Here is a 72,089-nt window from a genome sequence, read left to right on the forward strand (position 1 = left end):
AAATATTTACTATGAGGGTTAATTTTTCATTAGATTTATGGAATTATTACATTGTGGTTTATTGTGTATGCATGCAAAATATAAATATGTGGAAAATATAGAACAAATAGAACAATCGCCCACAAAAACACAATAACATAAGATATGACCTCAGAAACCCTTTTGATAAAAAACTCGGCTGGAAGGTGAGACAACTCTAATCTCTCTTTCTTTGAATGGAAATGGATGCAAGTATAAACGAATGAAACATGTGGCCCCTAATCTATTACAAAACACAAATCCTCTTTGTTTGTGTTCTCTCTCTCTCTCAACTAACTTTCTTGTCTATTGAACAAAATGCATTGGAATAGAATGAAACCCCTTTTCCTCCTAGTGGTTTGGTTATAACACAACCCAATAGCAAACTAGGGGTTAAATTTCATCCATTCAACCCTTAATATGAGTTACAACTCAACCCTTCTAGAGTTTTCTTCATAGTTATCACGTGGCTAGACCCTCTTCCACGAGTAATGAGGGATGACGAAGCATCCTCTTGAATTATGGTGGTCAATTTCAATAGGTCAACTTCTGAGAGGCATAACTTTCTCATAAAAGCTCCAATTGAAGTGATTATTGCGTCATTGAAAATGTGTTAATGTTTATATAATGGAATCTAGCACATAGTAAATTCAAGACCACAAAAAGTGATCATTTAAGGCCTACAAATGGCTCACGAAAATTTTCACCTAAAATTTTCCAAATTCGGACCACTAGTAAAAATGAACTTGCAAGTTGATTCCTCCAAATTTTCCACTCTAAAAGCATTTGAATAGATGAAAATAATATATTTATCCAATCTATATCAAAATATGAAAGATTTGAAAATGCAACTAGAAGATTGGTTGATGAAGGGGCATATATGATCAAGTGCCTCACCTTGGGGTTCCTCAGTGCTTCTTGTGAAGAAATATGATGGAACTTTGAGGTTGTGTATTGACTTTAGACAATTGAATAAGGTTATTATAAAGGATAAGTATACTTTGCTAAGGATTGGTGACCTTTTTGATTTGATGAAAAGAGAGAGGATATTTTTCCATGATTGATCTGAGGACAAGTTACCATCAAATGAAAATCATAGAAGAAGATATTAGAAAGACAACCTTCACGGCAAGGTGTGACCATTATAATTTTGTAGTAGTACAATTTGGGTTAACACATGCATCAACTATTTTTATGTGTCTAATGAATGGAGTGTTCATGGATTACCTAGACAAAATTGTTATTGTCTCTTGGACAATATTCTTATCTACTCCAAGATAGAGGAGGAGCATGAGTAGCATTTGAGGATGGTACTATAGGGGTTGAAAGATTATCAATTGTATTCCAACTTAAGCAAGTTCACTTTTTATCGAAGGAAAATATACTAGTTAGGCCACATTATCTTAGAGGGCATAGCAATGGATCTAAAGAAGATTGAGGCAATCAAAGGATAGCATAAACCAATGAATGTTTGACAAGTGAGATCATTTGTGGCTATAGTTTGATTTTACTGGAGATCCATTGTAGGTTTCTCCAAGATTGCATGTCTAATAAGTTCATTGCAAAAGAAATGAATAAATTTTGGATGGACTACTGAGTGTGAAGAAATTTTCCAACACTTGAAAGAATTATTAACTAGCGCAATTATTTAAAAGATTGTTTAAAAGATTGTGGGTCCAAAGGAGGATTTTTATTATATGCACAGACGCATGTAAAGAAGGACTTGGTGGAGTCCTTACCCAAAATGTGTCTAGTAATTGTTATTAGTCCAACAAACTCAAAAAGCATGAAATGAATTATGTTACTCATGACTTGGAGTGTGTGGCTATTGTTTACACATTGAGAATGTTGAGTCATTATCTCATGGGTAGAAAGTTAGAGTTGGGGACAAACCATAATGGCCTAAAATACATGTTTGAGCAGCCAACATTAAATTCTAGACAAACGAGATGTCTAGAATTTCTTAGCAAATATGAATTTGACATCAAGTACATTAAGGGGAAAAATAATAAAGTGGATGATGCACTCAACAGGTGGGTTCAAGAAATGCATGCTATGACCATTAGTATGTAGAGTTCAAACTTTAAAAATATATTTTTGGAATCTGTGCTGTCGGCCAACATTATGTATAAGTTAAATAAGACATACAACAAGGTAATATACAATTGAAATTTACACTTACAGGTTGGAAGAGGATGGAATCCTCGTGTTATAAAATATTTACGGATTGAATTTATGTAATTTAGTGGTTGAAATAAGAGGTTGTCATAATATTTACACTAAATGTAATTAATATTTAAATCAAAATAATATGTAATATTAGATATATTAAATCAAAATTACAATTTTCACATTAATTAATTGTGTGTGTATGTGTGAGTTAGGTTTATCATTGGTGGTTGGGAGGAATAATTGTTATTCTTCCCACCTTGATTTAATTTTTGCAAGTGACACGATGAACTTTGTTTGAGCCTTGTTTTTTGGTAAAATATTTTTTTCTATTTTCATTTGAAAAAAGACACAAAAAAAGTGAAATTTTTTTCTTTGTGTGTCACTTGGGAAACTAGACTAAAGATAGAACTAAAATTTTAGCAATGTCCATAATTTTTTTTGTTTTACTTAAATACAACAAAATGGCTAAAAAACTAAATTGAAATGTCTTACCATTAGGGCCATTAACAAGCTTGACAAACAAAACCATAGAAATACAATTCAAAAAAAAGGAATTAGATGGATATTGTCATTTGGACTTTCCAGAATTAAAGGCTTTCATTGGTATACGTTCCTAAGTATGCCTCTACATGGTTGAGCTTGTGATCCATAAAGCTCATGGTGAGCTACATCTGATCTAGTATTAAGAGAATTTCTTCTTCTGTCTCATTCCTGTCAAGTTGAACCTTGTCCAATAAGAGCTTCATGTGGCAATTGATGTCCATTACGTACATGTACTAGTTGTAATGTCCTCGAGTGTGGCCCATATCTAGCACCCAATTAGCACCTCAGCTAACACTTTGTTGTCAGTCAGACATTGTCTTTCCTCCGCAATTTCTCTTTCCACCTACTTGGTTTCCTCTTGAATCAGTCGAGGAGTATGTTGTTTATGTTTATGAGCAGAGCTCTTAGCCCTTTGTTGGGAACGAGAGCCTCCTTGTTCTCTATAATACGTTGTGTCACGTTTACTACGAGCTCTTTTCCAGGGCATAGTGGACGAGAACCAACAGATGGAAAACTAATTGTAACTAAGGTGGAGCTTGCCCCATGTAATAACAAAGGGATACATGTAAATTCTTGGTGCACTAGTCAAAAGAGTGGGTCCATGATTCCCCCATGAAATGGGTTGGCAAGGAATAAGGAATGTGACGACAACCAGAAAGGAAGACTCAGGTATTAAGGTGGGTAAGGGCAAAACAAAAGAATGTAACCCAAAATTAGAGCCCAACATGCGAAGTCCATTGAACAAAGGCCAAATAAAGGCAAGATGTACCAAATGACACACATAAGAGCTAGGGGAGCTACGACGTAAATAGCTAGAAACCAAGAGATACAAATAGAAGGCCCAAGAAGTAGCCATAATCAAAGTCATTCAAATTGAGCTTAGAGGAACCATCATGAACCATAATTCGACCTTCAAATCATGCGTATGCAGCATGACAAAGCCATCCCTTGCGCCGAGTGTTGGCACCTTGCAAGATGAATATTTACCTTAGCTTGAAATGACGGTGGATCATGGGGAAAATTGGCAAGAGTAAGTTGACCAATGGAAAAGTACAAACCAACATTCACAACAAAAATATAAAGAATTAACACTTAAAATTATTCATTAAAATTATAGAAAAATTCACAATACCCATAATTAAAAAATCAATAAAAAACTATAAAATAACATTCCAAAAAATACATACAACTTAATTATCAAAAAAGATACACATTAATACATCTTTATTAAACCTTATTATTAAAATAATATTTTTTAACTAATTAAAAATACTTTTATAACCTTATTATTAAAATAATAATTTTGTAACTAATTCAAAATAATTCTATATTTAAATTTGTATTAAGAATTGAAAAGTTACTTCAACCCAAATACTTTACCAAAATGAATTTTATTTAACCCCATTGTAAGCCTCAAAACAATCACAAAACATGCTAAACAATTATCGATCTCATTTTCCACCACAACAACATCATAGTGGATTTAATTTTCGTTTCATGGCATGATGCAATGCGCTACACCCCTTTGTTCCCAACCTATCCCCTTACACAATACAAGGTCCACCTCGTCATCATAATAACCAGAACAAACGTTATAGCTTTGAATCTCTCACCGCCCCCCAAAAAGGTGACACTTAAGCCTTATGTCATTGGATATCTCCATGGCTCCTTTAATGATGTCCCTCATATTGAGGTAGAAATTTGGATCAAAATATTATTAACTTTTTCTTTTTTCGATGTCGTTCATTTTAAATAGTTTTCCAAATCTTGCGTAGAACATAATTGCAGCAAAGCATTTAAAAATACTGCGCTTTCTTTTTCTTTTTTCCCTTCTCCTTTTTCTTTTTCTCAACCCAAAAAAAACAGTATTTGTATTAGTCTAAGAATATTTACATACTGAAAAAAGTGATCTAAAAAGGCTATGTAAAAACACAACATATTGAGATAATAAATACATTGCAAGGCAAGTCGCAATATGTATAATAAAAGATATATATGAGCATGAGAAACTCATCCAAAATATCAGGATAACTTCCTGGCTCATATAAATAGAAATAAAAAACAACCAGTTGAGATAAAACCAAAAGATAGTAAAGAGATCATACCTTCCACGAATAGGTAGAAAACATTTAGCCAAAATAAAAATGCTTGAAAGATACCAAAAACAGAGTGGATCAAGAACCCGGCCAAGAGAAGTCTTCTATCTGGTATGTGACTGAGCCCATTTGTATCTCCATTTTCCATATACCAAGCTGGCTCACTAGTCCCATCTTTGACAAAGTATCAGCTTTCTGATTCTGGAATGTGTCCACATGATTGACATTGTATTCCTTTTCCCTGTTCCATAATGCATCAATCCTATTCATCCACCCTGATAACATGGGGAGCTTTATGACTGATTTCCTTTTGACATGCTCAATGATGATTTTTGAGTCCCCGAAGATATGAAGGTTCTGAATGTTAAAAAATGTGCCCAAGTGAAGAAGACCAATGAAAGCCATTGCTTCAACTTTATTGTTGTACCCTTTCCTCCATTCCAAAAAATGGATATTTGCTGCTCTTCATTCATTTCAATGTGAACACCACAAGCACGTGTACCTCGCTGAGAAGCCCCATCAAAAAATGCCCACGGGAAGCCCATCTGAAAAACTACACTATTCTTTGAATTTTTGTTTTTGTTTTTATGGCCAGTTGTCTTTGATGGGATGGAGAAATGAGAAGATATAATCTTGTCTAGCACATGCTTCTTATTTTCCTTCTCATCTTGAAAAACTAAGCAATTCCTCCACTTCCATACTGACCATAGAAGAAGTTGCGGAATGGATCTAAGTCTTGTTTTCTGAGAGCTCCACCATATCAAAGCTTCTTGCATAGTAGAATGTGTCCCCAATCTGAGCCCAAAATAATGAGCAAGATTCGTCCATAAACGTATTGTGAAGTTGCAATTAAGGAATAAATGAGAATTAGTTTCTTCCTCTTTCTGCACAGTAAGCAAATACCTAGACCTGCCCAGTTCCTCTTTTGAAGGTTCTCCCAGGTAAAATTTTTGTTATGAAACATAAACTTTAATGCAACCACTTTAGACCGACTAATATCTATGTAAGAAAGATTAATGGAATTTTTTAAATTATATTAATAGGTGTGTTTATTTAGAAATAAAATTTTCAAAATTTTAATATTAATAATTAATAAATGGATGAGAGTAATTTAATTTTTATTAAATATTTTAAAGTATTTTTAATAATAATAATTTATTAATTTTTTTATAATATTAATAACTATAAATTAAAATAAAATTATAATTTAATTAATTTTATGATTTTTTTATTCGTAATATATCTTTTAAAATTGAATATGGATAGATATTTATAAACCTTCATTAAAAATTTAATTTATATAACTACACTAATATTATTAAATATAAATAAATTAATATTATTTTCGACCTATTTTCCCACCCAATGACAATAAAGAAAAATAAAAATGAATAACCGCCATCAGACTTCACCGCCATTGCATTGTATCCATAAACACGAAAATTTTTGGGTCGGTAGGATCACCCACCGTCCTTGCAACTTGGGTTTGTTCACCTCCCCGTCCTCCAAAATGACTCCCACCGCAAATGGTGTAGTCTCCATATAACGACCTATGATGGGTCGAAGATGAGTGAATGAAACGATACACACACACCGCCTCGAGCATCCAATTTCTTTGGATTTGGAGAATCTTTCTAGATCCCTGGGCTTAAATCGTAATCATTTATAATGTAAATTCATTTTAATTTTTTTAAGAGGAATTAATTTTATATAAAGGAAGGAAAGAAAATTGAGACATATATTTATATACTTATAAGTTGTTATCAGTTTTGTTGAATTGGAACTTTTATAAAAAAATTGTGGGGTTAGGTGTCTAAAAAAATGTTTAGAAAAGTTGGAACTTGAATTTATATGTAGCTTTAATTCTATGTTATGATTAGCAAGTTACTATGTTTTTCTTCTTGTGAAAAAGATGGATAGTATTAATTTTAGTGGTGTATTTAATTATTATTAATAGGTTTTTTTGTTTGTTTGTTGAAATCCAAACAAATAATGTAGAAAGAGAAAAAAACAAAATAATTATTTTATAATTGTTTTATATTTTATAATTATAGGAAATAATAAAAGATTAAAGTTTCTTTATATTCTATAAAATTATAGTATTAAAAACAAAAAAGTATAAGGGGTGGCAAGGGCGGGTCGGGTCTTGTATAGTCCCGAGTGTAACATGGAAAAGACGTGCATTTAGGGTTTAGGATCAATGACAAACAACGAAGCAGTGTTTCATGGTTTACTCCATGGTCTAATTCTCACTAGAGCCCTTCCAGTATCACACATTGAATATTGGGTGACTCCCTCATCATCATACAAGATCTATTCAAAGACACTCCACTCATAGATAAGCACCCGAGGAATTTACTGAACAGGATCAGAAGACTCTTCAAAGATATTCCAAAGAGAGAATACTTCCACATTCCCCAAGCTCAAAATGTAAACGCTGATAAATTTGCCAGTCGGGCCTATTAATTACAAGAAGGGAAAATAAAAATTAATGGTGTTGTAGGCTGATGGCCTCTACCATAAATTCGAAGGCCTAATTCAATTCTTCAAATCATATTATGCCTATGATCATATAGGGGGCGAGGCACAATTAAAAAAAGAAGCGTGGGTTGCTATCGTGGCCACCCATATGAACAACAGTAATAATATTCTCATGAGCTAATACATTCCTCATCTATGAGATGCAGCTCATAGTATGCAACTTATCGTTGAGGTGACGCTCCCAATTCCACGGAGGATTATCCATATCAATGTTGTCATTATGAGCAAGCAAGTCTACATTATTACTCGTGCATGTGGGAATTCAAGGAGGCACTCTATAATCCAAGGAATGTTGAGCATTTGCATGTCGATGGATGTGAAAGCTTTTGCATTAGGAATCTCTGGGGAATTTGGCTCAACACATAGTGGCACTACGAGTTAAGCAAGTCCCTTTTTTTCGGTCTTGACTTTTTATTCTTCTAGTTCAAATGGTTGGGAGGGAAACTTTGCTCTCATCTATCTTCACCAAAGGCTTGTCAGCTCATCTTGGGGATCTAGGTCTTTCATTTTAGCTTTTACAGTGTGGAATTTTTATGAAGAAGCCAATTATGGGTTGAATGGTGGGGTCTCGACAAACAAATTCCTACGCAATGCAAAGGCCATTGATTTGTCGAGTCTTAGGTTGGTTGGACCAATCAACCACCTTTGACTGTGTCAAATGAGTATTTGAATCCTCCTATTATGCAACAAGTAGCCTTTCTGCACAGTGAATCGAGCTTGTGAAGCATCACCATTGGATTGCATAGGGGTTTAACTGTGTCAACCAAGGACATTTGGTGCCTGGAGGAAAATTGGATTATTGGCAATTTTGACCCGATTGGCAAAGGTTATCATGGCTCCTATTGGTTGGATGACCTCTATGGAGGGGAAGAGCTAAAGGAATTGGGGAGAAAAGTCATGAACAATTGATTGTGGGAAATTGTTTGGTCCTTGGAAACAAGTGGTGGAATCGCCTTGAAGGGTCAGGGGAAAATGATGAGCAACAAAGGAGTATGTGAGAGTGGCAGTGGCAGAGAAAGGCCTGATAGGTGCATCTATAGTGAGCAAATTAATCAACTGACATAACAAATTGGTTCTTTACAAGTTGATATGATGGTGATGTCAATAAGGAAAAAAAAACAAATGGACACTGAATCGACTGTGTTAGAGGAACTCCTAAGGCTTCAAGGCATGGCAACAAGACAAATGAACAAGGTGGAAGCACTTCAACAACATATTGTGACCTTGCATGAGCAACTCCAAATTCTACAAACCAATGCAAATGACCTAGCTCACGGAGTGGGCAAGCCGTAAACCAACGTTTGAATCTTAATCAAATTCAGAAGGAGAAGGGTGAAACCACAAAATGACCAATGTACTACTGTAAATTTTACTTTCTATTAAACACTTTCTCTGGATTGTACATATCTCGAAATGTAATCAATTTTGTAACTCACTAAAAGATTAAATTTGAAATGAATAGTTTTCATAATTAAAAAAAAAAAGCACAGTCTCATGACAAAAGATGTAACCACCAGATACTTAGTGCAACCAAATATCAAAGAAATAAATAAATGAATAAATGTTTCAATGATGAATATCAAATTTTTTTGTTGATAAATATCAAATTTAATATTTAATATGAAGTAAAATAAAATAACAGCGTTTCAACCTCATAATTATTCTTTATCTCAATATGTGAAAAACCCAAAACAATATGTAAAACGCAAGTGCGAGCTCAATTTAAATTTGATTTCTAGGTGGTCCATAAGTAATAGTGTAAATAAAGAGACTATTTTTTAAAATAAGTATGAGTTAATGTTAATCCATTTAGACTTCTGTGAGAGATAAATGACAATATTTTGGGCCAATTTCTTGTAGCTTGGCAATCAATGGATGATGGCAACATAGAATTACCAGTGTAGGGGGCGAAGGAATTAGCTTCCAAATGGCGTTTAAGGTGAGGAAAATTGAGCCTAACATAGTCAATCCTCAGCGTTTAAGCAGCCTTGACGCCATTTTTGTTTGCTTGTTGGCAGAACCTGCGATGAAGATGGTTCAACAGATACCTCCTGCTTTCTTCCTGCCTCGCAAGTCTTATAACTAAATTTATAGCTAATTTTTTTAATTTAATACCAGTCAAATGAATTAAATGACTCAAACTATTTTAATCGTCTAACACTTAAAATCAAGAGCACACAAATATACACGTAATTTGAGAAGAAAATTCTTTTCAAAGAAAAACACCTTACAACATAACTAATGTTAATTTCAACCCGATAAATCCCTAAACGTTAATCATTGAACATGAAAAATGTTAACAAAGATTTGAAATGTGCTATTCAAATTTTTGAATTTTCACACACGCGTTAACAATATCCAAATCCAAAATATATATTATTGAGATCCCAAAATATATGTTACCCATTTGTACGAATCCAATAAGTCCACCAATGTAAATACTAAAGAGAACGTTGTGTTACGATCGATAAAAGCGGGTGTCGTGTTTTTAAATTTTTTACACTTTGAATTTGATTTAAACCATGATAAAAAAATTATTTACATCACTCTATTATGCATGAAATTTAAATAAGGGTGAAATTTTGAAAAAAATAAATAAATTTAAATTTAAATTTAATTCGGAATATTTTGGGTTTTATTTTAAATAGAAAATGTTGTATATTATTATTGCATTATTCTATGTTCTTATGTTTAAATATTGTTGTATGTGATTAAATAGAATTTATTTATGAATTTTAAATTATTAGTAGATGTATAAGGTTTTTTTCTTCATATTACACCTATTTAATTTTTTCTTGTTATGAATTTTTTTTTTGGCTGAATTTGGTAATGAGTTGTTACAGATTGGTATGAGAGTTTGGTTTCTACACTAAGTTTCAATCGGTATATTATAGAATAATAAAGCTTTTCTCTATGTTAAGTGGTAAATTGATTTTGCCTATCAAAAATTAAGGTAAAAACCTCCAAATTTTGATTTGTATTGTGTTCGTCTTGCATGAGGATCGATTTAGCATGTAAGTGATCGAACTTGGCTTAGGACGTCGAGTTTGTGGCTTCCATGAAAGCCATGACCTTAGATTTTGTAAAAATTACTATTTGGAACGACTTAGTTTTTTTCAGCGAAAATTAAGCATATTGCATGAAAATAATTTTTGTGTGGCACAATCTACATTGCATGAAAAAATTGCATGCAACATAGTGTCATCCCACAAGAAGATAAGATAAGGACTTAGAAAATTTTCTTGAAAATGTGAAGAGTTTCATGTATCTCACTTAAGGAATTTTTTTTGCAGTGTGATGTATTATACCACAATATTTTTGTTATGATACACTACAAAGGAGGAACATTTATGATGGGTAATCCACATGGTGAGGTACTTGGTTGAAGATACCTTGTTCCATCAATTGTCATCACTACTTCTACACATTGTTTGTTTCTATAACAGATTGCATGTACAACCAAATGTTTGGCTACAGAGGATCTGACAATAATTAAATATCATGCTCCCTCTTGGGCAATAACTCTTTAGGCTCCTTGAACACACCCTTGTATGCATGTAGCAACTCTTCCCGTTAATGTTTTTATTCCTTATTATACCCCTCCAGGGATGACTTTACTCCCACTGACTCTTCTATAGAATAATTTTCTCTTAAAAATAGTAAAACATACTCCTTGCTAGAAATGATCAATTTCTTTGGTTGATTGGCATTTGCAATCAAAATTTTGGAATTTCCCTTATGTGCGTTAATAATGAAGGATTTTTCATCCTTAATGAGGCAATATTGGTTGGCTCTTTGCATTAAGATTGCATCCCACATGTACATATAGGGACTTCCAAAGACCACTCCACATACATCAAGTGGAATTACATCCAATTTTGCCTCATCAATAAAATCAACATTGATAGCAAATCTGATTTTGCAATGATTTGGTTACTTTATTTATGCGCCCTTATTTAGCCATCCCAATGAATATGGGCTTGGATGATAACGAACTTCTAATCCCAATTTGTTGACCAACTCTATTGTGATGAGATTTGTTTGTGATCCCGAGTCAAACAAAACATCAATTTCCATCGTCTTAACTTGTAACTTTATATGGAAGAGATTGGTCATCTCTTTCTCTTCATGTCGCTGAAGGCTAGTTATATTCATCTAATTTTTATAATACTGTGCAGAAAATATTCTCATCCACATCTGAATCTTTGTTTTCCACCTAATTACTCAAATATCTGGCCATGAGAATTTTCTTCTTCATGTCCTTCTTCTAGCTGTTCAAGTTGAGTTATGATGTGGTACCTGAACTTCTCTTTTGTATGACGATAAATGATTGCATTGGTTGCTAGGATCTTTGCACTAATGTGTTGTGGTTGTTTTCATTTTTTCCCTTCCCCACTTTCCATTTTTTTCCCTTCTTTGGAAGCTTCTTGGTGTTCCTTCTATTTTAACCCACTTGATTGTCTTTTCTTTTGGCATATGTTTTCCAAGTATTGTGCCTATACACAAGCCTCATCCATCATTTTAGGTTTGAACATCATCATTTCTTTTCTAAATGGATGCACATAGACCCCCTTATTACTTGAGGAGTATGTATGGGTTCTTCTAAGAGATACCCAACATTATTTCCATCTTCCTGGATTATGTGGTGTACTCCTATACACTCGACCCTTGTCTTTGTGTGAAGTAAGGCCATGAACTAAAACTTTATGAGAGTTTTGAAATCCTCCCACCTACTCATTGGAGGATCCCCCTCTAGCCTTAGGGTTTCCATATGAATTTTCTACCAAGTCAGGGTATAATCATCTAGTTTCAAAAAAGAGAAATAAATTTAATGTTCTTCCTTTTTGTGATCAATATTAAAATAAACATTTAATTATTACAACCAATGAATTAATTTCAAAGCATCAATCTCACCTTGATATGGCTTGATGTCAACCATTGCTTCCATCTTGAAGAAGGACTATGAATGGTTCGTGGAACTCAAATGAGGTTGTTCTTTTTTAGGTTCTCTCTTAGTCTCCTTTTATGGTTCTTCTCAATCCTCTATTTTTTCCCTCTAAGATGACCTATGAGTTGGAAATTTCATCTTCTCCAATTCCAAGCTTTTTTTTTTAGAGGCTCCATAAGAAGATTCATATTACAACTAATATCTGCAACCTTCTCTTCCAACCATGCAAATCTCACCTCTACCATATCTTGAGGGTTATTAATAGATTTGTTGGCCATGGCTAAGATTTTATGACTTTCAACTTAACCAATATGAATCCCTTGCAACTCCCCACAATATACCCCAATAAACTTGCTCTAATACCAATATGATTTGTAAATTGTTAGGTATTCCACTAGACAATTTAACACAATAGATGTGATAAAGAAAATTTAATGAACTCTGAAATATTTACTATGAGGGTTAATTTTTCATTAGATTTACGGAATTATTACATTGTGGTTTATTGTGTATGCATGCAAAATATAAATATGTGGAAAATATAGAACAAATAGAACAATCACTCACAAAACCACAATAACATAAAATATGACCTCGGAAACCCTTTCGATAGAAAACTCGACTAGAAGGTGAGATAACTCTAATCTCTCTTTCTTTGAATGGAAATGGATGCAAGTATAAACGAATGAAACATGTGGCCCCTGATCTACTACAAAACACAAATCCTCTTTGTTTGTGTTCTCTCTCTCTCTCCCTCTCTCTCTCAACTAATTTTCTTGTCTATAGAACAAAATGCATTGGAATAGAATGAAACCCCTTTTCCTCCTAGTGGTTTGGTTATAACACAACCCAATAGCCAACTAGGGGTTAATTTTCATCCATTCGACCCTTAATATGAGTTACAACTCAACCCTTCTAGAGTTTTCTTCATAGTTCTCACGTGGCTAGACCCTCTTCCACGAGTAATGAGGGATGACGAAGCATCCTCTTGAATTATGGTGGTCAATTTCAATAGGTCAACTTCAGAGAGGCATAACTTTCTCATAAAAGCTCTAATTGAAGTGATTATTGCGTCATTGGAAAGGTGTTAATGTCTATATCATGGAATCCAGTACATAGTAAATTCAGGACCACAAAAAGTGATCATTTAAGGCCTACAAATGGCTCATGAAAATTTTCACCTAAATTTTTCCAAACTGGGACCACTAGTAAAAATGAACTTGCAAGTTGATTCCTCCAAATTTTCCACTCTAAAAGCATTTGAATAGATGAAAATAATATATTTATCCAATCTATATCAAAATATGAATGATTTGAAAATGCAACTAGAAGATTTGTTGAAAAGGGGGCATATATGATCAAGTGCCTCACCTTGGGGTTCCTCAATGCTTCTTGTGAAGAAATATGATGGAACTTTGAGGTTGTGTATTGACTTTAGACAATTGAATAAGGTTATTATAAAGGACAAGTATACTTTGCTAAAGATTGGTGACCTTTTTGATTTGATGAAAAGAGAGAGGATATTTTTCCATGATTGATCTGAGGTCAAGTTACCATCAAATGAAAATCATAGAAGAAGATATTAGCAAGATAACCTTCATGGCAAGGTGTGACCATTATAATTTTGCAGTAGTACAATTTGGGTTACCACATGCATAAACTATTTTTATGTGTGTAATGAATGGAGTGTTCATGGATTACCTAGACAAAATTGTTATTGTCTCTTGGACAATATTCTTATCTACTCCAAGATAGAGGAGGAGCATGAGTAGCATTTGAGGATGGTACTAAAGGGATTGAAATATTATCAATTATATGCCAACTTAAGCACGTTCACTTTTTATCGAAGGAAAATATACTATTTAGGCCACATTATCTTAGAGGGCATAGCAATGGATCTAAAGAAGATTGAGGCATTCAAAGGATAGCATAAACCAATGAATGTTTGACAAGTGAGATCATTTGTGGCTATAGTTTGATTTTACTGGAGATTCATTGTAGGTTTCTCCAAGATTGTATGTCTAATAAGTTCACTGCAAAAGAAATGAATAAATTTTGGATGGAGTACTGAGTGTGAAGAAATTTTCAAACACTTGAAAGAATTATTAACTAGTGCAATGATTTAAAAGATTGTGGATCAAAAGGAGGATTTTTATTATATGCACAGGCACATGTAAAGAAGGACTTGGTGGAGTCCTTACCCAAAATGTGTCTGGTAATTGTTATTAGTAAAAAAAACTCAAAAAGCATGAAATGAATTATGTTACTCATGACTTGAAGCGTGTGGCTATTGTTTACACATTGAGAATGTCGAGTCATTATCTCATGGGTAGAAAGTTAGAGTTGGGGACAAACCATAATGGCCTAAAATACATGTTTGAGCAACCAACATTAAATTCTAGACAAACGAGATGTCTAGAATTTCTTAGCAAATATGAATTTGACATCAAGTACATTAAGGGGGAAAATAATAAAGTGGATGATGCACTCAACATGTGGGTTCATGAAATGCATGCTATGACCATTAGTATGTAGAGTTCAAACTTTAAAAATGTATTTTTGGAATCTGTAGTGTCGGCCAAGATTATGTATAAGTTAAAGAAGACTTACAACAAGGTAATATACAATTGAAATTTAGAATTACAGGTTGGAAGAGGATGGAATCCCCGTGTTATAAAATATTTATCGATTGAATTTATGTAATTTAGTGGTTGAAATAAGTGGTTTTCATAATATTTGCACTAAATGGAATTAATATTTAAATCAAAATAATATGTAATATTAGATATATTAAATCAAAATTATAATTTTCACATTAATCAATTGTATGTGTATGTGTGAGTTAGGTTTATCATTCGTGGTTGGGAGGAATAATTGTTATTCTTCTCACCTTGATTTAATTTTTGCAAGTGACATGATGAACTTTGTTTGACCTTGTTTTTGGTAAAATATTTTTTTCTATTTTCATTTAGAAAAAAAAGACATAAAAAAAGTGAAATTTTTGTCTTTGTGTGTCACTTGGGAAAGTAGACTAGAGACAGAACTAAAATTTTAGCAATGTCCACAATTTTTTTTACTTGAGTACAACAAAATGGCTAAAAAGCTAAATTGAAATCTCTGACCATTAGGGCCATTAACAAGCCTGACAACAAAAACCATAGAAATACAATTCAAAAAAAAGGAATTAGATGGATATTGTCATTTGGACTTACTAGAATTAAAGGCTTTCATTGGTATACGTTCCTAAGTATGCCTCTACATGGTCGAGCTTGTGATCCATAAAGCTCATGGTGAGCTACATCTCATCTAGTATTAAGAGAATTTCTTCTTCTGTCTCATTCCTGTCAAGTAGAACCTTGTCCAATAAGAGCTCCATGTGATAATTGATGTCCATTATGTACATATACTAGTTGTAATGTCCTCAAGTGTGGCCCATATCTAGCACCTAATTAGCAACTTCAACTAACACTTCGTTGTTAGTCAGACACTGTCTTTCCTCCACAATTTCTCTTTCCACTTACTTGATTTCCTATTGAATCAGTCGAGGAGTATACTCTTTATGTTTATGAGCAGAGCTCTTAGCCCTTTGTTGGGCACGAGAGCCTCCTTGTTCTCTATAATACGTCGTGTCACATTTACTATGAGCTCTTTTCCAGGGCATAGTGGACGAGAACCAACATATGGACAACTAATTGTAACTAAGGTGGAGCTTGCCCCAGCTAATAACAAAAGGGTACATGTAAATTCTTGGTGCACTGGTCAAAAGAGTGGGTCCATGATTTTGCCATGAAATGGGTTGGCAAGGAATAAGGAATGTGATGACAACCAGGAAGGAAGACTCAGGTATTAAGATGGGTAAGGCAAAAACAAAAGAATGTAACCCAAAATTAGAGCCCAACATGCGAAGTCCATTGAACAAAGGCCAAATAAAGGCAAGATGTATCAAATGACACACATAAGAGCTAGGGGAGCTACGAAGTAAATAGTTAGAAACCAAGAGATACAAATAGAAGACCCAAGAAGTAGCCATAATCAAAGTCATTAGAATTGAGCTCAAAGGAACCATCATGAACCATAATTTGACCTTCAAATCATGTGTATGCAGCATGGCAAAGCCATCCCTTGCGTCGAGTGTTGGCACCTTGCAAAATGAATATTTACCTTAGCTTGAAATGACAGTGGATCATGGGGAAAATTGCCAAGAATAAGTTGACCAATGGAAAAGTACAAACCAACATTCACAACAGAGATATGAAAAATTAGCACTTAAAATTGTTCATTAAAATTATAGAAAAATTCACAATACCCACAATTAAAAAATCGATAAAATACTATATAATGTGAGGCCAAAAAAAATGCACACAACTTGATTATAAAAAAAAAACACATTAATACATCTTTAAAACCAATTAATACATCTTTATTAAACGTTATTGTTAAAATAATAAATTTTAAATTAATTAAAAATAATTTTATAACTTTATTATTAAAGTAATAATTATGTAACTAATTAAAAATAACTTTATATTTAAATTTGTATTAACAATTGAAAAGGGGCTTCAACCTAAATACTTTACCAAACTGAATTTTATTTAACCCCATTGTAAGCCTCGAAACAATCACAAAACATACTAAACAATTACCGATCTCATTTTCCACAACAACATCATCATAGTGGATTTAATTTTCGTTTCATGGCATGATGCAATGCACTACACCCCTTTGTTCCCAACCTATCCATCCCCTTACACAATATAAGGTCCACCTTCTCATCATAATAACCCTAACAAACGTCATAGCTTTGAATCTCTCACCGCCCCACAAAAAGGCGACACTTAAGCCTTATGTCATTGGATATCTCCATGGCTCCTTTAATGATGTTCCTCATATTGAGGTAGAAATTTGGATCAAAATATTATGATAAATTTATTTTCGATGTCGTTCATTTTAAATAGTTTTCCAAATCTTGCGTAGAACCTAAGTACAACAAAGCATTTAAAAATAAAAACTTGCAAAGCAAAGAACTTTTGCTATTCAATGCACCTACTTTAGACCGACTAATATTTATGTAAGAGAGATTAATGGAATTTAAAAAATTATAGTAATAGGTGTGTTTATTTAGAAATAAAATTTTCAAAATTTTAATTTAATTATTAATAATTAATAAGTGAATAAGAGTAATTTAATTTTATTAAATATTTTAAAATATTTTTAATAACAATTATTTATTAATTTTTTATAATATTAATAATTATAATTTAATTAATTTTATATTTTTTTATTCGTAATAATATGAAATATATCTTTTGAAATTTAATATGGATTGATATTTATAAATATTCATTAACCATTTAATTTATATAATTACATTAATATAATTAAATTTTCAGCTTATTTTCCCATCCAATAAGGAAAAATAAAAATGAATAACCGGTAAAAATGAATAACCGCCCTCAGACTTCACCGCCTTTGCATTGTATCCATAAACACGAAAAATTTTGGGTCGGTAGCATCACCCACCGTCCTTGCAACTTGGGTTTGTTCACCTCCCCGTCCTCCAAAATGACTCCCACCACAAATGGTGTATTTAGTTATTTGTTCATGCAGTTTGTATTTAATTATTTATATATGAAAGGATAAGGACGTGCTATATTAATTGGATAACCTTACCTTAAAGCTATGGGTGGATGTAGCCCTCACATCAACCCATATAACGACCTATGATGGGTCGAAGATGGGTGAATGAAACGATAGACACACACACCGCCTCGAGTATCCAATTTCTTTGGATTTGGAGAATCTTTCTAGATCGTTATCATTTATAAGTCTTAATGTAAATTCATTTTAATTTTTTTTAAGAGGAATTAATTTTATATAAAGAAAGAAAAGTTTATAATTTTAAAAATTATATTTCACCTTTTCGTATATCAATAAATTTATAATTAAAATAAATTTAAAAAAAATAGTATTAACTTTTAAAAGACTAAAGTTTCTTTATATTCTATAAAATTATAGTATTAAAAAAAAATAAGTATACAGGGGTGGTATGGGCGAGCGGGGTCTTGTATAGTCCTGGGGAAACATGGAAAAGACGTGCATAGGGTTTAGGATCAATGGCAAACAACTAAGCAGAGTTTCATGGTTTACTCCAAGGTCTAATTCTCACTAGAGCCCTTCCAGTATCACACATTGAATATTGGGTGACTTCGTCATCATCATACAAGATCTATTCAAAGACACTTCACTCATAGATAAGCACCCGAGGAATTTACTGAACAGGATCAGTAGACTCTTCAAAGATATTCCAAAGAGAGAATACTTCCACATTCCCCAAGCTCAAAATGTAAAAGCTGATAAATTTGCCAGTCGGGCCTATTAATTACAAGAAGGGAATATAAAAATTAATGGTGTTGTAGGCTGATGGCCTCTACCATAAATTTGAAGGCCTAATTCAATTCTTCAAATCATATTATGCCTATGATCATAATAGGGGGCGAGACACAAATAAAAAAAAAATGTGGGTTGTTATCATGGCCACCCACATGAACAACAGTAATAATATTCTCATGAGCTAATACATTCCTCATATACGGGATGCAACTCACAGTATGCAACTTATCTTTGAAGTGACGCTCCCATTTCCATGGATGATTATCCATAACAATGTTGCCATTATGAGCAAGCAAGTCTCCATTATTACTCGTGCATGTGGGAATTCACAGAGGCACTCTATAATCCAAGGATTGTTGAGCATTTGCATGTCGATGGATGTGAAAGCTTTTGCATTAGGAATCTCTAGAGAATTTGGCTCGACACGTAGTGGCACTACGAGTTAAGTAAGTCCCTTTTTCTTGGTCCTGGCTTTTTATTCTTCTAGTTCAAATGGTTGGGAGGAAAACTTTGCTCTCATCTATCTTCACCAAAGGCTTTTCAGCTCATCTTGGGGATTTGGGTCTTTCATTTTAGCTTTTATAGTGCAGAATTTCTACGAAGAAGACAACTATGGGTTGAATGGTGAGGTCTCGACAAACAAATTCCTACGCATTGTAAAGACCTTTGATTTGTCAAGTCTTGGGTTGGTTGGACCAATAAACCACCTTTGACTGTGTCAAATGAGTATTTGAATCCTCCTATTATGCAACAAGTAGCCTTTCTGTACAGTGAATCGAACTTGGGAAGCATCACCATTGGATTGCATAGGGGTTTAACTGTGTCAACCAAGGACATCTAGTGCCTGGAGGAAAATTGGATTATTGGAAATTTTGACCCGATTGGCAAAGGTTATCATGGCTCGTATTGGTTGGAAAACCTTTGTGAAGGGAGAGAGCTGAAGGAACTTGGGAGAAAGGCAATGAACAATTGATTGTGGGAGATTGTTTGGTCCTTGGAAACAAGTGGTGGAATCACCAGGAAGGGTTAGGGGAAAATGATGAGCAACAAAGGAGTATGCGAGAGTGTCAGTGCCAAAGAAAGGCATGATAGGTGCATCTATAGTGAGCAAATTAATCAGCTGACATAACAATTGGTTCTCTACAAATTGATATGATGGTGATGTTAATGAGGGAACAAAAACAAATGGACACTGAATCGACTGTGTTAGAGGAACTCTTAAGGCTTCAAGGCATGGCAACAAGACAAATAAAAAAGGTGAAGCACTTCGACAACAGATTATGACCTTGTAAGAGCAGCTCTAAACTCTGCAAACCAATGCAAATGAACCTAACTCAAGGAGTGGGCAAGTGATAAACCAACGTTTGAATCTTAATCAAATTCTGAAGGAAACGAGTGAAACCAAAAAATGACCAATATACTACAGTAAATTTTACTTTCTATTAGACACTTTCTCTCAATTATATATATCTCAAAATATAATCTATTTTATAACTCATTAGAAGAGTTAATTTGAAATCAATAGTTTTCATTAAAAAAAAAAAGCAAAGTCTCATGACAAAAGATGTAACCACATGTAACCCAACACGGATTTTAACTAATAGTCTAATACAAATACTCATTCTTGTCTTGAGGAAAAAAAAACAAACAAAAAACAAAACCATAAGCATACATAAAATAAAGATCACTCACAAATTTTGACCATCATAAACATAAACATGAATAAAACTATTTGCAAATTTATTCCAAACACCAAAACCCCCTCTCCATTACGGAAAATTAGGTAGAGGGTGAGTTTTACATCGCGTGGGAGCTACTCAAAAGTTATTGAAACGCCGTTGCTTTACGTGTCACCCTCTTCTATAGCATCGGGACACACGTTATGTGGAACTTTGTTTCTTCGGCACTGTGCAATAATAATACGCGCATAATAATTTCATTTTTGAGGTGTAAAGGCATCAAATTGAAGTGGGCAATGTTTGAATTTAAGAGTAACAGCCCTTGTATAACACCTGTTCGGGAGTTCCCCAATTAAACAGAAAGAAGAAAAGTGGGTCGCACAGTTCGGGAATTAGTTGGCTTGTGTGACACGTCAATAAAGAGACTATTTTTTAAAATAAATATGAGATGACATCCAAGTTTAATGATTTATAGCCATTATTAAAAAGCGTGAGAAGCGTTCATGTTAATCCATTTAGACTTGTGTAAGAGATAAATGATAATATTTTGGGCAAGTTTATTGTATTAGATTAATGAATAATAAAATAATTTATTATTATAATTTTTGAATTTTGTATTTCTTTCGGTTTAATATTGTTTTAATTATATTATTTTATATTTAAATATAATATTTATAATTAGATATAATTATTAAAATAAGTTGTTTTTTAGATTTTATTTTAAAAACACGTGTAAGCTAATCAAGTTATGTTTTAGGGTCTATTTTGAAAATAGACATAAAGTAACACGTCTTTGAAAATAATAATCTCCCAAATTAACAGTAGTTGAATAGTGTAGGAAAAGAGAAGTCGTTGCATAGTGTCGGTAAAGAGATTGTGAGTTAGTGGATTTTATAATGGTATATAAAGTATTTGCATTTAATTTTAGTAAATATTTTTTATTATAAACCTTAAAAAAATAGAATTATGTAAGTAAAAGTATTAGGAGTTAGAGTCATTACTATTTGATCTTATACCAGTGTATAAAAATATATTTATAAATTAAGATAAAGATGAAGTATTTATAAATTAAGATAAAGATGAAATATTTATAAATTGAGATAGAAAACTCAATAATGTAGAAATGAATAAATAGTTAAATTTACTATTATAAATATATATATTTAATTAATTTATAAATATGATAGAGTAGAATGTAAAGTTAAATAATTTATTTATGGGATTTTGGATAGATAGTAATTGGGTATTTTGTTAAGATATTTTTTGATGTGAAGTCATCAATTCGGTGATGTATAGGACATGTTGAAGATGTAGTTTTGCCAAGCTTACAAAAAAGGTTAAATAATTTAAATTAAAAAAAAAAATTGTAGTATAATAATATTAATTTTTTTTTAGTCAATTAAGATTATCTCCGGTGGTTAGTCAAAGTAGTTGTTATCTTCCCCACTTAAGTTCCACTCTGAATGACATGATAAACTATATCTTCATAAATATTATTGTAATGGCTTCCTAATTATAAATATTCTTATATTAACTTTGAACTTTATAAACTTTTAAATAAATATAATCATAAACTAATCTAATATCAACAACATCTAATCCTCCACAAAAAAACAACTGATTTCTTTTCTCAAAAATAAAACAAAATAATTAATTTATTAAAAAAAACCAAAAAGTTGTTTCCAATTAAAAGAGTGAATAATAGGTGATTCATCCCTGCATTATTAGAATAGTGATTCATCAATGAATTATATATCAATTCAATAATTTAATTTATCTTTTAATGTTATGAAAAGCTAGAAATATTCTAACTTTGAAAACCATTTTAAAACAAAATCATAAAAATAAATAAATTATCAATTAATTATGAAATACAAATTTAAAATACTTCTTTTAAATTAAAAGAATAAATCATAAGATGCTATAAAATAACTAATTTAGTGAATATTTCTTAGAATCATAAAAGAACCCGCACAAAACATTCACTTAATGGGTCTTTTAAAATCATGAAACACTAAGTATAAAATATTCAATTTTGAATCCAATTTCTGGAGTGCAAAAGATACCATACAAAACTTTAAACCAAATTAAATTAAAAAAATATTAATATTAAAAATATTATGAGCTAATTATATATATATATATATATGAATGGTTTATAATTTATTTATTTTAAAAGTAATAAAATTTATAATAATTTAGTTGTCCAATAATAATGAAGATAATTATTTTTGATTCTGATTTGTGAATATAAAGTTAGTTTATTTTTTGTATTTAAAGAAAAACTATATCACTTAAAATGATGTATTGATAATATAAGGAATAATTTTAGTGTCGTTAAATGGTTTTGAATTTTTTTATTATTAATTTATTTTTTTGTGTTTAAGAAGATGAGTTCTTAATCAATTAGAAACAGTTTTAAGTCATACTCTAAAATCAAAAGGCACTTTCAATCTAGATAATATTAAAAAAAAGTGAGTATTCCTTATTGTCATCGCTAAAGTCATGTACTTTCAAGTATATCTAACCTTAGTTCAATAAATAAGACTAAATACTCCCCTTGGTTGTAATTTAACTTCTTACCATGTTAAGTTCAAGAGGTTACCTACAATTTCAATATAGATTAGAGACTAAGATCGAAGTGAACATAGAAAACACCAAACTTACTACATTGAAACTCCAACAAAAGTTCAGATTAACCATTATGCCAACCTTACAAAATGATCACATAACATCAATGTTTAATTCCAACTTTCAACTAGGATGGTACATACCAGGAGAGTGGGGAATGTGATAACTAGTCTTGTCCATGTTGATGGTCGATGTCACCTGTCCTTTAATTTGAAATTCTTGCCATTTCTAATATTTGGGGAGATTGATTCGATGGACCATAAGCTATGGTGGGAGTCACTCATTTTTGCTTAACATTTCTTTATATATGCATGCCTCTTTGTTTGTTAATTGGTTCACTTAACGATTGAGAGTTTTAAGGACATGATACAATTTGACAAAATTAAAACTCTAGATCAACCCTTGAATTCAAAGAATTAGTTTAGGGTCTTATAAATGCCACTGCAATGGAGACATGTTTTATTTTTTTCAAATAATAACAAAAGAATCACCAATAACTATTAAGAATTTATTTTCCTTTGATTTGAAAATGTTCAACTCATAATATAATGTCAAAACTTCTACTTGAGTATTTAAGAATTGACCTAAAACCCAAGCATACATCATTTTATAAATTCCCTTTATTGAAAACAATATCAACCTACCATCACATTATGTAATTGACCTAAATCCCAAGCATACATTATTTTATAAATTCCCTTGATTGAAAACAATGTTAACCTACCATCACTTTATGTCATAACCAATGTTAATAATACACATTAGAAGAGCTATATTTATATATTTGTAATTTACAATATTGTCATAATCAAGGTTAATAATTTTACTGTACACATTAATTGATCTATATTTATATATTTTTTAAAAGAAAATTACTTTGAGGGAGATTCTTTTTTTTGGAAAATACTTCTTATATATACAAAAATTATATACTTCAATTATTAAAAGAAAAGGGAAAGGAAAGGTATATATAAATAATTCATATTCTCTTATTAGAACAACTGAAACAACTATAAATCTAAATAAGAATTCAATTATAATGATTAGCCATTTTTAATCAACAATGTTCATTTGCCTAGGAGTTGCATATGTACCGCATCGTGGCATAATTGACAAAAGACACTCAAAGAACTAACTTTGTTATCAAAAACACATTTGCAATAGAGTTTGCAAAGAGTATATAAAACAAATACTCTCAAACAATGCCAAATACTAGACAAGGAATCCCCAATCATTGATTTGGAATCTCCCAAAAAAACTGCCCAACAACATAACTAGCCTTAGAGAATGTGAGCCAACTAAGATTGAACCTTTGCAAACCAACATATTGCAAAGGAAAATTCTCTTAAAATATGCTTCATTGCTTCTAATCTTGAGAGAAATGGCATAGTCCATTGATAACACCATTTTTGGCTAACTGAGCGTTAGAGGGAAGACCTTATAAATCACTAACCAAGTAAAGAAACATATTTTGGATGCTGTAATAAACTAGACACCATGCAATCAATGGAATCATATGACTTTCTTCACTCATAAAAACCCATATGGTATTGAGAACTAGTCCTAATTCATGATGTCAATGCAAAAAAGAATAGAGCTTATGAGAATCTTATCGAGTCAAAGGTTGCCCAAAAATCCACTCCTAATCTCTTCAAAGGGGACCATCCATATAAATATTCATCTTGAAAGATATTCTTGAGGAATGACCTCATTGATCTCCATAGATATATCTCGATGCACAGAGGACATGGGAAACTCCGAAGCCACCAAACATTTGTTCTTCCAATAGTAAGAACTGAAATCCAAAAGATCGCTCTAAATAAAAAAGTTCTTTTTGTTAAATTTCTTTGCTTGAAAATGAAGAATATCATAAATATAAGTTCCTTCTTGTTTGCAACTCTAGAGAGGTCTCTTTTCCAAATCCCAACCTAATTCACTGCCTCACTTATGGCAACACACCAAGTCAGCCACCTTCCTCCAAGCTGCCTAAATAATTTTAAAAATGATGGGCCCATAAATTTGAAAATTATGAGGAGCAAAAATGATGTCACATAAACCAAACTGGCCCATAATTTTCCCAATATGTTGGGATGGCAACAAATTGTGTCCCATCAACACATGACAAGGAGATGAACCCTCCAAGCATCTGACCACCCATTTGGTAGCAAAAATTCTTCCTTGAGTCACCTCATTGATCAAACCAAGATTCCCTTATCCTTGGGCATGATGCAAACATCCTAGGGAACCATGGGAAGACCTTGATATCATTCATATTTGGCCCGTAGATAAGAATATAAAATCTTCTCTAGTTGATGTAATTGAGTCTTGTTAGAAAGCTAATATAACACTTAGTAAATCTAAGATGCCCGAAGAATTATACTCACCACTATTAACTTACCAGTGAAGGGAAGATCCTTGTATTATCAAATAAGAAACTTACACTATAATCTATCAAAGTACCAATCCCACATAACAACATGGGAAAGATCACCCCCAAAAGGAATGCCAATATATATCATAGTAATCCATGGCTAAATAAACTTCCATGTAGTTGGAGTCGATACGAGGAGATTGTCAAGACCAACAAACCAAAAGTCTGTCTTATTGTCACTCATGATAGCCCCTAAAGCCTCATAAAATATTGAAAGATAATCCTTGGTAGTTGAAACTAAGTCATGATCAATAGAAATCAATAAGAGAGAGTCATTTGCAAAGTGGTTGTTTACGATCTCCTCCCCCTCGATCAAGGAGATATCTCTAACTCGTCCTTGAGAAAGGGCAACTTCTAATAGATACCTAAGAGCATATGTTGTTAGGACATAAAGATAAGGGGGAAATGGGCATCCTTGATGGACTTGTGAAGATGGATGTAGGGGAAACAACACATTATTACTGAAACATAAGTAAAGGCCCGTGTAAACGAAGCGTTGATTATGCTTTATTAACACTGCTTTTCAAAAAAAGGGCCTGTTGACCTATCTCCTTGGCCCACTCCATAACCTCCCAAGTTGACAAGACTGCATCTAAAATAAACCATCCCTAAACAAAGCATGTTTGGACTCAACAAAATATTTTCGAGCCACAACTTACACCCTCAAAGCTAAAGCTTTAGCCATAATTTTATAAGAAACACTTAATAGAGTGATCAAACACCACCCACCAATAAAGTCTCTGGTAGAATTCTCTGGAATAAGCTTGATAAGGCCTTGGTTAAGAAACTCTTAAAGGCTCCCTATAGAAAATACTTCCTAAACAAGGCTACAAAAATCATCTCTCCAATTGTATCTCACGTGTCACCTTGTAAAACTCATAAGGTAAACCATCAATACTTGGTGACTTCCCATTTTCATGGAAGAGAGAGAAATAAATAACTCTTCTTTTGTAATTACTTTGTCCAACCTATCTTGATTTCCAAGTAACAAGTGAATTTGATAGATAGTAAGCAAAGAAATATTTTGAAAATAGTCACTGAAACATGTATGGGATGTCAATTAAAATTTCTTCAAAAATTCCATCCGTTCAACATAGCTCTAACTATGCCTATAGGCCTGTCTATTTTAGAATAAGAATTTCAAAATTTTAATTTAATTATCAATAATAACTATTAGGTGGATGGTAGAGATTTAATTTCCACATAGTATTCTAGAATATTCATAGTAGTATATACAAATCAAAGACATATAATATTTTTTTACTCTTTATTGCTTTATCTCTCTAAAGTATAAAATTATGTTACTTCACATGGACATAGAAATATGTTATTTATGGCTAAGATTGAAAGTGGAATATTTTTACCACATCTCCTCCATACTCGATTGTAATATCAATAACTAACCCAAAGAGCATGGTGAGAGTTTGATTAATTTAATTAAGCTAATTATATATGTATATTCTTTTTGGTGTAGTCTCACTAATAGAAAAAATGACTCTTTTTTGGACACTTGTTCTGGTTAATCTTGTAGAGATTTTTAAGAATCATGAGTTTAAGTTGTTTAATCTACAAAGTTGGAGTGCTTTAGGAGTTTTTTAGGGTGTTGAATCCATTTATGCTTTTAAAAGTTCATTTTAAACAAGAAGAGATCACAATTTTGCTAGCAATTGTATTGCTGGAAAAAAAAAACCATTTTGCCTATTAATTATATTGAACTTTATTATATACAATAATCTTTTTATTTATAAAAAAATGCTTTTATTTTAGAAGGGACATGTGTAAAGTCAATGTTGAACACAAGAGGAGTTGTCTTTACTGCGACTTTTTGGAAGCTTTTCTGGTGGATTTTCTCGGTCTAATTTCACTCTGTGAGGAATTCATTGAAATCACAAGCTTGATGGGTAATCCCTGCACAATAGAAGTGTTTTAGGGGTTTTCAGGGTGCTGAATCCATATATACAGTCTGTTGTGTTTAGTGCGTCTTTTTGAACTTTCTAGTGCCAGAATCCGACGGAAAAATTTGTGGTGAAATATTCATTTGTGTTATTTAAACTGGCTTTTTCACTGTATATATATGGCTTCAACACCCTCAAAAACCCCTATGGCTTAGACACCCTCAAAAACCCCTAGGGCACTTCCATTGTGCAAGGGTTACCCATCAAACTTGAGATTTCAATAAATTCCTTTGGGATTTTAGAGAAATTAGACCAGAAAAATTTCCAAAAAATCATAATAAAGACAATTCAATTCAAAAGTAATAAAAGATATATACATAGTTTTATAAATTGAGTAATTAAATTATGGAAAAAATTTCTTATTTATAAATTAAAAAATGGTATTTTAAAAATTAAATGATTATTTTAATTTATAAAAATATAAACTTATCGTATTTATGTTAATAATTTATTTAATTTTTCATAAATATAAAACTTTAAAATAATAAAATAGAAAATTAATATAAAATATTAATTTATAAAAAATCAAAATACTAACGTGATCTTAATATATAAAACAATGTTTAATTGGGCCTGGAGTATGCCCTAAAACTGCGTCTGCTTGGCTAAGAGCTCGTCTTCCTTGGACGTAAGGAAACAGGTTAACGGCCCAAGACCCAGAGGCATCTGGCAGGAGTGAAAGCTTGCTCCCTTACGGACCACCAGCGGGTTATTTCAGGTGGCGTGGTTTTCCTTGATAACAATGATGTGTCAACTGACATTAGCAGATAGCAGCCAAAGATCGCTGTCCTCAGTGTTGGTTTGACAAACTGAGTTTGATAGATTTTTCCACCTTTAAAAAAAATAAAAATAAAAAATAAAATAAAACAATGTTTAATTTAAAACTACGTGCCCACGTGTCATTTGGATATTTATATTCAATATGGACCACAATATTACGATAAGATAGAAACAAGTACTTAACTTTTCATCCTCACATAAGTTGACCGACCAACTACCCAATCTGCCACCACAATATTACATATGACTCAACTGTTGTGAGAGTCTGACAGATGGGATCCACGACTACCATTTGCCACAATTTAATGTGTTGGATTGAAACAGTTGGTCTAAAACAAGTGACGTGGAAATTGCATGAAAAGCGCGTCAGTCGATTTGTCCAGAACATAGTGAAGGCCCCACCTATAATACAAAAGTAAAGTAAGGTCACCACAGCTAGGAACCAAATAAGCAAACAAATATACAAACCACTAGCTGGGGAAAGTGACACTTGAACCTTATATGTCACCACTATAGTCTAACTAGTGTTAGTCTCAACCCAATATATCCCTAAACGTTAAATATTGAGCATGTTAAAGATTACGTAGATGTGAAATGTCCTATTCAAATTTATGAATTTTCACACGCACGGTAATTTTTAATATAATAAAAATTATAAAAATATTAATTGGATTTATTGTTTTTTATTATAAGATTAATTTAATTTTTATATTTTACATTTATTTAAGAATATGAATTTGATTAGGATAAGGTAATATTTTTTTTATCATTTACATCATTCATCTTCATCTTTAAATGAGAATTGATATGTGTTATTTATAAAAATATAGGAGAGAAAATGATTTTTATTATTTTTCTAAAAATACGATGGAAATTTTTTTCTTTAATTTTATTTTATTAAAATTCAACATTATTAAAAATAGTATGGAAAAAATTTACTTCAATTTTATTTTATTAAAACTCAATATCAAATAAAATTTTATTTTATAACTCAATATTGTTAAAAATACTATGGAAAAACTCTATTTCATAACTCAATAGGGTGACAAATACCATAATTTCAAGCAGTAGTTTAAAAAATATGTTTTTTTGCCCTGAAAGTTATGGAAATTCAAATTATATTTGAAAAAATCTGGTTAGGATTTTTGTAAATCCAAGTAAAAGCTGTTGAAATTTATAATTTTAGATGGCATAGATGTTTTTAATGTTAGCTCAATCCATTTCCACCATCAAAAACATGATTCAAACACTGCATTTCTGTCACTTTTGACTGTCCAAACAATTCCTCTACCACCATAGACTACTCCCAATTTCAATTCAAAATAATTGAAAAGAAAATTCAAATTCTCATCTAAATTATGAATTGGTCTTTTTCAACTAATCAAAATATTCACATTTTAACTTTAAATTCTGTTATTACATTACAAATAATAAAAATACTAAATTTATTTTTAAATTCAAAACCATAAATTTTCTTTATTTAAAAACACAATCCTATAAAAATAAAATAAAAATGCACTTACAAATTTCAATAGAATCCTTTAAAAGCATACACATAAAATATATAATATTCTTCAATATAATCTTAAACAAATTCTTCATTTAAAATCCCTTTCTCCATATAAAGAAATATAACACAATATGAGCTGACCGACTTTTGCGGGGATATGCGATAATATTTCCCACGCCCGTGGTTCGAATCGAAACCACCGCTCTCTGAAAAACCGCCATACGTGTCATCATATCCAACGCTCAGCTGATTTTATGGGGACTGTCTCTGGTTTTATTTATTCCGTCAATTTTACAGTCAAAAGACAGAAGATTAGATTAACCGGAATTACAACGATAAAAATCTAACAGTAACTGACCCGACTTCCAACGATAGAAATTAATAGTAACCGCCATTGGATAAGCGCCAGAAACTGTTTTTCCCAAATTTAAACGCACAGATAAATTTGGCACATTGGCCTGTCTAACCATAGTTGCAACTTGCACTAGTTTAGTAAGATTGGCTGTCTAACCATAGTTGCAACTTGCACTAGTTTAGTAAGATTGGGTGTCTAACCATAGTTGCAACTTGCATTAGTTTAGTAAGATTGGGTGTCTAACCATAGTTGCAACTTGCATTAGTTTAGTAATATTGGATTTATTTTGGGTCGTGTGACGTGTCAGCAGGATTCGGAGGTTGAATTTGTACTTTTATCCGCCATAGAAATTTAAACTTAGAGACCGTCGCGACTCAGAACTGCAGATATTAATTAGTACAGATGAATGGATAGGGTTTATCCATAGTGTTGTGTTATAACATTCCCTGCTCCTCGTTTGGCTCTGACAATCAGAGCCGTTTGATTGAGAGGGGGAGCGGAGACTTCAAAGCGAAGGCAAGTCTACCACAATTTACGTATTTATTTATAATTGGATAGGCGATTGTGATCCCCACCAGAGAAGTAGGTGGAAAGTGACTACGCGGTCTCCTGTGGACCGGAGATAAAGAGATAAGATCAGAGGATCTGGTAAAGTTCGTATCCATTGTCGAAAATTTAGTTTTATACCCATTTCGACATCCTTGCTTTGTATATGCAATGGCAGAAGTCATCAGAGGAACCGCTTCGGTTTCGTTTCCTTCGACGATTCGTGCAATCAACACGGTTCCCAGATCAAAATCTGGGAGTGTTATGGTTTCGTTCAGGCTAATGGAAAATGGGTCGTCCTTCAATTCTATTTGTTTGAGCCCCAGACCGGCTAATTCGTTTTCCAGCAGCCAGCTACATGGTTCTTTCGTGAACCCTTGGGAGCCCAAGACCTCTCAGTTGCAAAGGGGAGTCAGAGAAGCCAAAAAGTTTCATTTGCAGGTATGGATTTGGGCTGATTCAGATCTGCATGGTTTGAAGTGGGGATGCTGGTGATTTTGGGGATTTGGCGTGGTTGAGGTGACATAGGATGATATGTTAAGGTGTGGGTGGTTCTGTGGGAATGGGTTCTGCCTGAATTTGACTGAGAAAAAATGTTTTCTGATTTTTTCGGAGGCTTTATCATTCCTGAAAATGCTGGAAAAGTCGGTTTTAGGTCTTTTCTTTGCTTCGTGTCCTTCACATTTGTATTGTGGTTTTCCTGAAATTGCACGAAAGAGTGGTATCGATGGTGTTTTATAGGCATGCAGCAGCCTGAGAAGAATAGTCTTGAATTGTTTTGTTTTGTTTGGTTGGTTTCTTTCTGAAACTACTTGATATGAAGTGCGTCTGGATTATTTTTTAGACTTAAATGTTTTATGGTATTGCTGATTTTGCTATCTGTGAAAGTGTGGGTATTCATTGCTTATGGTTGGGTGATTTTCTTGCCAGGTTCGTGCAGCACAGACATGTATGCCCCGCCTATCAAGATGGTGGGAAAAAGGAACGACACCAAATATGATAGAAGTTCATTCAGCCCAGGAATTGATTGATTCTCTTCTAACTGCTGGAGACAAGCTTGTTGTTTTAGATTTCTACGCTCCTGGTTGTGGTGCCTGCAGATCTGTCCATCCAAAGGTATGCTGGATGATTGAATAATTAACCAGTTTGTAATTTTGTTCTATCATTACGCAAATTTTTGAAGTAACTATGTTACCTATTCCTGGGGAAACATACAGTTTGATGTATGGATCAAACAGCTTTCGGATGAGAATCCATCCATGAGCTGGGTTGGAAAATATCGAATGGGTTTCTCCCTTTCCTGGAGGTATTGTTCTCTGAAATATATTGTTTGAGCTGACAAAGTCTAGGGCTCCTTACCAGTCCCTATGTTCTCACCATTTCTGTCCCCCTTTCAATTTTTATTCTAATGGTTGTTTATGGTTTTGCTTATGGGGTCGGAGAGACTTGGGGTACTCTTTAGGTCGACCTCTTATTCCATTAAAAGAGTCTTTGTATCGATCCAGCTATAAGCTGGGTATATAGAGTGGGTTCCCCCCCTTTAAATCTTGTTTTCAGAAAGGTTTTTGTTTCGAGCTGGGACGTTAAGGTCTCGAATACGTCTCTCCTTACTAAAAGCTCACATGTTCTCGGCATGACTAAGCCACTTATTGATTTTAATTTCCCGCTGCTTGTGGTTTTACTCATAGAAAATCAACCTCCTCAAAAGGTTGCGATACAATTGTTGGGAGGTGTTAGATGGTAAAAGCCTACAAGTTTGCCCATGTGTCCAGAGGGCAGGGCCTCCTTTATGGGCATCAGGCCCGTGTATTTTAATATGCGTGCTTTTATTTGATATGTGGTCTGGTCAACAAATCTTGCTAGATTAATTTTTGGACAGTGCTTTTGTTGGATTCATCATTCAGGATCTATTTTCTTAGACCCTGTTTTGGTCTATTACCTAGTAGGGTTTGAGTGTTTTCAGCCAATTTTTTTTTTTTTTTGATCTAGAACCTCTGATATAAGATCATCTGATTGTCAATTTCTTCTGTTGTTATTAGTTGCTTCTGCTTCATTCTGCCATTGATTGTTATTTGATATTTTGCAAATCTGACTGCAACACTTTGTTGTCCCCGATTTTTCAAAATGGACATTTTGTGAGCTAGTTCTAATATAGCAGATCTGTACTGTTTCAATGCCTTCCAGTTTTAATGGAGCTAAAGAAAGAATAGTCTGCAGACTTTCAATTTCCTATAAGTAGAACAATAGACTAAAGAAGAGTTCCAGGCCCCCTGCTTTTGTTTTAAGAGAATGAAATTGTTTTAGTTTTTACCAAAAGAGAATCTTGTTACGGTTTCACCAGGTTCATGGTGTATTGAAAGCAGAGGAAAGAATTTTGCTAGGTTGTGTGCTTGGATAGTTTTGTACAAGTAGAATATGAGTTTTGTGATGATATCACTTGGATAAATATCTAATTTTTAAGTTAAACTTTTGCAGATTTGCCAATTTGCAGAAAAGAACCCTGATGTCAAATTTGTAAAAGTGAACTATGAAGAAAACAAGTCTATGTGCTACAGTTTGCGCATCCATGTTTTACCCTTTTTCCAGTTGTACAAAGGGGCGGAGGGACGCCTTTGTAGCTTCAGTTGTACTAATGCAACAGTAAGTCTAGTTTCTTTTTCTGTTGGTTTGGTATTGTCATTGCATCTTCAATGCATATTTATTATCTTCAACGAGTTCCTTTTACATATATTTGGTGTGCAATGATCTGCAGATAAAGAAGTTCAGGGATGCCCTTGAGAAACACAGTACTCCAAGGTGCAGTCTTGGACCTCCCAGAGGATTGGGGGAGGACGAACTATTGGCTTTGTCAAAAAACAAGTCTCTGTCTTTCGTTATGCCAGAACCTGCCGAGACTCGCAGAAAAGAGGTACCATTTGCTGTCAGATCTGATCACAAGGCAGAGGATTTGGCACTTGTTCCTCCTGGCAAGAATCCAGACGATCTGGCACCTGTAGGACCGAGCCGCAAGTCAGATCTACAAGAGCTTGTCGGCTCAGGGAGATCATGATTTTCTTCCAGTGAGCTCAACATGCGTACAGCCATTTTCTTGTGCATTCTATAGAGGCCATGCAGTGTACTTCTGTATATTTTCCTTTCTGTATCTAACCAATGTGTACATAGTTCTGATTAGGAGGCTTCACTTTTTTTGAAACCCCCGATAATTTTCAGGCAGCCATTTTGACATTTTATATCCTGTTGAGAAAACCCATCTCCCTATTTTTTCTTTTTTTTCTATAGGAACCTTCTATAACTCTATTTGTGGATATATCTTTATTAAGTACAGACTGTGGATATACCTGTATTGAATCCAATGGGCATTATCTTACTGAAGCTTGTTTTTGGTATTGCCCATGATTTTATTAGAAGGCATTTGGTTCTAAAACCTTGGTATTTGGAAGGTGGCTTTGGGGATTCAGAATAGGATGTTTTTTTGTCCTGCCAATTCCCATTTCAGACCTTGGTTTAGTGTTTTAGTTATGGATCTATGTTCACCTCAAAGAGGTTTTGAGCTTCGAGGCTGATCTGCTGTGAGATGGGCTTTGTAATCCTGGCAGTGTTTACATTCTGTAATTTTGTATCACGGTGATGCATTTTCTGCAATGCCAGTCATGAATTTCAATAAATAGAGAGTATGTTTTACATCCTGTAATTTTGTATTGATGGCGATGCAATTCTGCAATGCCAATCATGCATTTCATTACATACAGTATGTTTATATGGTGTAACTATTTCAATATTCGAGGCTGATCTGCTATGAGATGGCCTTTGTATTCCTGAAGCGGTTTAACATTCTGTAATTTCGCATTGATGGCCATGCAATTCTGCAATGCCAATCATGCATTTTAATATAAAGAGTATTTTTACGTTGTGTGTATACATGTTGTTGGCCTGTAATGCGAATATCTTCATGGCTAAAATCAACTGAGTAGATAATTGCATTCTATTAAAAATCATAGTGGAAGTTATTATAATCCTCTATATTATAATATCACCCAAGATCATTTGTAATATTGTCCCAGCCAACAATCCTTGCAATTTGATATAAGTGATTCCTAATACTCTTTTTTGTTGGTAAAGAGTGCACATATAACATGAAATCAAGGGGAGGGATAAAATATTTTCATCAAACTTATAACATTTTCCATTGAACCAAAATGAAAAGTGAAGGAAAACCAGTGGGAAGCATAATAATATGAAGATGGCTTTGCTTTTAATTTTGCATTGAAGTCTTTGCAAGCAATCACTCCTACATTGTTAGGAGAAGCATTCACTCAAATAGTATTTTTTTTTGTAAGCTGGGGTGGGACCTTTACATTTTCCGAAAATACAACATCAATCGCCTCTGCAGGACTCGAACTTGGGTGGGGTGCGACAGCCATCCGCCCCTACCATTACACCATGCACGTCATGTGCACTCAAATAGTATTTTTAATTAGCTGACCATCTTGAATTCCTCGTGTTTCCAAGGTCTATTCGGCGCAGAGGTTTATCTTTAACACCATCAACCAGAACTTGGTCTTGAAGTCATTCACTTGCACCAAACTATCTAAATATTCCGAAGTTTCCTAGATTGAATTTGGAGAAAACATGATGGAGATAAAAAGACATGAAATAATTCTTGATCCATTCCCCTCCATTCGAACGGAGATGCCTTTAATTAGAGCTTAAGCCTTGGTAATGTTTTAGTTGGTAATGTCAATAACTAAAACATGAAGAAGATGAAGATAGGTTGTAATAGGTTGTAAAATGGAACGCTGTTCCTTTGGACTTCTGTCAAATTATTTTATGTACAATACATTATGGATATTATAACATAATTAATTCTGTCAAATTATTTTATGTACAATACATTATGGATATTACATCATAATTAATTAAGACAAAATTGGACAATACATAATTAATTAAGACGAAAGAAATTTGAATAATTTTGACCATTTTATGAAAACACTTTATTAATTATCTTACGGATAATACATTAAGACAAGATTTGAAGCATTGGAAAAACAAACAATTTTAACTATGAAACAAATTGCATTTTTTTGTCCATCAAGCTCTCGTATTATCAAGGGCAGCCTCTAAAGTTAGGTACCTTTACCAAAATCTTATAATCTTAAAATCTTAAATATATCTTATAATCTTAAAACACATGTACTGAGATAATTAATGCCAATTTCTTATAATCCTTGGACATAACTAATGCCAAATTTTTAATGATGAATTGAACTAAATTTGAAATGGAAGGAGTGTTTCATCTCTAAGTTTGTTTTGTGACAAAGAAATGGGATATGATTAGAGCTTATGGATTGTGAAAGACAATAGAATATCCACTAAATTAAATCTTATTTGTTTTCCTTCCGTTTTGTTCAGTGGTCTTATCTAAGTTTTGTAAACTGGTTTCATTTTATTGGCCCCATAATCCATGTGCTTCTGTCTCTAATTTGGACCTTTGGTTTGCACCAATCCCAAGTAATGCTTTCTCGTTCAATAATCATAGAGGCATATCTACTTTCATATTTCCTTTCCATTCAATCAATTTTAGGTTTCAATTGAAAAATAATAGTAATGTTATATATAATTATGATCTATAACTTGTTTTTTAATTAATGATGACTTGTTTTTAATTAATGATAATGTATCCAATAGGTCAATGGAGGATGGGTATAAGTTTTTGTTGACTTTCCTAAGAATAATGAGCTTAGGATTGGGGGCCAATGGGCTCACTATTAGGGTTATACCATTCATCAAAACCAAGACAATTCCACACGGCTATTTGACCTTCTTAAGAATAAGTGAAGGGCTCACTATTGCGGCTATACCATTCATCAAAACCAAAACACCTCCATATCACTAAACATTCATAAGGTGGCTTGACACTACTAAACACTCATAAGTGGCTTTACATGAGCTCCTAGAAGCTTAAAAGCCTTGTGGAGACTCCACAAACTATCTTGCTTACATCCCTAAGCCCTATGATCTATAAAGTTACATGGAACATATATAGTATAGAGATTAATGGCCTTGCCTTTCAACATGCAAGTGACATAGGTGCCTACTAAGAGTATCCAAATTTGCCAAGATAACAATTAGACATAGCCAATAAAATCTACTATAATTGCATCTCCCATCCCTTGAATGTCATTAGTACTTTGAGATTGTCCCTTCCAACATAACCATACCTTTATTCAAAGGTCAAAACCAACAAATTTACTTAACATCTCCCATCCCTTGAATGTCATTAGTACTTTGAGATTGTCCTTTCCAACATAACTATACCTTTATTCAAAGGTCAAAACCAACAAATTTACTTAACATTCAACTTACGGTGAACACTATTTTCTTCATATAATTTAAAAAAAAATTGTCATTCAAAAGTCAAAACCAACAAATTTACTTAAAGACAAAGAACTTAAACACTAATTTCTTATTATAATTCAAAAGTCAAAACCAACAAATTTACTTGAAAACAAAGAATGTGAACACTAATTTCTTAGTATAATTAAAAAAAATAAGCGTCATTTTGTCATGTTCAGAGGAATATATTCTTTGTAAACCAAGGCCATGTCAAAACAATATATTTTGCAAATCATTAATAATTTCTTGTGGCGCCTCCCACACTCCAACAAATTGAGTCAACCAAAACATCTTTATCATATACATTTTTCTTTTCTCCTACTTTGACATTTTTTTCATGTATTTATTTCACACTTTCCTAAATCTCTCCAAAATTTGGTATGCAAATCTTTCTCCATTCACATCTTAGGAAGAAAATAAAAAATACAATTTTTTTTACCACTCTGGTTTTCTCCAATAAATTCTTATTTAACTCAAATTGCCCATTCCTACATTGTGATCTTTTATATTTATATTAAAAAAAATTAAATAATTTAAAGACTCACATAGTCCATGCCTAATGCTAAGGGAGGTGATAATTAAGTTTGTCATTTTCATTAGTTTAGGTAAAAAAAATGTCGTCTTTATGATTTACCAAAACTTTGTTAAATATTGTTGTTCAAAATAACATGTCTTCAAAATGATACTCTATTAATTCCAACGTTGAAGTTTAATCTTTATAGATATAAATAATATCTCAATAATGGAGAAATAAATCCCTGCATTAAAATGCCATTATTTCACATAAATTTATAAATATTTTAGTTACTTGTCATTATCATGTGACTTTCGTGAACCTATTATGTCAACCACATCAATATTGCTTGTGAATCTCTTCCTTACAATCCTGCGACTAAAATATGTAAGGTTGTTGAATTCACATAAAGATTAGGTTTTAGGTTTGAGATTGAGAGTGGGAAACTCCCACAAATAGTTTTCAAATGGAAAATTCCTTACAAGATACCTTTCTTTCGGGTAAAGATGGAATAATCTCTTTATATATACATTTTTCTTTTCATAAAGATAAGGAATATTTTCTTTCAAGATGCCTTTTCTTTTTGGCTTGACTTCCGTGATAAGTGATATTTTGCCCCTTTGTAACATGGACCAGATTTTGTTTTTCCCCTATCTTTTTCAAGGTGAATCACGTTATCTCAACTGATGTTTTGTCGCAATAAATAGATGCCACGTGGGATCACCCTATCTTAAGTGACGTGCTACACTACACTAGACGAATATTAAACATCTATAAATTATATACTTATTTTGGATTTTGGTAGATGAGGTGGCCAACCGAAACCTAAGCTACTTTTCTTAATTAGGTGGTGTGGGTCACGCAACACCTAACAACTACTTTAAGTGGCCCAAGGTTTTAAAGTAACCACAACCCACTAGAACTTCCAACGACTTTGTTGAGAATCCTTAGCATCAACTTTATTAGATGGTGTATGTGACCATACCATAAGGTAGTGTGGCCCATTGTCACTAGTGTAGTTAATAATACATTGCAAGGCAAGATGGATGCTGTCATTTATTTACTATGGGCTAATAAACATGCAAGTCGGTTAATGATAGCAAGTGCATGCTATGCCAATATCTTAACTTGGGCTAACCCTATTGGGCATCGAGCATTAAATGCTTGTTTAACTGCAAACTCGATAATCATATAGTTTTTGGTGGGGATAGAGTGTTCGAAAAACACCGCTCGCATCTGTTTTATATACTCGATAATCATATAGTTTTTGGTGGGGATAGAGTGTTCGAAAAACACCGCTCGCATCTGTTTTATATGGCTACCGAACTTACAACTAAACAAACATTTAATACCCGATAACAAATTCGTTAGCCCTTTCCAACCCTATTGGGCCACTCTTGCACTTATTGTTGCTAAACTTCTTTATACTTTGACCTCTCAAATCATTCTTTCCATATGTGCCAGCCATTGCCGAAACTATGGAGGTGTGAAGTTAGAAGGGTGGGAACACGTGTATGAGAAATTAAATGTTTATTATGATAAATATTCTATTACTTTATTTAGTTTGTCTCTTGAAATTTATAAAATTTTATGTTGATTCTTTGCAAAACTTTGTTGAGGACAAGACGATGTTATTTTTTATTATGATGGCAGAGGTAATTTAGTCATTTTCATAAAGACTCTGTTTTTTTGTTTATTTTATTTTATTTTATTTATCGGTGTTTTTAATTATTATTTTTTACTTTTAAAAGTAGTGATAGCGATAAAAGTTAATTAATTAATTTATTTTTTAATTATGATTAGAAATTTTAAAATAACCTCTAAATTAAAAGTGGTATTCTTTAACATTGTATTTTAAGTTAAATTTATAACTTATTTGAAATATTGATAACTTTTATCATTTTAAGCAAAACTCTAAAAATATTATTGAAATAAAAAGTAGTATAAAAGTAATATTTTTTTTTTAGAATTAAGATTACAATTTATTTAAAAATTGTAATCTTAACAAATGATGTTGTAAACAAAAATTTCAAATTCTTTCTCCAAATTGAAATATATATTAGCCTAGATCTATCTTAACCCCATAGGGATCAAATCTCTTGAGGTGTAAACTCATTTTTTTGAGTGCGAAATTTGAGGAAATGATTGCATCTGGAGAGATTTGATCCCTGTCGACATGCTTGATAGATCCAGGGTTAAGATGGATCTAGGCTGGTTATATAATATCTATATTTGTATCTATGTGTCTCTTTCTTATTCCATCTCTCTATCTCACCCCCAAAACATACACATTTTCTCGCTATATCTATCTATCTCTCCCTCTCTCTCTCTTCCCCTCCTCTCTCTCTCTCTCTTCTCTCAGTGCTCCTCTCTCTCAATCTCTCTCCACTTCTCCATTGTCACACACACACACTCTCTCTACCTTTCTCCCTCTATGTATTTCTTTTTCCCTCCCTCTCTCTCCCCTCCAACTCCAACTCTCTCTTCTCTCTCTTCCTTCCTCTCTCTCCCTTTCTCTCCTACCTCCCTTTATCTCTCCCCCCATCTCTCTCTCTCTCTCTCTCCCCTTCCACTCTGTCACTATCTCCCTTGCTCTCTCCTCTCTCTCCCCTCCATCCTTGTGTCTCCCTCTCTCTCTCTCTCTTCCCTTCCACTCTGTCACTATCTCCCTTGCTTTATCCGCTCCCTCCCCTCCATCCTTGTGTCGCCCTCCCTCCCTCCATCTCTCTCCCTCCTCCATCTTTGTGCCTCCCTCTCTCTCTTCCCCTTCTCTCCCTATCCCTCTCCTCTCCTCTTCTTTGTATTCCCCCCTCCTTTCTCCATCTCTCCCTTGTCACTCCCTCTCTCTCTCCATCTCTATCTCTCTATGTATTTGTTCTTTCCTCCCCCTCGCTCTCTCTCACCCACCCCACCCCCCTCTCTCTCTTAAATTTGATCTCATTGTATTGTGTTTAGGAAAGTATCTAAATTAAAAAAAAAAAAAACTTAATTGGTTGTAAAATATTGAACCTATATCTTGGATCAATCATGTCAACTAAAATACAATAATGAAATACTTAAAAAAAAATCACGCACTCTCTTTTCTCTATTATTGTTAATCACTTTACCTGCTCTCATTGCTTAGATCCTTAGTTAGGATGGATCTATACTGGTTTTTAATAATATTATTTATATTATATAAATTTCACATCTTTATATATAAAACTATTCTCATTTTTAACTTTATTAAAACCTTAATTTAATTTCCATGGGAATATTTTTAGTAGTTGTGAGGATACAAGGTTTAGATATATCTCACAAGTAATTATAACTTTTTCCTTTTAGATTGAATTAACAAAATGTTATAAAATTAAATTAAAATAAGTTATGGTTTTTGGGCATGTGGTATTGATAAGCTATGGTATTGGCCCATGGTATTGTAACAAAACTATTTACAAGTTAATAATAACCATGGTTAAGAATCTTGTCATATTGTTTTTTTTATTTAACAAGGTCGGGTAGTTTATATATTACCAAAAGCTTTGATGGAGCAAGCTCCTATTACATAGAATGTATCATAAAAAACCTCAAAACCATGAGATGAGAACACAGTCTCTTCTCCTCGACCTGTATTCAAGACTTCCTGAGTTTTTATGTGGATTCTAATGTACTGTCTAATGAACTGGCATACTAAAAATAAAATTTGCAAGTCATAAGCTCTGTGAAAGATGTTCAAAGCTTAAAGATTGATTGCTCCTGACTTGGCTTGTTCCTCTTAACAAAAAACGTCCAAGTTCTCTCCTTCGTTGGATACCATGTGAATTGTATGCTTGTTCTTCCCATGCCTCTGTTTTCTGCTCCAAGTTTTGCTATATATCTTTGGCTTTGGGTTGCCTGAGATGCTGTTTCTTTCACTGCGGATGTCCACTTTCCTTTTTGCATAAACACGGACCCTTGGGAGAGTCAACGGACGAGGATGCCACCTAGGTTAAGATGCAGAGGTTGGGATTAGAGGCTATGCGGAAGGGATAAACCAGTGGCGCTAATGGCTGGAGGGTCCTTCGCGACCATCAATGGCTGAGATTGACGGTCAACGGGCGTGAACAAGTCCACAAGTTAACCGTGCAAAAAAGCAGTATTAAACGCGGAGGTGGTATATCAGACGGGAAAAGAACCGTAAGCGGTAAAAGGGAGGGGTCGCCCGATTCCATTGATCGGGCGACACGTAGCATAAGAGGAGAGAGAAAATACCGCTTTTCGGGCGGGTGAACTCCGTGCTTGTTGACCGCCCGAAATCGGTGAGAGTCGTCCGATCCTATGTGTGCAGATCGACGGTTAGGATGGTTCGCGCAAATTTGGATGATCGGGCTGAATAGTGACCGTCGGATCGGGCTCCCGATCAACGGTCCTGATTTGATCGGAAGTGTGGGCTCGACGGTAGATATAGAAGCAAATGAAAGGTTTGTTGAAATCCGGCTGAGGCGCGGGTGAAAAGAAGGATGGAGGCTTAAGCTTAAGTCTACACAATGTGAAGAGGAAACACTGCTTGCAAAGAGATAGAACAGGGGGGATCTTGGAGGCCAAAGAATCACTGTAATCACACGAATATTGGGAATTTCCTTGCTGCGATTGTTGCTGCAATTTTTATGAATGTACCCTCTGTTCTTATTGTGCTTTATCTCAGCCCGAGACCTGCCTTTGATGAGATAGATTGCAGTGTAGCTCTTGTGAAAGCCTGAAGTTTCATGCTTTTTCCTTTGCTTTCCCATGTTTTCCTGGCTATTGCTACGGTACTGTGTCCTTTGTTGATTTGTAGTTGTTGTTCTTTGATTTATTGCTTTTCTCATTGTGATTTTCCTTTGGGTTTGGTTAACTTTTGACATAAGGGTTTTGCTAGTTATTAAGGAACTGAGCTATAGTATTCCTCCTGGTTTTCACGAACAAGCCCTTCATTTTTTTCACTGCTTGATTTGCAAAGTGATTTCCCTGTTGATTGTGGATTTTCAAAACATGTTTGTAGATTACATTGCCAAAACCTTCCAAGTTCTTCCTTATTCTTCTAAATATTCTATTCATGTGCTCATTGCTTGGTTTTTTGTTTCTTGCCATTGCCTCTATTATTATGGCTGAATCTCCTATGCTGATGGGGTTTTGAATTTTTCTTTTTTGAATTATTCTTGTTCCCATCAACAAACTGTAAGCTTCTGCCTTATTATTTGAAATTTTTCCCAAGCCCCATTCATAAGTAATACTTTCTTTCCCATCAAGATCTAGGATTATTCCTCCTGTCCCTGCCTTTCCCGGATTGTGCTTTGAAGCCCCATCAAAGTATAGACAGTGTCTATTTTGGTTTTTCCTCCAGTTTGTCAGTTCCTCTTCACTCATTCTTATTTTCCATATACCTCCTGCACTTCTCTTCTTCTGTCCTCTTTGCCCATTATTGTATTATGGCTTTGCTTAGCCAATCCCTCTCTCTCTGTTGAAGGATTTGATTGTTTGTTGGAGCTGTGCCTTTGACATTGAGTATTTTAGAGGTTAGACCCCAAGTTTTTGAAAGGGTCTTCCCTATCATTGGAATTTTGTTTTTGAAAATGCAGTTGTTTCTTGTCAACCAAATTTTCAAGCATAGAACCACTAGAATACATTTCCATATCCTTTGAATTGTGGCTTTTTTCTTTATTGTGTATGGGTAGGCTTTCTCAAAGGTCTGAAGAAAATCCGGCAAGGGCTTTTATAAATTTATTCTTATTTCCAAAGGACTTATCAGCTGCTGCCAACATTCTTTGGCAAAGGTACATTCTTGGAAAAGGTGTTGAATATTTTCTTCTGCCTGAATGCATAATGGGCACCATGTTGGACCTTGAAAGCCTTTTTTTCTTAAGCTTTCACTGGTCAATATTCTCTCTTTTAAAAGAGTCCAGATGAACGTTTTTATCTTAGGCAGGCTTTCTGATTTTCATGCTATTTTCCAAGAATCCCACTCTTGTTGATTTGGTTGTTCTTGAAGGATTTTGTATCCAGTCCTAACTGTATATTGTCCACCACTTGGATCCCAGAGATATTCATCTTCCTCATCATGATGGATTGGCGCTGCCTCTTATAAGAGCTACCTGATTTTGCTCCATTGTCCTTCCAGATCTGCCGGAATTGCTGATATTTTCCAATTTTGCCACTCCATTTGCTTCCATAAAGAGATTTAGTGTAGAGTGTTAAAACCTTTACCTTTCATCCACTCTTGTATGTCTTCAATTTCTAGATAGGTCTGAAGTGGCTCTTTTCCCATGATTCTGTCCTCCCAGATCGAAATTGTTTTTCCATTGCCTGGGATTTTAGAGATGTATCTGCTCATTAATGGAATTGTTTTTTTAACCAGCTTCCAAACTTGGGTACATTGTCTAATTGGGATATTTCCCTTAAGCAATCTTTCCCTGGTGCCATCCATGTATTTTGATAAGAGGGTCTTTTTCCACCAACTCTCTTTTCCTGTAATTAGTCTCCATATTATTTTCATTCCCAGTGCTGCATTCATAAGCCCAGGTATTCGAATTGATAGTCCTCCTTGTTCATAAGGAAGAACTACTTGCTCCCACCTAACCAAGCTAAATTTTTTGTTTTCTTGCTCCCCCCTTGCCACAAGAAACTTCTTAAGATTAACTCCATTTGTTTGTGAGCACTTGCTGGAGCCATGATTATTGCATATTGGTAGATAGGTAGAGCTGCAAGGAGTGCTTTGATTAGTATTACCCTTCCTGCCATATTCAACCACATCATGCCCCAACTTTGTATCTTGTTTTTCATTTTTTCAATTTGTCTAGTCCATATTTCTGTCTTCAAGTTCTCTTTTGAGATTGGAAGTCCCAAATAGAAGAAGTGTGTCCATTTTTCCTGTACAGGGATGTCTAAGATTTGTGAGATCCTTTGCATAATTCTTGGGGGGGTATTCCATCCATATATCCTGGATTTTGCATTGTTTAATAGCCCACCTAATACTTGTAGGAATTCATCCAGAACTTTTTTGAACCTCCTTGCTATTATTGTTGAAGCCCCTCCCAACAACAATGTATCGTCAAAAAAAAGTGAATGGTTTATTGTTTTAACTCCTCTTGCTATTCTGATCCCTATGATGCTTCTTTCCTTTCTTTGATTTTCCAAAACCCTACTTAAGGTATCCGCCATTATAATATATAGGAAGGGAGAGAGAGGACAACCTTGCCTAAGACCTCTTGTGCTTTGAAAGAAGTCATAGGGCCTTCCATTTATAAGGGGGGCAATCCAAGGGGTAGTAATGCATGCCTGTATGACTTCCCGTATTTCTCTTGAGAAACCAAGTTTCTGGAAGACAGCCATTAGATATGGATCGCTGACTCTGTCAAATGCATTAGCCATATCTAGCTTGATTATGATGTCTTTTTCTTGTCTTAGCATACTAGAGTGAATAGCTTCCTGTACAATAATGACATTATCTATGATTTGCCTGTTGGGCATGAAACCTCCTTGATTTTCAGATATAATTATTGGGAGTACTTCCTTGATTCTGTTTGCAATTATTTTTGTTATTATCTTGTAAGAAGAATTGCAAAGAGAGATAGGGCGAAACCTATTGAAAGTTGAGGGGTTTGCTTCCTTTGGGATTAGAGCAAGATAGGAGGATTTTGTGTTGCCTCTTATTTTTTTTTGAAGACATTCTTCTATTTTCCCTATATATTTCGCAGAAGATTTCATTCTCTCTGAGGTAATCTTGCTTGCCTTATTCTCTGTTTTCATGCTTTCCATTTTTTGTTGTAACTCTCTCTTTTTTTTTTTTGCTCTTGCCTGTTCTCTTAGTTTGGTTCTTGCAGCTTTTAATTTTGTTTCCCAGATATACTGTGGTGATCCTGTTACTCTTGGCTCCCATGCTTCCTTGACTATTTCACTAATTTCTGTGTTGTTGTCCCAGATTGAGTTGTATTTGAACGGAAGCGGTCCCTGTTTTCCATATTGCCCATGACAATTGTCACTGGTTTGTGGTCAGATGCTGTGATATGTATAATTTTTGACTTTATGGAGCTGTGCACTGCTATTATGTTTTCTTGTATCAAAATTCTATCCAGTCTCTTTTTTATGTTGCTTGTGCCCACTCTTTTATTGCTCAAAGTGTATTTCCCGTTACTAGACAGGATGTCTATTAAATTGTGTTGTTCCATTATTTCTTCTAGAATATCCTTGGATGGGTCAATATGGTATGTTCCTCCAAACTTTTCTTTTATATTTCTTACCAAATTTAAGAATCTTGTCATATTGTTATAAAATATTTTGATTGTGAAATAAGTTATGAGTTCTGGGCATGTGGTATAGATAACCCATGGTATTGTAACAAAACCTATTCATAAGTATCTATGGAAAAAGTGGATGTTAATATCTATGGTTAGAATCTTGTCATATTGTTATAAAATATTTTGTTTGTGAAATAGGTTATGTTTTTTGGACATGTAGTATTGATAAGCCATGGTATTGTAACAAACCCTGTTTACAAGTTAATAATATCCATGGTAAATGGGGGTGAATATCCATGATTAAGAACATTTTTATATTGTTATAAAATATTTTGATTGTGAAATAAGTTATGTTTTTTGGGCCTGTGGTATTGATAAGCCATGGTATTGTAACAAGACATATTTGCAAGTTAATAATATCCATGATAAAGTGGAAGTGAATATCCATGCTTAAGAATATTTTCATACCGATATAAAATATTTTGATTGTGAAATAAGTAATGTGTTTTGGGCATGTGGTATTGATAAGCCATGGTATTGTAACAAAGCCTATTTTTTACAAGTTAATAATATCCACGTTAAAGTGGGGATGAATATCTATGGTTAAGAATCTTGTATTGTTATAAAATATTTTGGTTATGAAATAGGTTGTGGTTTTTGGGCATGTGGTATTGATAATCCATCGTATTGACCCATGGTATTGTAATAAAAGTTAATAACAAAATCAAAATATAACAAATTGAATTAATTATTTTTATTACTTTAATTTTATTATTATTAATTGAGCCAACATTTAAATGTTTACAATCATCCTAGATACTAGGTTTATATTACTTTTAATTTCTTGTTTATTACTTTTAACTTTTTATTTTTATTTGAGTCAACATTTAAATGTATCACTCTTTTTTTTAATTGGATCCACATTTAAAATTGTTTACATACTTACATTGCACCTACACATTTAATCTATACTAGACTAGACATAATAATGTGACAAGTATAAAAAACTATTTTAAATAAAATAATAAGTTTTCACAAATACATTATAAATATAAATAAAAATATTTAAAGTAAAAAATATATTTTTTAATTAATTCGGTAAAAATAAATTGAAATAAGGTGGAAAATAAAATTGGGTCGATTATTAAAATCGGCCCTCCAGAGTTTCTTGACAAATAAGAAGGGTAACAAGTGTGAAATCTCCTCTTTCAAATAAAAAGGGCTGCTGTCATTCTTAATTAAAAAAACAAACGTAAGGGCTGCCATTCTAAAAGAATTGCAAGTACGAATAACAACTTTGAAAACCTATTAATGTTTTAATATTTTTTATTATTTATATATAAGAGTATAAAACTGATTTTTTTATACGGATATATTTGTGAATATTTATTATTTATTAATTACTATTATTATTGATTTTTTTTTTTCAAATTATTATATCTATATATATTATATTTTATTTGTATTTATTTATTTTTTAAATGATTTTATTACAGTATTTTTAATTTTAAGCGATTATTTTAAAACTGTTATAATTTTAAATTTAATAAATATATAAATATATTATTTATAATATTATATTTTGATTTAGAGGGTGATTTTCATGTTTTGATTAACAATATTTTTATTTGTCAGAGTAGTAATTTTTTAGTGTTTAATTTTAGGGTTAATTTTAAAGTTTTTTTGGAACATTATTGTTGTCAAGGTTATTATTTCAAATTGTAATTTTAATATGGAATTTCAAACAAATTGTAATCTAATATCGGAAAAAAAGGTTTGATTTTTATTTTTTATTTTATTTATTAATTATTATTATTTTTGGGGTTGGTTTAAAATTTTTTAATTTACAATTTTATAAGCTTAATTCAGTTCCATTTTAATTCTGGATCTACCAAGTGCCGAGAATGATCAAATCCTTTTTCACTTAGGAAGGGGTTTGCATCTTGAAAGATTTGATTATACGAGGCGGAAGAATTTCTAGGACAGACAATTTTTTTATTTTTATTTTTATTTTTATTTATTTTTTAAATCTTGTAGAGGCAGTGTTTGAATTGTGTTTTTGATGGTAGAAATGGATTCATCACCATCGAAAACGTCTAGGACAGCTAAAATTTTGAAGTTTACTGACTATAACTTGGATTTACAACAATCCTTGACGGATTTTCTCTAAATATGACTGGAATTTCCATAACTTTCCGGGCAACTCCTCCGCCTCGTTAGGCTACGCGGATTTGATCTCTCTTGGCTTGGTAGATCCGGAATTAAGATGAATCTAGGTTGTTTTATTATAATTATTAATTTTATATTTTACTTTATTTTATGTAATTTGACTTGGTCAAAATGTTTTATTGCACTCTACAAACCAGTGTGGGGTAGATATCACGTAAAAATGTAAACATGTAAACTAAACGTAAATGTAAATGTAAGCGCATGTTTAACATTTTTAATCGAATGTCGGCCCTTTTTAAAAATCATTCTAATTATTATTATGCATAAACACAATATAAATTTAAAATATAAAGAGGTTTACGAAGGCTAAAAAAATATGCATGGTAAATAAATAAAAATATAAATAAACCAGAGGTATGGTAAATAAATTAATATAAAAGAGGTATAAAGAAATACAGTAAATAACTAAAAATATATCAAATATGATTAGAAATCAACATCTAATTATATACCAAGCTTATGGGCCAAATACAGTGGTAAATAAAATATATATGTTAAATAAATAAAAATATAAATAAATCAGACTTATGGTAAATAAATAAACCTTTTTTTATATTTACTCCATAAACTTCTTTATACTTACTAACACTCAAGAAAGAGGTTTTATTTAGGTGAAGCCTATGGGCCAAATTATTATTAATACCATGCAAAAAAAAAGTTATTAACCCTAATATTAATATTATTATTATTAAACCTAATATTCATATTAATATATTATAATATTAATATTATTAAATTTAATAATTTTGGATTAATACAATATTAAGATTTTTGTGATTAATCACATTGTTAGGATTTGGTGGACATTTCGAACCAACTAATGTGGTTCATCCTCAGGACAAGGTGAGAAATCCATCGATCACAAAGAATAAATAGTATGGATCCGTCATTGCCCAGAGTTTTATCCTTATTACTATTATTATTATCATTTATTTATTTATATTTTTTTAATATGACTAAAATATGTGTTCATAACAATATAAAATAACTAGTAATATTTTTCTAGTTGACCTTTGACTATAGTTTTATTTAATTTATCATGGTTATCCTTATGTTTGAGGGATATAAGCTACCCTCTAACAAATAATATAAAATTGATATTATTAATAAATAATCTTAATATAGAAATTGATATATATATATATATATATATATATATATATATATATATATATATATATATATATTACAAGAACGGGTATGGGATTATATTAAACTTTGGCCAAAATGCCTTTCACCGGTTACATTTGGTCGGGCATAGCCCTTAAACTTTCTTCCACTAGCTGATCAAAGGTCCCAAATCCTGGGTACCCGCGAGATTTATTCAAGACTATCGAGTCTATCTCTGTTATTTTCCCTATCTTAAATAGACAAACAAACTGATTCAGCAATATACAGAAAAACATGACAATCGTTATGGAATGGAATCCCAACTCTCAATTTCGTCTGCCAAGAGACAACTAGCAGAAAGAGGAACTGCCCTGTTGGCTTCCATATCAGCATCTTTATTGTTTTCTCTCAAAACATGGAGGAAAGTTGTAGTCCGGAAAGATTTCATCAAGGTTCTGATTCTTGAAATGATTCTTGCCAGTCTAATGTCTACAAGAGAGGAATCCTCTACTAAGACTTTGATAATGGCTTGAGAATCTCCTATAATGCTGACTTCTGAGAGACCAATAGCCTTTGCTTGCTTAAGACCTTGCAGAAGTGCCAAGGCTTCAGCTTGCATGCTGGTTGACTGCCCTAATCCCCAAGCGAACTTTGCCACTGTTATGCCCTCTTTATTTTTTATAATTCCTCCTGCCCCAGCCAATCCAGGATTGCCTTTCGCTGCTCCATCGAAGAACAAAGAAAATCTGGATTGCCTGAGAAGCAAATCCGACAGTTCATTCTCCTTCCCCCTGAATTGCCATTCTTTTATGGCCTTGTGGTGCCTAATTTCGCCTGAGAAATGGAGGCCCATCGAGGCACCCTAATCTAAGTCATGCTGGCTCAGATTCAGATCCGGCAGATAATCCCCAAGACTTTCTTTCCAAAGGCATTTTGTTTTGATGATGATGACCTGTGAGTTGAGACTTTCATCCCTGAAAACTCTTCTGTTACGCTCGAGCCAGATCTGCCAGCAAGCGAATTTCGGCAAGGAGAGCCATGCTGCTATGAATCTTTCGTTTTTTGGGAGAGTTTCAGGGTAGTAATTCCGCCAATTTGCAAAGAGGTCTGATATAGACATGGGCAAAGTGAATTCAGATTTCCAGAAACTCAGAAGTCCTTGCCAGATTTCTCTTGAAAATTTACAGTCCAGCATGATATGCTGAGCGTTCTCCTCACTGTCACAGCATAAATGGCAACGGGAGGGGCCATGAAAGCCTTTCTTCTGCAATCTGTCAGCTGTTAAAATCCCTCTGTGGCATAACAACCAGCAAAAAGAATCGACCTTGGGCATGGATTTAAAGTTCCAGATCCCGTTCCATACAGCTGGGTTAGGGGGGACATAAGGACGATCCTGCAGACTCTTGTAGCCTTGCGCCACCGTGTACAGCCCTGGGGCGGCTCCCCATCCTCGGGCGTCCTTCTTACCCACGCGCAGAGGCGCCATCCCGTTTAGCAAGGCAAGGAGCAGATCGCGAGCTTGAGACAGCTCAGGAGGGACGGGTGGGAGTCTCCAGCGCAACCATGTTCTGCCTTCCCACTGCGATATGTCCCAAAGAGTGTTGCAGCCTGCGTTGTCCAACCACAAACGCAGCGATTGTAGAGAACTGTGAGACGATAAGGGTGGATGCATCATAATGCTATCTTCCCATATCTTACATTCTTTACCGTTTCCTGGAATCCAATATGCTCTGTCTCTGATTAAAGGGATTGCTTTTTGGCAAAGTTTGATCAGCTGCGAGCCTGTGGTGGGTAGAGGGGCGTCCAAACATCTCTTTCTCTTTCCCCTGAAGTATTTCCTCCAAAGAGCTCTTTGCGCCTAGCCTGGATGTGATCCAATGACTCTCCAGAAGATCTTGGCTCCCATGGCTATGTTTTGGAGGCTGAGATCCTTGAAGTTAAGGCCTCCTTCGCTCTGAGGCTTGCAAATTTTCTCCCAACTTACCAAAGGGATTTTCCTATCATTATGATTGCCCCCTTTCCAGAAGAACTTGCGAATGTAGGCTTCCATTTTTTTTTAAGATGCCCGAAGGGGCTAGAATTACAGAGAATTGAAAAATGGGGAGGCTACAGAGAACGGATTTGATGAGGACAATTTTTCCAGCAAGATTTAGCCATGAAAACCCCCAAGCTTGGATTTTGGCCTTAAATTTGTCCAACAGAGGGACCCAATCTCTGCTGTAAGCCAATTTACGGAAGATGGGGAGGCCCAAATATGTAAAGGAGGACCAGTTGAGGGAAGCAGTAAAGCCCAGAATTCTTGAAATGATTGAAAGGGTGGAAGTCGAAATATTCCAACAAAAGATTTTACACTTACCATTGTTTAAGCTGCTGCCTGTAGCTTCACTGTAGTCGTCCAGGACCTCCTTGAAACTTGAAGCAGATCTGGCGGAGGCAGCCCCTAACAAGAGGGTATCATCCGCGAACAGGGTGTGATTAACATTTTTAACACCTCTTGCTATATTGAGCCCCAAGATCTCTTGGTCAACCAGTTTCTGATCCAGGTAGAAACTCAGGACAGAAACATGAAGAACGAAGAGGAGCGGAGAGAGGGGGCAACCCTGCCTAAGCCCTCTTGAGGCTTTAAAAAAACCAGCTGCTCTCCCATTCACAAGAGGGGCGATCCAAGGATCAGCAATACAAGCACGGGTCCATTTTAAAAAACCCATTCCAAAGCCAAATTTTTTCAGGACCTCCCAAAGAAAGCTAAGTCTGACCCGATCAAAAGCATTAGCTAAATCTAATTTAATTACCATACCTTTCTCTTTGCGAAGCTGGCTCGAATGAATCGCCTCTTGAACCAAGATGAAGTTGTCAACAAGATGTCTCCCTTGAAAAAATCCGCCTTGGTTCTCCGGATGATGGCTGGAAGTGTGCCTTTTAGTTTGTTGGCAATGACCTTTGTGATTAGTTTGTATCCAATATTACAAAGAGAGATGGGGCGGAACCGATTGAATTCTTTAGCACCCTTTTCCTTGGGGATGAGGGCAAGGAAGGCTGAATTGGTGCTGCCCCCAAATTTCTGGCAAGTTTGGGATTTCAAAATCATTTTTTAGAGTTCTTTCTCCACAATCTGCCAGCAGGTTTGAAGGAATCTTGCAGTGAAGCCATCCGGGCCCGGGGCTTTGTCAGGCTCCATGTCGGAGAGAGCATCTTTTATTTCTTGTATAGAGATCTTCGCCTCGAGCTGTTGATTCATTGAAGGAGAGATCCTAGGAGGAACCGCCTCCAAGAATTTAGAGTTTGGGTCCGTCACTCCCTCTTCTCTATACAGATTTTGAAAATGATTGAAAGCTGCTCTCTTTATGCTATCAAAGTCTTTGTGAGTTGAGCTGCCATCTTTGATTTCTGCAATAGAATTGAAGCTCTTTCTGGCTTGAGCTTGTTTGTGGAAGAAGGCAGAATTTCTGTCTCCTGCTTTAAGCCATAAACTCCTAGACTTCTGTCTCCAATGCTCTTCCTCTGAAAGGCAGGCTTTATGGAAGATTTGCTGGAGCTCAGCTTCCTTGTCTAGAACTTCTTTAGTGATTTCTGCATCTTCACTTTGAGCATGGTGGTGGGCGAGGTTGTCTTGGGCCTGCTTTCTCTCTTTTGCAGGGGAGGGAAGGGATTTGGCCCAAGTTTTAAGGACCGCTTTCAATCTTCTAAGTTTTTCTTCCCAAATGAAGAAAGGGGAACCTTTCACTGGCAAAATCCAACAGTCTTGAACCAGCTTCAGGAACTCTGGTTCCTTAACCCAAAGAGGGTTGAATCTGAAGGGGATGGGTCCAAGATCTTTGTGGCCCAACATCTCAAGAAAAATGGGCTTATGATCAGAAGCGCTACATGGGAGGATATGCAATCTGGATTCTAAGCCCAGCAGAAGAAAGGAACTCTGCACCAAGCATCTATCAAGTCTAGCAGCAATATGACCAGGACCTATTCTTTTGTTAGACCAGGTGTACTTACCATTTTCTGGAGGGATGTCGAGCAGATCCCAGTCCTGCATGAGGTCTTCCACCCATTCCCTTGCAGGATCCCTTATGATTGTTCCTCCTCGCTTTTCCTCCATGCGCATGGTAAGGTTTAAATCCCCTGCCACAATGATGTTTTCTAGATTTTCTGACATCGACAGTTGTCTGATGGAGTCCCAACACTCCCTTTTCTCCCCTATATTTGTTGGAACATAGACATTGAAAAGGCTAACTCCCTCCCTCGAGTCCAAAGGCTGGAGGTTCAAAAATAGCCAGTGGTTGTTGTGCAACTCGGTGACCAGCCTATACTTGAGAGGATTCCATAGGGAGCCCAGACCCCCAGAGGCTCCCCGTGCTGAAACTGCATGTCCGCTGCTTCCTTTCCAAAATTTTTTACTGATTTGGAGAAACTCCTTGTCCTCCATTTTGGTCTCCTGAATCAGAAGAATGTCTGGGGCTTCTCTTCTTATAAGGCTTCTCGTTGCTTCTTCTTTCACTTTGCTCCCCATTCCTCTGCAATTCTAGGAGACGATCTTCATCATTTATTTTTATGATGATGGGCTCCCTTGGAACCCTGCACTTGGTTTTTGGTCGTCTTCGGATTTTTTCCAAGGAGTTTCTCCAGAGTGGGCTGACTACCCTGAAGCTTGTCTTTGTAAGTTTCCTGATCTCTCTTTTCTCTAGCAGATTTACAGCCTCTTGCAGATCTTCTGACCGATGTCTGCATGTCTCCTATTTCTCCATCCTCCTCAGACTCCTCCGAGTCATGTTCCTCCTCGGATGCTTCTGTTTGCTTTTCCTTGTTTCTTGCCGTGGCGCTTTCTTCAGGTCTTGCATCTGCTGAAGTCGTTTTTTCTGGTGGATTATCTTGCTTATCTTCTTCCTGGGGAGTCTCTTCAGCGGAGCTTAAGACCACATACCTGTTTTCTTGACTTTTTGGCGGGGGAGCATTCTGGGTGGAGGCAGGATGGGGGCCATGTACCCCAGATTTCTTTTGGGATGCCTTTGACCTCTTGACCTGGTTCCAGCCCTCTTCCTTACCTTTCTCTGCTTCCCCTTTGTTCGGGCACCCTCTTGCAAAGTGGCCATAGATATGACATTTTCGACATTTGAAAGGAAGTTGCTCATAGTCCAGCACTTGCACGTGCGTCCAACTGCCGACCTTTAATTTGATGGCCTCCGGAAGCCCCACCTCTAAGTCTACCTCGACACAGATTCGGGCGCAATCATACTGGTCATTGTTGTTTGCTCTATCAATGAATTTTCCCAGAGTATTCCCTATGTGCTTGAGGGACTCCCAGTTCCAGCAATGCACTGGAAGATTAGGGAGCCGAACCCAGACAGGGACCGCCGTTGGGACATCCATGGTTGGATTGAAGTCAGGGGTCCATTTGTTGAGATAGAGACCCTGAGGTCCCATGAAATATGGCCCATTCCTGAAGATCAGGTCTTTGTCCTCCTTTGTGTTGAACTCAAACAGGAAGAAGCCTCTACCCAGAAAATAAGAGGTGACATTGTTTTCGATCAGCGGAACCCAGTTCTTGATGACCCAGTTTTCCGTTGATTTTGGCGAGGGCCAAAGGCCCGTGAATTGACCCACCAGGGCTCAATCTGCCAAGGAAAAAGCAACCTGGATCGGACCCTCAGGAGGAATGTTTACCTCCGTAACATCGTCAAGCCTTTTGACGAATTTAGAGACTTCGGGCTTCTTCTTTTTGGGTAGTGAAGCAAGGAGAGAGGAGAAGGCTGCTTCAGCTTCCGGGGGTGAAGCTTGCGAGGGACCGATAGGCGAGCCTTGGGCCTCCATGGCAAAGCACAAATCAACAAAACCGATCTGCACCAAGCAAGAATAGGAAGCGAGGCATCTCAAGCTCGGAGAGAAGGAGATCCGATCAGTCCCTACAGGACGAGGGCGATCCAAGCAGATCTGACAGGTGCAGGGGGCACAACGAGGAGCAGGAGGGAGGCCTGGCAGATCCAAGCAACCCCGCAGTCAGGAGGACCAGGATCAGGGGCGGAGAGGCCGAGAGGGTAGCGCCCAGACTCAGACTGTGCAGATCGCAGTGAGGGCAGCAGCGCTCAACGATAGAAATTGATATTATGAATAAATAATTATTGAATTATATTGGAATAAAATATTTTAAATTCCTAACAAGTAGTTTTTTACCAAATACATTTTATTTAATATGAATAAGTCAACCCCTAACAAATAAGGTTATATAAATTGTTATTAAATAATTACTTTACATAAATCGACAATATTGAAATACAATATTTTATATTTAATTATTCCTTAACAACTATTTTTAACTAAATATAGAATATTTTAATAAAATAACTCCTTACCACTAATTCCTAAATAATTATTTACTTTAACTAATTTACCAACAACTAATTTTTAATGGCTAACTTTGGCCAATGATGCATCCATACTATTTATTCCTTCTGATCGATGGATTTCTCACCTTGTCATGAGGATGAACCACATTAGTTGGTTCAAACGTCCACTAAATCCTAACAATATAAATTTTGTTATATTATAATATATATTAATATATCATGATATATATTAACTCTAGATATATATGGGAGGGAAGAACAAAGACATAGAGTGATAGAGGTGGAGAGATAGGGGGAGTGACAAGGGAGAGATGGAGATAAATTGAAGGAGAGGGGAGAGGAGGAATGAAGAGAGAGAGAGGGAGAGGAGTGAGAGAGGTAGAGAAGGGTAAGAGAGGGAAAGGGAGACACAAAGATGGAGGGGGGAGAGAGAGAAGGAGAGAGGGAGGGATATAGTGAGAGGGGAGAGGAGGAATGAAGAGAGAGAGAGTGAGAGGAGTGAGAGAGGTAGAGAAGGGTAAGAGAGGGAAAGAGAGACACAAAGATGGATGGGGGTGAGAGAGAAGGAGAGATGGAGAGATATAGTGAGAGGATTTGAGGGCGGATAGAAAGATAGAGAGACACGAGAAGAGAGGAGTTAGAAGAGAAAGGGAGAGAGAGGAAGGATGAGAGAGGAGGAGAGTGGGAGGGATAGAGAGATGGAGTTGGTGGGGGAGAGAGGGAGGGAAGAAGAAAGAGATAGAGAGTGAGAAGTGGAGAGAGAGAGTGTATGTTTAGGGGTGAGATAAAGAGACAAAGAAGGAGAGATAGAGAGAAGGGTGGAGAGAAGGAGAGAGAAGGGGAGAGGGAGGGATATAGTAACATAGTTGGAGAGAGAGAGTGATGGGGGAAGAGAGAGTGATGTAGGAGAGAAAGGGGGAGAGAGGAAGAACGAGGGACAAGACTTGAGAGAGAGGAGGAGAGTGATGGGGGAAGAGAGAGGATTGGAGAGAGAGAGAGAGAGAGAGAGATGGGAGAAGAGAGAGGGAGGTAGCAGAGAAAGGGAGAGAGAGAAAGTATGAGAGAGCAGACATGAGAGTGAGGAGGAGAGAGGAGGAGAGTGGGAGGGAAGAAGAAATACATAGAGTAAGAAGTGGAGAGAGAGAGAGAGGGAGTGACAAGGGAGAGATGGATAGATAATGTGTATGTTTGGGGTTCAGATAAAGAGACAAAGGAGAGTTGGAGAGAATGGGGGAGAGAAGGAGAGAGGAGAGAGGGAGGGATATAGTAACAAAGTTGGAGAGAGAGAGAGGGAGTGACAAGGGAGAGATGGATAGATAGTGTGTATGTTTAGGGGTCAGATAAAGAGACAAAGGAGAGATGGAGAGAACGGGGGAGAGAAGGAGAGAGGAGAGAGGGAGTGATATAGTAACAAAGTTGGAGAGAGAGAGAGAGAGAGAGAGAGAACAACAAGAGGGAAGAGAGATAGAAGCGAGGGAGAGGGAGAGAAGGGGAAGAGAAAGAGAGAGAGGGAGAGGAGGAGGGAGGGATAAATAGATAGATTAGAGAAAGACAGTGTATGTTTCGGGGGTTATATAGAGAGACAAAGGGAGATAGAGATATATATGGAAAGTGAAGAGAGGGAAGAAGAGATAGATGGAGAGAGGGAGGAAGGGACAGAGAGATTGATAGATTTGGAGTGAGAGAGCGTGTTTGTTTGGGGGAGTGAGATAGAGAGACAAAGGAGAGATGGAGGGAGATATAGATATAGATGGAGGGGCGAGAGAGGGAAGAATATTTCATGCACTCAGTGTAGATGGTGATTTCTAATCAATCATTCAACACTATTACATTGTCACTTTACATTAAAAATTTTCATTTCATCATTTTTTTTTCTCTGTAAAGACTAGTTCTATTAAAGGGAAATAAGAATAATATTACAAGGAGGTCGAAGCCTCAGCCTAGAGAATCTGAGTGCCTTCAGCTCATCAAAACTATCCCATGATTGGGAGGACCAGTTACAGTTATGCAGAAAACCATACATAGGAACCTAAATACAGCGAGAAAACCAAAAAGAGGATTTGGGATAACCCCTATGAGGCTGTCAAGACCAACAACAAAAGACAGAGATGCTGTCCATTTCAACCATAGATTCACAGACTAACAAACCACAAAGACAAAGAACCAGACTACCGAGCCACCGAGACAAAACCAGAACCACAAAACCAAAAACCATCTGAACTTAACAAAGTGAGCCATAAGATAACTCTGGGAGGACACGAAAGGGTCCAGGTGGCATCACATGACCACGTCCTGGTCTGGTTGCTCCTCAACGACAGGGCATGCATTGCCATACCAGATTTCTCCATCCCTTGCCACTTCACCAGCCCCGCTGCCACCAGGAGGATCTAACGTTGGACGGGTGCCGCTAGAACTGCCTGCAATGGCCATCGAGACAGAGGCCCCAAGAGAGCTGCCACCTGGTGGCCGAGTGTCACCAGGAGCACCACCCTCGACATGCTGTTCGCCACGCCTGTCCACCTTGCCTTCTTCGACCAAATTCTGCTCAATGCCATGGCTGCCCGCAATTCTGTGACCGCCCTGAGAGTGCTCAGCCGAAGTGCACGCTGGAGCTTGAGGCTGAGCCTCTTCTTCAGAGAAAATGATGGTAATATTGGCCGTGATAATGGGCCTGTTCAGGCTGCTCTGAAACTTAAAATGAGTCGTCTGGAAAGCATTGTGCGGGAAAGGTCTGTGGGAAGGGCTAGGAGGAGGTGAATTCACTTGAGATGAAGGCGGAGTAGCAGGGGGCAGAGGCTGATCAACAGAGTGGGCAGTCTGAGGATGCGCGCGACCACCACGGCTCCCTCCATGTCGGCTTCTCATGTGGTGACGGACCATGGTTAAGCGGCGAAGGGGGAGCTCAGTAGAACAAGTATCTTTGGAGGGGAGACGAGACAACACAAAGGGATTCTGAGCAAGGTTCAGAGAGCAGGATGGAGATTGGGAAAAGGGAAGCCCAATTCCAACATCAAGAGCCACCAGGAGCCACCCGCTAATGGCTGAAACCGTTCTGCTGCAGAGATTTTTTGCATGGAGCAGGCAAAGGCGAGAGGACGGGGAGCAAACAATGGAATGGAAGGCCGAATGCGCCATGAAGAAAACAACAACAGCCTTGTCTTGGCTGGTGTGAGCATTTAAGTCGATTTGCAGGCAGACCTGCTTTCGCCTTATGTGAGCCAGCATGAGCCAAGTTTGAGCTTGGAGAATTGCGCTGTCCAACAGCTGGCAGGGCCGAGCGCCGGCACCATTAATTAACTCCATTAATGAAAACTTAATTCACCCACATCCGGGTTCATTTCATCATTTTTCATTATTAAAGTTATTAACAATATTTATCATCTCAAAAAATTGAGGTAACTAAGGAAATTTAAAATTAAATATTTAGCACATTTAGAATAATTATATTAATATTAGAAGAATTTACATGTTATTGATAAAATTAATCATATGTTCGTTAGATTTTCTTTGGCAGCACAAGACTGATACTAGCCTAGATCCATCTTAACTCTGGATCTATCAAGCGTCGAGAAGACTGAAACCAACCTAGATCCATCTTAACTCTGGATCTATCAAGCACCAAGAGGGATCAATTCTCTCGAGGTGCAAAACTTTCCTCAAGTTTTGCACTCTAAAAAGAGGTTTGGACCTCGAGAGATTTGATCCCTCTCGGTGCTTGATAGATTCAGAGTTGAGATGGATCTAGGCTAGTTGATAATTATAATTATAAATTATTTTATTTTGATCTAGGCAAAATGTTTACAGGATATTACGTTACATTACAATATCTCTACCATAGTGGGCACAAAATACTTTATAACATGGTGATCACCAATTATACGGGGGCATAATTTTAATTAATTTTAAAAATAATATTTATAGTTTTTTTTTTCATTTCTCAAATATACTTAAGTATGAGTGTTTTGCTGCTAAATATTATTTTTATAAAGTAATATAAATTAAAATATACTAATATTAGTTTATTCTAAAAATTTGTATATATATATCTATATATATATAATTATTGGTTTTTAGTTGTCAAAATTTAAATGTGGAAATTCATAAAATATAATTATGATCTTAAATTTAATTTGGCGTAGTCTAACTATAGATTAAATGACTTTTTGGCCTTGATTGTGATTTCTTGTTGTTTCAAATACACTGATGTAATTCTTGTTGTTTAAAATACACTTTTGAATGCATAAATGGATTTTTCACTATGAAAATCCCCCGAGGCACTTGATCTTTGCAAATTAAACAACTTAAACATATGATTTTTAAAAAATTGTGTTGGATTTTGAATAAAATTGGCCAAAAAAATGCTTGTAAAAGAATCATTTATCTATTAATTAGACTACCCGAACTTAATTCATAATCTTGATAAAACATGTCATCACATTTAATTATTAATCCATTTATAAATTATAGTGTTTAATTCTTTATTTATTTATTTATAATTTTTGAATTTAGCTTATACTTATATATATATATATTCCCAAGGAAAAAATTGTAATTTTATTAATGAAAATAAAATCACACATTGTAGCTACAATGCAATAAGTCCATCATCAAGTCAGGGACTGTTGATCGTAAGTTCATATATAATCAATTAAAAGTTGAGGAGAAAAGTTAGGCTTTTCTCCATTTCTTCTTTTCAACCTTCCGCCATTCTCCTTGGGATGATGAAGATGAGACGATATATAACTGGTTTTCTTCTATTCTTGTGGTTTTCTTGTCTGAATCAGAGTTATCTAAAGTATGCTGGCGTTTTATTCCTCCATTGTCCTTAGCTTCAGATATCACGATAAGATGATTTATGGGTCCTTGTAAATCTGTTGGATTGTGTGTCTTTCCAGCTTGCTCTTCATTTTCTGGTATGGGTTGTTCTTCCTGGTTCGGGGTGGGGTCTTGTTTTGCTTCTTATTCTTGCTCATTTGATTCATTTGGGGGAAATTTTCCAACCTTTTGGCCATTTCCCTGTTTTCTTCTTTCTTCGTTGTTCTTTCTTGGCAGCAGGGCATGTGTTTTGTAAGTGTCCTGTTTGGTGACATATTCGACATCTGAATGTTGTATTCTCAAAGTCCAAGATTTGAGTCCAGCATTACTTGTTGTGTATCAGTTGAATGTGATCTGGTAGGCCTTTACTGAGATCCACTTCCACACAAATGCGTGCAAAAGTAAATATTCTTTCTTCCATCCTTTTCTCATCAGTCTTTATGTATTGTCCTAATATATTTCCAATAGTTTCTAGCACTTGATTATGCCAGAAATGTAGGGGAAGGTTATGCAGTCTTACCCAGACCAGCATCCTTGATACAATCATAGTATTTGCATCAAATTCTGGAAACCATGGAGTGGTGAAGAGCCCCATTGATCCCCAGAACCATGGGCCTTCTTGTAAGATAATGTCTCGTTCTTTTGATGATGCAAATTTCACAATGAAGAAACCTTATGAGCAGAGATGAATCTCACAATTTGTTGTCCAGTTTGTGAAGATCCAATGAAACAGGTCCATTGGTTTTGGCAAAAAAGCGTTAAATCTGCAAACGAGGGCTTGTGCCTCATAGGTTGTGCATAAATCGTTTGTTTATGTCAGTTCTATGTTAAGTTCTAGGACATATGTTGCATGCTCCACGATATAAGGATTGGGGGTGTTGGGTGTATGAGATGAGATTTCTGTAGATGTTGATTTCCCTTGGAGGATGTTTTTGAATGAGAGACTAGCTTTCTTATGTTCCTGATTCAATTATGTTCCTATGGGTAGTTTAGTTCCAATAACACCTCCTGTTCCTTTGGATTTACTTGATCCTAGTGCTCCCCCTCTAAGTCTCAAATTTAGAATGATGAAGTAGAGGGAAGAATATTGTATTCATATAAACCTCGTTCATCTTGTAGGGATCAACCCCCATAGATCATATTTTGGTGATAGTATGGATATCCCAGTTTATTCATAAGATTCAACTTCAGGTGTATGACCCGGTCGGAGGGCTGAATCCAAAGTACTGTGGATTTGCCTGCCGGGGTTTTTATAAAAATTTGAAAAGTACCCTTGAATGCTGCATTATGTGAGTCTGGGCCAGTCATCATACCTTGGAACCTTGCAACGCTCAGGATTGTGTCAATCTTCACAGAAGGAATGTTGTCCAAACATTTTGCCTCCATTCTTGTTTTGCCACAGATCTTCGCCAGTCCCTTCCTGACGTCAAGCTGTGGTAATACTCAGATATGAAAAGATTGATTCAGATCTAAACATTGTGGGGGTCGATCTGCTACATAGAATGTTGTCTATGAGCGATTTGACCAAAATGGAGGCCAAACAATTTCAGTGTTCATCAATTCTAGGGCGTGATCCCGTATCACCAAGAACAAAAGTAGTTCCATCCCCGTGTGATCCGACACCCCCTGGAAAAATGCCAGATTCGTCCTCAAAGAGAGTCGATCTCTTACTATGGGGTAACGATAAGTGATTAAGTGCCCCGAAACATGAAGAAAACGATCTAGAAGAAAATTTCCAAACTTGTCATACATCCCTCCCTCACAATTTAACTTAGCATCAACGAAACTGTATTGGGCATTACTGGTTCGAGGAGATGCTTTCGGATCTGGCTAAGGCGAGGGAAAATATGTCTTCTGGTTTATCAAGTCTGGTAGGATGTGGCCCGATCTATGGATAAAGTTCCGATCTGGATCAAGAGTGATCAACCATTGCCAAAGAATGAGTTGATTGACCTCTGGGAGATGGTTGTTTCGATGCAAAAACTATATGGCATAGGATGCATAACCACCTCTAGTTCTATTGCATAGGGATCAAAATCCTTTTCCATGACCGCCATAGGTGCCCAGGCCTCCGAGTGGAGAATCTACGTCAGTGTGATTTTTTTCCAGAAACCCTCGCCATCAGAACTCCGCTCCGAATCCCCATATTTTCATATATATTATTTACTATAATGATTGTTAAAATGTTTAGTGTGTCTGATATATAGTGGATTTGTATTTACATTTATTAAATCATTAATATATATAGTTATATTTTATATTAATATTTTAATGGACCACATACATAATTTGTATAATAAAGTTATTACTATGTTAAATTTTGATGGTCAAATTTAACTACATGTTGTGCTATTCAACAACCCCCATTTTTCTATTTTATAAATTTCCTATGAAATTTATTTTATTAAAACGGGGACCCTTAATAAATTTTAAAACATAAAAATTGTTAATAAAATCTTATAATCAAAGTTTAATACTTAGGCTTTTTAATTAAAACCCAAGTATTAAACCTTAATTATCCAAAAAAACCGAATTAAATAGCCCCCAGAACCCAAACTATACTTAAGCTTGAGTATTAAACATTATGGGTTATTTGAATAAAAAACAAAATAAAACCCTACATTGCATCCATACCTCGCATTGAAAGTTTCATAAGGCTCAAGGTCACTCCGCCAACTCCATTGCGACTGTGATATAAATCAGACCTGCAGGGATTATCCAATACAAACCATAAAACCACGCGTCCGTAACTATCGTAAGATCCAAAGGCTTAAGGCCAAACCCGATACTTCCAATTGCGATTGCGATATAAGCCAGGACCCGTGAGGATTATCAACTTCACTTCATTAAAATCTTGCGTCTGTGTAATTGCAAGAACCATTGCCTTATGCTGATTTCGATATGAGATATAAGCCGGACCCGACGGGATTATACACTCCAGTTCATAAATCTCCCGCATTCGCGCAATCACAAGTTCCAAGGGTCATGCCTCCTGCCTCATACCGATTGCAATTGCGATTTGCAATATAACCTGGACCCGACATGATTATTAACTCCATTACATAATCCCCATGTCCATCAAATCGAAAGTTCCATAATATCCGCCATACCATAACCCTTTGCTAAAAGTCATTTGCAATTTACGATAAGAGCCACCTCTGCCACGTCATCCCTGATGTCATACTCCATGTCATTTGCCACATAATCTCCACTTCATCTGTGATGTCACATGCCACATCACCCACCACGTCACATCATGACGTCACCTCGCATATAACAATCTCAAAAAATAAAAGGCCCGTTTCATAGCGCTACATAGAAAATTGCGATTTCTCGCATCACGTCATCACTCAAGATTTGCGATTGCAATTGCGATTATTATGCTTCAATATATTGCTATGATTGCGATTTAATTAAACAACCATAGGCCTTACGCCGCTTTCCACTTCACGCCCATTCCTTTATCTTCGCTCCAATGGCTGATTGCGATATAACTCCAACATATCCCTCTTCCATATGCTCTGTCGCAATTACAATATTTCAAATAAAATTAAAGGCTTGCTCCTGTTTCTCCTCCCCGATGTTTATGATTGCGATTGTTAAGCTCCAAGTTTTAAGCCTAATTTTCTACAAATGTCCTTTGTTTCAAATGAAGCTCGCTTATCAGCCTCATTTATTTTTAGCTTATCAATTTCTATTTTCCGTGTTCAAATTCATGACAGAGGAGGACAACTACGCTGATAAGTGGCAGTTCAATTTAAATTAACCGACAAACACCTAGAGAATCTGATCAAGCAATAAGGTCGATTCGATAGAACAACAAGATTAAGAGATTATGATGAAAATTTTGTTTTTTTAGATACATGATTAAAAGGAATTATTTAATTCCCTTAGTGGAGGAAGCAAAAGAAGTTGTTTTCAGTAGCGACTATTTAAACAGGCTGTTGGCATTGAACCAAAAGGGGAGGATAATTTGAAAGGAAAGCCTTAGAGGCTTGCACTATTGTACCTCTTAGTCTTTTTAATAGAATGATAAGTCCCGAATCAAGGGAGAGAAGCTTGTAATACTATAACTCTGGATTATATCTATTGGTGGAGAAGCTCTTATTTATCATGCACTATAGCTGAAAGGAGGAGACATTTTATGCAAACAGAGATCGATTACAAACTCCAAAGGATTGTGCACTACTGTCGTTCTGTGAGAATATGTAATTTGATTTCATTTATTAATAAAAGATCATTTCAGTTAATGATGTTTAACACTATTGTTTATAGGATTTAACTGAAATAAATTCTTAGTTCAGTCTTTCAATTTATATTTTGAATGTATGAGTTAATAATTGGATTCATGCACTATTGTTGAATCTTGAGTGTTAATTCATTTAAAAGTCTGCTCAGACTATTCTACAGGCTTAATTTTAGATATAATATGAGAGCTGAAATTTTCATAGGAATAGATAGTTATAATCTTAGATCGGTAAGCTATCTTCTGATTTAGGATAATAATTTTTTGCTTGCATACATGATGTCTTATTTGAAATAATTCAATAATTCATCATAAATATTTGTAGTTTTTATGCATATGAAAAATAAGGAATTTGATATATTTTCAATAGGCACTTATGTAACTATTTACTAAGTGTTCAATTGTCAGTATTTATGATAACGAGGAATCAGATCTTGTGAGCTATCTCCTTGATCTAATTCCTCCATCTTAATTATAATTCTTCAAATCTTCTTTTCTCATTAAGTTAAGTTGGCTCTCGATTGAGAGAAGGGTTACCCTTTCCTTCAATCAGGATGGGTTAGATTAATTACATTGTAGACTTAGTCTTGCATGTGTTATCATAGATCTTACATTTTAGAATTAGTTTGCATTTAGATTAATTCTACATTTATAGAAGTCCTCTTTTGAGGCAAAACTGTAGATTGGTTTGGTTGTTCCACAAAAGCAACTTAAGGATCATTCTTCTTGTCAGATTAGCTCGAAGAATTGATCTGATGGCCCTAGATATTAGCAATTGAAGACATATTTAAAGCTGATAGTGGTTGGGAGAAGGTAACTGGACCTAGTTAAACCAGTTAGAGCCACTATTCCAAACGGAAAAGGAACTGCTTTAAGGTCTAGACCGGGTGGTTTTCCCCAATGTTGTTGCAACGATTTTCGAAGCCTCAACATTTTTGGAGCTAGAAGGAGGGCCTTGAATTAGTTATTTGTTTTTTTTTTTTTTTTATATCATTTTTAACTAACCATGGCTCCCATATACATTCCTACACTTGGTCATGCATTCAATTCACCTAAGCCTACACGAGGCATGCCCAATAAGTAGATTGACTCCTTGTCACAGTTAAATCTCGACGGTGAGACTAATATTTCTGCCTTAAATCATATTGATGGTTTTGTTAATAGATGTAAATCTTTTAATATAATTATTGATAATGAGATTTGCAGGCTTTTCACTCTCACATTCAGATGACGGATTCACAAATGGTTCTTGGTGCCTCCCGAGAAGTCGATTCATTCATGGAAACATTTTTGCATGGTATTTTTCAAAGCACATCAAAATTACAGTTACAATAATTTGTGTTTAGAATTAGATAATCTTTACATGTATAATAATGAATCTTTAGATGATTTTTATAATAGATTTTGGTCATTTTGTTATAGATTTGATTTAGATGATTTTTCTTCAACTGAAAATTTAATTGAACGTTTCACTTCTCTTGTTTCTTCTCATTTTGAAGATAATGAATCAATTAATGAAGAACAAGACACATTTAATTCATTAACTAGTCTTGAATCACTAAATGATTTTATGGAGCTCGAACATGAAATTGTAATTAAATCACAACATTCTTCTTCAGAAAACTTCAATTCTCATTTTCTGATTTTTGAAATAAATATTTCCAATATAAATATAGAATCTGAAAATGTTATTGCAATTATTTTATTTTATTTATTTATTTTTTATGATGCATTCAATCAATCGGTAGTTCCAATAAAATCCAGTCTACAACAAGACTTGGATAATGAACATATTAATTTATCTTCTTTCAAGGAAAATTCATAAAATTCAGAACATGTTTCTCTAATTGAAATAACTTCCTTAAACCTAGATTATAATACAACAAGTTCTATAAACAATTCATTTCAGCCATCATTATATTCTGGAATGCATTATTTTCTTTATCCTGATGTGTTTTTAAATCAGAATATAGTCAATGATGATCACCTTAATCTTTCAAGTGATAATCTTCCTAATCTTTGTTTTGAAAATTCTGCATCTATTACTTATTTGGATGATAATTCTTTAATTGCAAAACCCTCTTCTTTTGTATTTTCTGATTCTATTAGTTCAGATCAGCCATTTAATTTTCATAAGAAGAAAGTAATTTATGATGATTATCATGACAATGAAGATAAAGAATCACATCTTGTACAAAGTGCACCAATTTCGAAAATTGATCTATCTTGTAAAGATTCACACACTTTAATTTTGTCTCCTCTTACTGAACACAAACTTAATTTTGAGAATTTTGATGAGTTAATGTTGCGAGTTTCTAACGTATTTCATTCTGATTTTCTTTTAAAAACTTGCAATTATAAGTTTTTCAGGGAATGTCCTTTTAGTGGAAATTCATTGACTGAAATCCAAGATAGGTTCCAGAATTGCCTTGTAAAATTATTTTGTAATTTTAGCTTTCACAACAATTTAATTGTTTTTCCATCTTTTTAGTTTATTTTATTTTCTTTTTACAAGCACGTTAAATCTCTCAATATTGAATATCATTGAGATTTATTAAGTGAAAATGATGAATTCGTTTTTCATAATCTTGAGTATCAAAAATTATTTCGTTTCTAATTTAATTCGACATTTAAAAATTCATTCCAATCATTTTATCATCAATCAAATTTAAATCTTGAGAGTGTTCTTCCTTCACAACATGCTTTGCCATCATATCCTTTGGAAAATTTTCACTCTATAACAAATATTCATCCATTCTTTTATGATCCCATTAATATTTGTTTAGATCATGCTTTAAAAAAAAAGGTTTACTAACAGGTTAATTGTAAATAAACTTATTCTTGTACATAATTTTACCTTAGATGTAAATAATAAATTTTGTTTCATTTCGATTTTGTTTCATTATTTTGTTACTAACGCTTGACTTGTACATACAGGTAGGTAATAAAACGAGAGAATGGTTACATTGGAAGTATGATTATACATAGTCATGTTTCCTTCATTAAGTTAGAATTAGGAGTAGATTAGTTTAGATTAGATTCAATAAATAATGATTTTGAGTTAATTGCCTTGCATTATAGAAATTCATATCTTTTCAGTAATATTAAATAAAATTCTTTAATGGTAAGTCTCATATACTCACTTTCATTCATTTCTTTACTTTTTAGATTTAGTTTTGTTTTCTTATTTTCTGCTGATATGTAACTCTCTTTTGCAGCTCTTCACAAACTTTTTCACACCTTCACCAGATCAAAATTGCGAGCTCAAAGAAGCAGTAACGATTTTCATCGAATCAGCCAAAATGGGGAAGTTCTAAACCTTAATCTTTTTCTTCAAAAGCATTACTCTGATTAGAAAATGGTTAAAACACTTTTTACAAGTTCTACTTTTGAAAAAGATAAATAAATAGCAAATTTCCTCATTCAAACTGAATTATCACTAAATGCTTTTAACTTTGCAAATTTGATTTATCTATATTTCGACATAAGAAGGAATGTTTTCTTCATTATCTTTTTCCTCTTTTGTTAAGAAATTTGTATAAACAATTTTGTAAAGTTTTCCTTTTAGATTTGGTTTTGGTGATTTTACCAACATACTTGTGAATGGTCATATCTTGAGAATTCAGTTATCATATCACATTTACTTTTTCTTTTAGATAATAATGTTAAATGACATACTCTTGGCCTTTCATCAATATCTCTTAAAATTAGTTTGTGATTTTTCAATTTGAAAGTAGGTATTTTTCAGGAAGTGGTTATGAAAATTGAAAATTAGATAAAAATTATAGAACTCTGAAAATATTTTCCATTAAATTGTAAAATATTTTAAACCTCAAAATCATAAGATCCTTTTATTCTAATATTAGTCAAGAAAGGTTATCTTTAAAAAGTAAAGACTGTCTTACAACCTAGCAACTTCAACTCTAATTTTTCATCCAGAACAATGATTCTCCCCATCCATTAAAACATAATTTTTAGAGTGTAATTCTAAAATATAATAAATCTAAAAAGATAAGAGGTCTCATCACGAGCCTACTTACCATGATCATAGGGAAATAATAAAACTGACATTACCAATACTGAACACCAAATCAGGGTAATGATGTAGGAATTTACAGGGTAAGTTCCTAAGATAGAACAGCAAAGGACACCGCTCACAAACAGATCACAGATCAATACACTCGTATTCTTGATATGGTTAAAACCCTCAAAGAGGGAAACAGTCCACGCCTGAGCCAATGCGGCCACTTCAAGCAATTTATTAATAAAAGGAATAAAATTTACATAAGCTTCTCTCATGAACGGTCACCTTACAAATGGCTCTCCATGCTCTTTAAATAGAGATCATGGACCAATCGGGTGTTAAGTCACGAATCAAGTGTTGGTAATACTGAGGAGAGAATGAACCATAGGATCACTTCATGTCTAGAAAATATCGTGACTGTCAGATTGTAAGTTACAAAAGTACGTAGTAAAGAAACACACTTTACCTAACTCTACACTAGACCAAGTCATACTTAACTATTTCCTATGTGTCAGAAAATCCTAACAACACCCCTTAAGAACAACTTGGGATAGGATTGAAGGATGTACAAATATGACACATTAGGAGAAGGAAGGAGGCATTAGAGCCTATCCCCCCTTAGTGACAACTTACTGAACTCCAACCATAAATTGAAGTTTAGTAAACTTCGCCTGTATGAGAGCCTTTATAAAGATGTATGCAACTTGATCATCGGTTGAACAATATTTCACTTCAAGAACATGGTTATGAATGAGATTTTTGATGAAGTGCATGTGTAGTTCAATGTGTTTGCTGTGCGATGTTGGACTAGATATTTGCATAGTTGAATGGCACTTTGATTATCACACCACAGTGTAGTCGGATGCTGCTGTGACAGGATCTGATGAAGCCACATGGATTCCTTATTAGCTTCTACGACGCCACGATACTCTGATTCTGCTGAAGAAAGAGAAATGACACTTTGTTTCTTGCAAGCCCATGTGATAGGTCCAGAACCAAGAGTGAAGACATAACCTGCAGTAGACTTCCGATCATCAAGGTCACCAGCCCAATCAGAATAAGTGAAACCAACCAATAAAGGAGATTCTTTTGCACTAGAATGAATCCCAAACTGAACTATACCTCGAACATAACGAAGCATTCTTTTAGCTGCTTTCCAATGAATTTCATGTGGGTTTTGCATAAACTGAGCAATAAGGCCAACAACAAAGGCAAGGTCACGACGGGTATGGGTTAGATACAATATTTTCCTACAAGCTGGTGGTATAAGGTAGCATCAACTTCAGGGGAAGTACACGTGACTGAAATTTTGGCTCCAGACTGAAAGGGAGAAGGTGCTGGCTTACAATCTTCCATGTGAAAGTGGTGTAGAAGATCACATGCATACTTGGACTGGGAAAGGGAAATACCTTTCTTGGATTGCAAGACTTGAAGACCTAGAAAATAATGCAAGTGTCATAAGTATGTCATTTCAAATTGCTTTTTAAGGATGGAATTCACATGGTTTATAAGGTTGGGATCACTACCAGTAAGGATAAGATCATAAACATAAAGAACAAGAATGATAAGGGACTTACCCACTTTCTTGGTGTAGACAGTATTGTCAGAATGACACCTAGAATAGCCAGTATCTAAAAGAAAGCTATCCATTTTGGCATACCAAGCCCGAGGGGCTTGCTTGAAACCATAATGGGATTTCTTAAGCTAACATACAAGGCTGGAGTCTGTGTGTATAAATCCAGGAGGTTGTTCCATATAGATTTCTTCATACAAGTCTCCATGCAAGAAGGTAGATTGAACATCCATATGATGGACTTCCCATTTGAAAGAGGCAGCAAGGGAAAGAACAAGGTGGATAGAGTTCATTTTGGAAACATGGGAGAAGGTTTTAGTATAGTCAATTCCTTCAACTTGTGAAAATCCCTTATCAACAAGACGAGCTTTATGTTTATCAACTTTTCCATCTGGTCCAAACTTGGTTTTGTAAACCTATTTACATCTAACAAGCTTTCTTCCATTTGGAAGAGGAACAAGATCCCATGTATCATTTACCAATAATGAATGATATTCTTCATTCATAGCTGCGTCCCAATCTGGATGGCCTGAATCTTCTGCAAAGGTGTCAGGATCATAATTCGCTGAAGCTTGAGCTAGTAAAGAAGAGGGTCTATCGAACTGAGAACGTGTATGTTGCTGATCTGTAGGATCACTTGCAAGAGAACCTGTTACATCCCGAGTAGCACAGAACCATTTTGGAAGCTGAGGAGCTGAAGGAGGATCTTGAGAAGGTGGGGGAGGATCGTCATCCTCGCTGTCATCATCTGAAGAAGAAATATTTTCAAAAGTAGAAGGGATAAAGAGAGGTGGCACATCCGCCGAACTAGGCTCGTAGGTTGATATATTTTCAACAAACTTTACATCTCTTCTAATGATAACATTTTTGTATTTAGGTGAAATAAGTCTATATCCTTTGAATCTTCAAAATATCCAACAAAAATACATTTTTCACTCTTAGGTTCTAAGGATTTATGTTTCTCACCGGGAATATGGGCCCATGCTTCACTTCCAAGAACACGAAAGTGACTTACATTGGTTTAATTGAGCTCCATGCTTCTTTTGGAGTGATATTCTTTAAAACCTTAGTAGGAGTGCGATTTACTATGTAATTTCACAGTTAATTGCTTCTGCCCAAAAATTAAGACTAAGTCCTTTAGATTGAAGCATACAATTAGCCATTTCCTTTAAGGTGCAATTCTTCCTTTTAGCTACACCATTTTGTTGTGGAGTATATGGAACAATATGTTGCATTTGAATTCCATGCTCAGTGCAAAAGTTGATGAATTTGTTGTTAACATATTCTCCGCCATTATCAGATCTTAGCTTAAGAATTTGATGTCCAGATTGTTTCTCAAAAAAGGCCTTAAAGGCCAAGAACATGTTAAATACTTCACTTTTGAGTTTTAAGAAGTATACCCGAGTGCGTCTGGAGAAATCATCAATGAAAGTTAAGAAATACTTGTAGCCAGAGAATGAAACAACTAGAAGTGGACCACATAAATCACCATGCACAAGATGTAAAGGGGCTGAGGCGTGCCAAGAGGCACATTTTTAAAAACTATCCTGATGATGTTTTCCGAGTACACATCCGAAACAAACACCATCTCTGCAAGATACCATAGGAAGACCTGTCACCATATTTTCTTTACATAGATTTTGAAGGGAGTGATAGTTTAAGTGACCAAATCGCTCATGCCAAAGTTTGCTCACTTCATCATTATGAACAACAAATACCGAGGGAAGAGTTGATGACCCAAAGTTGTTAAAATTATACAACCTTGTAGAATCATCAACAATTCCAGTAGCTAAAATCTATCTAGGATCTCTTAGGTCCTTAATTACAACATCATGAGGTGAAAATTCAATGATTTTACTTTCACTTGAATGAGTTATTTGATATACAGATAGAAGGTTGCAGGATAAGGTTGGAACACATAATACATCTTTAAATTGACCATTGTCTAGATGAATAGTTCCAGTCCCTACAACACTAAGAGATCTATCATCACCAACATATATATTTGTGGTGTTATAATCATT

General features: G+C 34.9%; 1 protein-coding gene across 1 annotated transcript; it reads left to right on the forward strand.

Moving 5' to 3' along the window:
* The first annotated feature begins 30,624 nt into the window (after positions 1 to 30,624).
* On the forward strand, positions 30,625 to 34,513 carry LOC149165261 (thioredoxin-like 1-1, chloroplastic). Its single transcript, XM_089432267.1, has 4 exons — positions 30,625 to 31,036; positions 31,526 to 31,711; positions 33,071 to 33,235; positions 33,348 to 34,513. Exons 1-4 carry the CDS (start codon positions 30,767 to 30,769, stop codon positions 33,642 to 33,644), a joined length of 918 nt encoding a protein of 305 aa, XP_089288393.1. The 5' UTR covers positions 30,625 to 30,766; the 3' UTR covers positions 33,645 to 34,513.
* The last annotated feature ends 37,576 nt before the right edge of the window (positions 34,514 to 72,089 follow it).

Source organism: Pinus tabuliformis, chromosome 5_1, assembly GCF_031772625.1.
Source record: "Pinus tabuliformis cultivar Carrire ecotype Pingquan chromosome 5_1, CPIR1, whole genome shotgun sequence".
Lineage (NCBI taxonomy): Eukaryota > Viridiplantae > Streptophyta > Pinopsida > Pinales > Pinaceae > Pinus > Pinus tabuliformis.

Excerpts from the sequence above, each read along its gene's own strand:
- LOC149165261 (XM_089432267.1), top strand. The coding sequence starts at position 30,767 with ATGGCAGAAGTCATCAGAGGAACCGCTTCGGTTTCGTTTCCTTCGACG. Across the intron at positions 31,037-31,525 it reads CCAAAAAGTTTCATTTGCAG|GTTCGTGCAGCACAGACATG; the intron begins GTATGGATTTGG and ends TTTTCTTGCCAG. Across the intron at positions 33,236-33,347 it reads TCAGTTGTACTAATGCAACA|ATAAAGAAGTTCAGGGATGC; the intron begins GTAAGTCTAGTT and ends AATGATCTGCAG.